At 45.6% G+C, this 72,089-nt stretch overlaps 2 protein-coding genes across 2 annotated transcripts; both read left to right on the top strand.

Moving 5' to 3' along the window:
* The first annotated feature begins 16,673 nt into the window (after positions 1–16,673).
* Positions 16,674–18,774, top strand: LOC123074718 (50S ribosomal protein L20). The gene is made up of 3 exons (XM_044497484.1): positions 16,674–16,852; positions 17,889–18,120; positions 18,290–18,774. The coding sequence occupies exons 2-3, from the start codon at positions 17,935–17,937 to the stop codon at positions 18,470–18,472; spliced, it is 369 nt and encodes a 122-aa protein (XP_044353419.1). The 5' UTR covers positions 16,674–16,852; positions 17,889–17,934; the 3' UTR covers positions 18,473–18,774.
* Positions 18,775–60,879: 42,105 nt separating this feature from the next.
* Positions 60,880–68,187, top strand: LOC123079098 (respiratory burst oxidase homolog protein A). Its single transcript, XM_044501771.1, has 14 exons — positions 60,880–61,834; positions 61,931–62,090; positions 62,221–62,269; positions 63,085–63,198; positions 64,220–64,639; positions 65,078–65,461; positions 65,547–65,642; positions 65,719–65,834; positions 66,001–66,168; positions 66,253–66,412; positions 66,576–66,773; positions 66,888–67,016; positions 67,185–67,263; positions 67,585–68,187. The coding sequence occupies exons 1-14, from the start codon at positions 61,177–61,179 to the stop codon at positions 67,692–67,694; spliced, it is 2,841 nt and encodes a 946-aa protein (XP_044357706.1). The 5' UTR covers positions 60,880–61,176; the 3' UTR covers positions 67,695–68,187.
* Positions 68,188–72,089: the final 3,902 nt, after the last annotated feature.

Below are 72,089 nucleotides of genomic sequence, written 5' to 3'. Positions count from 1 at the left end.
CAAGGGATGGAGAAGACAATTCCCGAGCTCTTCGCAATGCTCAAAGTTGCGGAGGTAGAAATCAAGAAGGAGCATCAAGTGTTGATGGTTAACAAGACCAATAGTTTTAAGAACAAGGGCAAGGGAAAGAAGGGGAACTTCAAGAAGAATGGCAAGCAAGTTACCACTCCCGGGAAGAAGCCCAAAGCTGGACCCAAGCCTGAAACTGAGTGCTTGTACTGCAAAGGGACTGGTCACTAGAAGCGGAACTGCCCCAAGTATTTGGCAGATAAGAAGGATGGCAAAGTGAACAAAGGTATATTTGATATACATGTTATTGATGTGTACCTTACTAATGCTCGTAGTAGCACATGGGTATTTGAGACTGGTTCGGTTGCTCATATTTGTAACTCAAAACAGGAGCTACGGATTAAACGAAGATTGGCTAAGGACGAGGTGACGATGCGCGTCGGGAATGGTTCCAAGGTCGATATGATCGCCGTCGGCACGCTACCTCTACATCTACCTTCAGGATTAGTTTTAGACCTGAATAATTGTTATTTGGTGCCAGCGTTGAGCATGAACATTATGTCTGGATATTGTTTAGTGCGAGACGGTTATTCATTTAAATCAGAGAATAATGGTTGTTCTATTTATATGAGTAATATCTTTTATGGTCATGCACCCTTGAAGAGTGGTCTATTTTTGTTGAATCTCGATTGTGGTGATACACATATTCATAATATTGATGCCCAAAGATGCAAAGTTGATAATGATAGTGCAACATATTTGTGGCACTGCCGTTTAGGTCATATTGGTGTAAAGCGCATGAAGAAACTCCATGCAGATGGACTTTTGGAATCACTTGATTATGAATCATTTGATACTTGCGAACCATGCCTCATGGGAAAGATGACTAAAACTCCTTTATCCGGAACAATGGAGCGAGCCAATGACTTATTGGAAATAATACATACCGATGTATGTGGTCCGATGAGTGTTGAGGCTCGCGACGGGTATCGTTATTTTCTGACCTTCGCAGATGATTTGAGCAGATATGGGTATATCTACTTAATGAAACATAAGTCTGAAACATTTGAAAAGTTCAAATAATTTCAGAGTGAAGTGGAGAATCGTTGTAACAAGAAAATAAAGTTTCTACGATCTGATCGTGGAGGCGAATATTTGAGTTACGAGTATGGCCTTCATTTAAAACAATGTGGAATAGTTTCACAACTCACGCCACCTGAAACACCACAGCGTAATGGTGTGTCCGAATGTCGTAACCGCACTTTATTAGATATGGTGCGATCTATGATGTCTCTTACCGATTTACCTCTATCGTTTTGGGGTTATGCATTAGAGATAGTTGCATTCACATTAAATAGAGAACCATCTAAATCCGTTGAGACGACACCATATGAACTGTGGTTTGGCTAAGCTGTCGTTTCTTGAAGTTTGGGGTTGCGACACTTATGTCAACAAAAGCTTCAGCCTGATAAGCTCGAACCCAAATCGGAGAAGTGCGTCTTCATAGGATACCCTAAGGAAACAATTGGGTACACCTTCTATCACAGATCCGAAGGCAAAATCTTTGTTGCCAAGAATGGTACCTTTCTAGAGAAGGAGTGTATCTCAGAAGAAGTGAGTGGGAGGAAAGTAGAACTTGATGAGGTAATTGTACCTTCTCTCAATTTGGAAAGTAGCTCATCAGAGAAATCCGTTCTCGTGATGCCTACACCAACTAGATAGGAAGCTAATGATGATGAGCATGAAACTTCAGATCAAGTTACTACTGAACCTCATAGGTCAACCAGACCATGATCCGCACTAGAGTGGTACAGTAATCTTGTTCTGGAAGTCATGTTACTAGACCATGGCGAACCTACGAACTATGAAGCTATGATGAGCCCAGATTTTGATAAATGGCTTGAGGCCATGAAATCTGAGATAGGATCCATGTATGAGAACAAAGTATGGACTTTGGTGGACTTGCCCGATGATCGGCGAGCCATAGAGAATAAATGGATCTTTAAGAAGAGGACTGACGTTGATGGTAATGTTACTGTCTACAAAGCTCGACTTGTCGAAAAAGGTTTTCGACAAGTTCAAGGAGTTGACTATGATGAGACTTTCTCACCCGTAGCGATGCTTAAGTCTGTCCGAATCATGTTCACAATTGCCGCATTTTATGATTATGAAATCTAGCAAATGGACGTCAAAATTGCATTCCTTAATGGATTTCTTAAAGAAGAGTTGTATATCATGCAACCAGAAGGTTTTGTCGATCCTAAAGGTGCTAAAAAAGTATGCAAGCTCCAGCGATCCATCTATGGACTGGTGCAAGCATCTCGGAGTTGGAATATACGCTTTGATGAGGTGATCAAAGCATATGGTTTTATACAGACTTTCGGAGAAGCCTGTATTTACAAGAAAGTGGGTGGGAGCTCTATAGCATTTCTAATATTATATGTGGATGACATATTGTTGATTGGAAATGATGTAGAATTTCTCGATAGCATAAAAGGATACTTGAATACGAGTTTTTCAATGAAAGACCTCGGTGAAGCTGCTTATATATTGGGCATCAAGATCTATAGAGATAGATCAAGACGCTTAATAGGACTTTCACAAAGCACATACCTTGATAAAGTTTTGAAAAAGTTCAAAATGGATCAGTCAAAGAAAGGGTTCTTGCCTATATTACAAGGTGTGAAGTTGAGTCAGACTCAATGCCCGACCACTGCAGAAAATAGAGAGAAAATGAAAGTCATTTCATATGCCTCAGCCATAGGTTCTATTTTGTATGCTATGCTGTGTACCAGACCTGATGTGTGCCTTGCTATAAGTTTGGCAGGGAGGCACCAAAGTAATCCAGGAGTGGATCACTGGACAGCGGTCAAGAACATCCTGAAGTACCTAAAAAGGACTAAGGATATGTTTCTCGTTTATGGAGGTGACAAAGAGCTCGTCATAAATGGTTACGTCGATGCTATTTTTGACACTGATCCGGATGACTCTAAGTCACAAACCGGATACGTATTTATATTGAATGGTGGAGCTGTCTGTTGGTGCAGTTCCAAGCAAAGTGTCGTGGCGGGATCTACGTGTGAAGCGGAGTACATAGCTGCTTCAGAAGCAGCAAATGAAGGAGTCTGGATGAAGGAGTTCATATCCGATCTAGGTGTAATACCTAGTGCATCGGGTCCAATGAAAATCTTTTGTGACAATACTGGAGCAATTGCCTTAGCGAAGGAATCCAGATTTCACAGAAGAACCAAACACATCCAGAGACGCTTCAACTCCATCCGTCATCAAGTCAAGGAGGGAGACATAGAGATTTGCAAAATACATACGGATCTGAATGTAGCAGACATGTTGACTAAGACTCTTCCACGAGCAAAACATGATCAACACCAAGACTCCATGGGTGTTAGAATCATTATAATGTAATCTAGATTATTGACTCTAGTGCAAGTGGGAGACTGAAGGAAATATGCCCTAGAGGCAATAATAAAGTTGTTATTTCATATTTCCTTATTCATGATAAATGTGTTTTATTCATGCTAGAATTGTTTTGATCGGAAACCTAAATACATGTGTGAATACATAGACAAACACTCTGTCCCTAGTGAGTCTCTACTTGACTAGCTCGTTGATCAAAGATGGTTAAGCTTTCCTGACCATAGACATGAGTTGTCATTTGATAACGGGATCACATCATTAGGAGAATGATGTGATGGACAAGACCCATCCGTTAGCTTAGCATATTTATCGTTCAGTTTTATTGCTATTGCTTTCTTCATGTCAAATACATATTCCTTCGACTATGAGATTATGCAACTCCGGGATACCGGAGGAATGCCTTGTGTGCTATCAAACGTCACAACGTAACTGGGTGATTATAAAGATGCTCTACAGGTATCTCCGATGGTGTTTGTTGAGTTGGCATAGATCGAGATTAGGATTTGTCACTCCGAGTATCAGAGAGGTATCTCTAGGCCCTCTCGGTAATACACATCATAAGCTTGTAAGCAAACGACTAAGGAGTTAGTCACAAGGTGATTTATTACGGAACGAGTAGAGAGACTTGCCGGAAACGAGATTGAACTAGGTATGAAGATACCAACGATCAAATCTCGGGCAAGTAACATACCGATGGACAAAGGGAATTACGTATGTTGTCATAAGGTTCGACCGATAAAGATCTTCGTAGAATATGTAGGAGCCAATATGGGCATCCAAGTTCCGCTATTGGTTATTGACCAGAGAGGTGTCTCGGTCATGTCTACATAGTTCTCGAACCCGTAGGGTCCGCACGCTTAACGTTCGTTGACGATATAGTATTATATGAGTTATGTGTGTTGGTGACCGAATATTGTTCGGAGTCCCGGATGTCATCACAGACATGACGAGGAACTCCAGAATGGTCCGGAGGTAAAGATTGATATATGGATAATAGTGTTTGGTCTCTCGAAGGGTTCCGGAATTCACCGGAAGGGGTTCCGGATGCTTCCCGAAATGTTTGGGTACGAGAACACTTTATTTGGGCCAAAGGGGAAAACCCACAAGGTTTTTGGAAAGCACAAAAAAAAGTTTTGCGGAGTCCAGGGGCCAGACGCCAGGGTCCCTGGCATCTGGGTCCAGACGTCGGGAACCCTGGCGTCTGGTCCTGGAGTCCGAGAAGGACTCTTGCCTTTCGGGTAAAACCAACTTTGAGGAGGCTTTTACTCCAAGTTTAGACCCCAAGGCTCAAGATATAAATAGAGGGGCAGGGCTAGCACCCAAGACACATCAAGGTTCACCAAGCCGTGTGCCAGCAACCCCTTCCCCTCTAGTTTATCCTCCATTATAGTTTCCGTTGTGCTTGGCGAAGCGCTGCAGAGATTGTTATTCACCAACACCGTCACCACGCCGTCATGCTGCCGGAACTCATCTACTACTTCGCCCGTCTTGCTAGATCAAGACGGCGAGGACATCATCGAGCTGAACATGTGCTGAACGCGGAGGTGCCTGATACGTCTCCAACGTATCTATAATTTTTTATTGTTCCATGCTATTATATATTCTGTTTTGGATGATCAATGGGCTTTATTATACACTTTTATATTATTTTTGGGACTAACCTATTAACCGGAGGCCCAGCCCAAATTGTTGTTTTTTTGCCTATTTCAGTGTTTCGAAGGGAAGGAATATCAAACGGAGTCCAAACGGAATGAAACCTTCGGGAACGTGATTTTCTGAACAAACGTGATCCAGAGGACTTGGAGTGGACGTCGAGCAATCAACGAGGAGGCCACGAGGCGGGGGGGCACGCCTACCCCCCTGGGCGCGCCCTCCACCCTCATGGGCTCCTCGTAGCTCCACCGACCTACTTCTTCCTCCTATATATACCTACGTACCCCGAAACATCAGAGAGGAGCAAAAACCCTATTTCCACCGCCGCAACCTTCTGTACCCGTGAGATCCCATCTTGGGGCCTTTTCGGCGCTCCGCCGGAGGGGGCATTGATCACGGAGGGCTTCTACATCAACACCATAGCCTCTCCGATGATGTGTGAGTAGTTTACCTCAGACCTTCGGGTCCATAGTTATTAGCTAGATGGCTTCTTCTCTCTCTTTGGATCTCAATACAAAGTTCTCCTCGATTCTCTTGGAGATCTATTCGATGTAATCTTCTTTTGCGGTGTGTTTGTCGAGATCCGATGAATTGTGGGTTTATGATCAAGATTATCTATGAACAATATTTGAATCTCCTCTGAATTCTTTTATGTATGATTGGTTATCTTTGCAAGTCTCTTCGAATTATCAGTTTGGTTTGGCCTACTAGATTGATCTTTCTTGCAATGGGAGAAGTGCTTAGCTTTGGGTTCAATCTTGCGGTGCTCGATCCCAGTGACAGTAGGGGAAACGACACGTATTGTATTGTTGCCATCGAGGATAAAAAGATGGGGTTTATATCATATTGCATGAGTTTATCCCTCTACATCATGTCATCTTGCTTAAAGCGTTACTCCGTTCTTATGAACTTAATACTCTAGATGCATGCTGGATAGCGGTCGATGTGTGGAGTAATAGTAGTAGATGCAGGCAGGAGTCGGTCTACTTGTCACGGACGTGATGCCTATATACATGATCATACCTAGATATTCTCATAACTATGCTCAATTCTATCAATTGCTCGACAGTAATTTGTTCACCCACCGTAATACTTATGCTATCTTGAGAGAAGCCACTAGTGAAACCTATGGCCCCCGGGTCTATTCTCTATCATATTAATCTACCGTTATTTCTATTACCGTTTATTTTGCTTTCTTTACTTTTAGTCTTTATCATAAAAATACCAAAAATATTATCTTATCATCTCTATCAGATCTCACTTTTGCAAGTGGCCGTGAAGGGATTGACAACCCCTTTATCGCGTTGGTTGCAAGGTTCTTATTTGTTTGTGTAGGTGCGTGGGACTTGAGCGTGGTCTCCTACTGGATTGATACCTTGGTTCTCAAAAACTGAGGGAAATACTTACGCTACTTTACTGCATCACCCTTTCCTCTTCAAGGGAAAACCAACGCAGTGCTCAAGAGGTAGCAAGAAGGATTTCTGGCGCCGTTGCCGGGGAGTCTACGCACAAGTCAAGACATACCAAGTACCCATCACAAACTCTTATCCCTCGCATTACATTATTTGCCATTTGCCTCTCGTTTTCCTCTCCCCCACTTCACCCTTGCCGTTTTATTCGCCCTCTTTTCCCTTCGCCTTTTCTTGCTTGTTCCTTGAGATATTTGCTGTCATTATGTGTGAAACTGGGGAGGTTATCGCTGATAATAACATGGGAAACTTTGATGCTCTTGATGATCCTCCTGAGGAACCTACTATCTTGCATACTAAAAGGTTTCGAGTTGGTAGTGGTAATATTATTGGGAAAGGAGTTATTCAAGATTTCTTTACTTGTGCCGGTGCTTTGCCCATTATGGGTGGCTCTATTCTTCATAGAACTAGTAGCCTTGCGGATGCAATATCTTTGCTCGTAGTTGAACTTGAAAGGCAATTTCTTCATATGCATCCTTGCATACAAAGAATTTTCCTAGAATTCTCTAATATTGAACACTCTTCTGTTAAGCGTGCCGCTACTATCTTTTTGGCTCATGAGTTCAGATTTATAATGAAAGAGGCTAAAGAAATTTTTGCGCATTATAGGGTTGATGCTGGTCATCCTCCCATAGAAGCTATCCTTTTTAACCAAGAAGACATAATGCGTTTACAATCTTTAGATCATGTTGCTTATAATGAAAATCTTAGAAAAAAGGTTCCTGCCGATGTTCTAGTTGATAGAATTTCTGAACTTAATGATGATTTTGCTATTCAGAATAATGGGTTAGGTTTTTCTCTCGAGCAAAGGCTTGTGACCTTTTGTCAAAAGAACGCTTGTAATGATGAATTGGTTGTGCGATATAAGGGGCCAAAGGAGGAACCCATACCTCCCGAGCTTGATCTTGGGGACTTTTGTCCCATTAAATTTAGCCCTTTTGATTATTTTTGCTTGCCACAAAGAAAACTTGCTGCTGAACGTAGAGAGTATGAGAGAAGTTTTCATGACTTGCCTTACCATTATTATGGCAATACCTAGATCTATCCTCGCTTTTATGCCTAGCTAGGGGCGTTAAACGATAGCGCTTGTTGGGAGGCAACCCAATTTTATTTTAATTCCTTGCTTTTTATTTCTGTTTAGTAATAAATCTTTGATCTAGCCTCTGGTTAGATTTGTTTTTATGTTTTAATTAGTGTTTGTGCCAAGTGAAACCTATAGGATCTTCTTGGATGATAGTTATTTGATCTTGCTGAAAATTCCAGAAACTTTCTGTTCACGAAAACAATTGTTAAAAATCACCAGAACGTGATAAAATACTGATTCCAATTGAAGTAGATCAATAAACAAATTATCTAGGTCTTCCTATTTTGGTAGATTTTTCTGAGTTCCAGAAGTTTGCGTTAGATACAGATTACTACAGACTGTTCTGTTTTTGACAGATTCTGTTTTTCGTGTGTTGTTTGCTTATTTTGATGAATCTATGGATAGTAAAAGAGTTTATAAACCATACAGAAGTTGGAATACAGTAGGTTTAACACCAATATAAATAAAGAATGAGTTCATTACAGTACCTTGAAGTGGTGTTTTGTTTTCTTTCGCTAACGGAGCTCACGAGATTTTCTGTTAAGTTTTGTGTTCTGAAGTTTTCAAGTTTTGGGTGAAAGATTTGATGGATTATGGAACAAGGATTGGCAAGAGCCTAAGATTGGCGATGCCCAAGGCACCCCAAGGTAAAATTCAAGGACAACCAAAAGCCTAAGCTTGGGGATGCCCCGGAAGGCATCCCCTCTTTCGTCTTCGTCTATCGGTAACTTTACTTGGGCTATATTTTTATTCACCACATGATATGTGTTTTGCTTGGAGCGTCTTGTATGATTTGAGTCTTTGCTTTTTAGTTTACCACAATCATCCTTGCTGTACACACCTTTTGAGAGAGACACACATGATTCGGAATTTATTAGAATACTCTATGTGCTTCACTTATATCTTTTGAGCTATATAGTTTTTGCTCTAGTGCTTCACTTATATCTTTTAGAGCACGGTGGTGGTTTTATTTTATAGAAATTATCGATCTCTCATGCTTCACTTATATTATTTTGAGAGTCTTAAACAGCATGGTAATTTTCTTTCATTGTGAAATTAGTCCTAATATGATAGGCATCCAAGATGAGCATAATAAAAACTTCCATATTGAGTTCATTGAATATCATGAGAAGTTTGATACTTGATAAGTGTTTTGAGATATAAAGGTGGTAATATTAGAGTGTGCTAGTTGAGTAATTGTGAAATTGAGAAATACTTGTGTTAAAGGTTGGCAAGTCCCGTAGCATGCACGTATGGTAAAAGTTGTGTGACAATTTTGACACATAAGGTGTTCTTTTATTGCTTTCCTTATGAGTGACGGTCAGGGACGAGCGATGGTCTTTTCCTACCAATCTATCCCTCTAGGGGCATGCATAGTAGTACTTTCCTTCGAGGGCTAATAAACTTTTGCAATAAGTATATGAGTTCTTTATGACTAATGTGAGTCCATGGACTATACGCACTCTCAACCTTCCACAATTTTCTAGCCTCTACGGTACCGTGCATTGCCCTTTCTCGCCTTGAGAGTTGGTGCAAACTTCGCCGGTGCATCCAAACCCCGTGATATGATACACTCTATGACACATAAATCTCCTTATATCTTCCTCAAAACAGCCACCATACCTACCTATCATGGCATTTCCATAGCCATTCTGAGATATATTGCCATGCAACTTACCACCGTTCTGTTTATTATGACACGCTCCATCATTGTCATATTGCTTTGCATGATCATGTAGTTGACATTGTATTTGTGGCAAAGCCACCATTCATTATTTTTCATATATGTCACTCTTGATTCATGGCATATCCCGGTACACCGCCGGAGGCATTCACATAGAGTCATATTTTGTTCTAAGTATTGAGTTGTAATTCTCGAGTTGTAAGCGTGATGATCATCATTATTAGAGCATTGTCCCATGTGAGGAAAGGATGATGGAGACTATGATTCCCCCACAAGTCGGGATGAGATTCCGGACTAAAAAAAAGAGGCCAAAGTAAAAAAGGAGAAGGCCCAACAAAAAAAAGTGGAGAAAAAGAGAGAAGGGACAATGTTACTATCCTTTTTCCACACTTGTGCTTCAAAGTAGCACCATGATCTTCATGATAGAGAGTCTCCTATGTTGTCACTTTCATATACTAGTGAGAATCTTTCATTATAGAACTTGGCTTGTATATTCCAGTGATGGGCTTCCTCAAAATGCCCTAGATCTTCGTGAGCAAGCAAGTTGGATGCACACCCACTTAGTTTCTTTTGTTGAGCTTTCATATATTTTTAGCTCTAGTGCATCCGTTGCATGGCAATCCCTACTCCTCTCATTGACATCAATTGATGCGCATCTCCATAGCCTATTGATTAGCCGCGTCAATGTGAGACTTTCTACCTTTTTGTCTTCTCACATAACCCCCATCATTATACTTTATTCCACCCATAGTGCTATATCCATGGCTTGCGCTCATGTATTGCGTAAGGGTTGAAAAGGCTGAAGCGCGTTAAAAAGTATGAACCAATTGCTCGGCTTGTCATCGGGGTTATGCATGATGAGAACGTTTTGTGTGACGAAATTGAAGCATGGCCTAACTATATGATTTTGTAGGGATGAGCTTTCTTTGGCTATGTTATTTTGATAAGACATAATTGCTTGGTTAGCATGTTTGAAGTATTATTGTTTTTATGTCAACATTAAACTTTTATCTTGAATCTTTCGGATCTAAATATTCATGCCACAATAAAAATAATTACATTGAAAATTATGCTAAGTAGCATTCCACATCAAAAATTCTGTTTTTATCATTTACCTACTCGAGGACGAGCAGGAATTAAGCTTGGGGATGCTTGATACGTCTCCAACGTATCTATAATTTTTTATTGTTCCATGCTATTATATTATCTGTTTTGGATGTTCAATGGGCTTTATTATACACTTCTATATTATTTTTGGGACTAACCTATTAACCGGAGGCCCAGCCCAAATTGCTGTTTTTTTGCCTATTTCAGTGTTTCGAAGGAAAGGAATATCAAACGGAGTCCAAACGGAATGAAACCTTCGGGAACGTGATTTTCTGAACAAACGTGATCCAGAGGACTTGGAGTGGACGTCAAGCAATCAACGAGGAGGCCACGAGGCAGGGGGCGCGCCTACCCCCCTGGGCGCGCCCTCCACCCTCGTGGGCCCCTCGTAGCTCCACCGACCTACTTCTTTCTCCTATATATACCTACGTACCCTGGAAACATCAGATACGGAGCAAAAACCCTATTTCCACCGCCGCAACCTTCTGTACCCGTGAGATCCCATCTTGGGGCCTTTTCCGGCGCTCCGCCGGAGGGGGCATTGATCACGGAGGGCTTCTACATCAACACCATAGCCTCTCCGATGATGTGTGAGTAGTTTACCTCAGACCTTCGGGTCCATAGTTATTAGCTAGATGGCTTCTTCTCTCTCTTTGGATCTCAATACAAAGTTCTCCTTGATTCTCTTGGAGATCTATTCGATGTAATCTTCTTTTGCGGTGTGTTTGTCGAGATCCGATGAATTGTGGGTTTATGATCAAGATTATCTATGAACAATATTTGAATCTCCTCTGAATTCTTTTATGTATGATTGGTTTGGCCTACTAGATTGATCTTTCTTGCAATGGGAGAAGTGCTTAGCTTTGGGTTCAATCTTGCGGTGCTCGATCCCAGTGACAGTAGGGGAAACGACACGTATTGTATTGTTGCCATCGAGGATAAAAAGATGGGGTTTATATCATATTGCATGAGTTTATCCCTCTACATCATGTCATCTTGCTTAAAGCGTTACTCTGTTCTTATGAACTTAATACTCTAGATGCATGCTGGATAGCGGTCGATGTGTGGAGTAATAGTAGTAGATGCAGGCAGGAGTCGGTCTACTTGTCACGGACGTGATGCCTATATACATGATCATACCTAGATATTCTCATAACTATGCTCAATTCTATCAATTGCTCGACAGTAATTTGTTCACCCACCGTAATACTTATGCTATCTTGAGAGAAGCCACTAGTGAAACCTATGGCCCCCGGGTCTATTCTCTATCATATTAATCTACCGTTATTTCTATTACCGTTTATTTTGCTTTCTTTACTTTTAGTCTTTATCATAAAAAATACCAAAAATATTATCTTATCATCTCTATCAGATCTCACTTTTGCAAGTGGCCATGAAGGGATTGACAACCCCTTTATCGCGTTGGTTGCAAGGTTCTTATTTTTTTGTGTAGGTGCGTGGGACTTGAGCGTGGTCTCCTACTGGATTGATACCTTGGTTCTTAAAAACTGAGGGAAATACTTACGCTACTTTACTGCATCATCCTTTCCTCTTCAAGGGAAAACCAACGCAGTGCTCAAGAGGTAGCAGTGTCGTACGTTCGGTACTTGATCGGGACGGATCATGAAGGTGTACGACTACATCAACCGCGTTGATAAACGCTTCCGCTTTGCGATCTTCAAGGGTATGAAGATGCTCTCCCCTCTCGTAGCTATGCATGTCCATGGATAGATCTTGCGTGTGCGTAGATTTTTTTTGGTTTTCCATGCAACGTTTCCCAACAAAGGGTACTATCATTTTCTCGTCTTGCAAGCAAATTTTCTCATGTCGTGAATCCCTTGAAGCCGTACCATGTGCGTGTGTGCAAGGTCTCTTGTTGGCTATACAGAGAAGTGATCTTCCAGTCATGATCGAGATGGACTCTCTTATTGCATTGAAAGTTGATCCAGGCAAAAGAGATGGATAGATCAATCTACGCATCGCTTATTAAGGATATTAGATACCTTATGTCTCTTTGTGAATCATGTATTACTCATATCAATCGTGGTCAAAATAAGGTTAGTGATAGGTTAGCCAAGTTTGCTCGTTTAGAAGGCAGAACCATGACTTGAATCGGTTCGGGGCCTTTCGTTGCTACAAAACTGGTTGCGACTGATTGTATGAACTTTTTGAGTTGAGCAATACATTATTTCACCCGCAAAAAGAAAGTGATTTTTTTGTTTGTCATGAAAACACGATATCAACGCAAGATAACGCTTAGTGATCTAGCCAAAGCTACTTTATCGAACTAACCACATGATGTATGTGGTAAGCAACCTAAAAAAAACTTTCTCGGACTAGTAGGGCATCATTTTGGAATTGATGTAACCTTTTGTCGTTTCCTTGTAGGAATGGAACATTTTTCTCAATATATAGAAATATTAGTTGCCTTTCATTTTCATTAAGGTAGAGAAAGAGTTAAGTTACATTATTTAGGTGAAGAAGAACATCCTCTTGATCAGCCAAAGAAAAAAAAACAGCACACACACCGCCTAACAATTCTGCTACTCTTCTCTAAACCATGCCTCAATCTGCCTTGCAAGAAGTCACTATTTATGCTCTTCCTCCGCCGTGACTACAACCTTTTGCATCGCCGCAGCCTTACCCTCAAAAACCCTAGAATTCCTTTCAAGCCATATTTTCCATAGCCCCACAATCAAAATCGTAGCTAGCTCCTTCATTCTAGCACACGGCAGCCTTTCCTCCATTGAGCACCAACACTCTCTCATGTGATCGACCGCATAGGTGTAAGTCGTGTAAGCCTGAAGCCACGCAACAAGGGAAGCCAGAACTGCCTCGCGAATGAGCACTGAACCAACAGGTGATCGATAGACCCACGAGCCTAATCACAAAGAGGGCAACATGCAGGGTGAGGGATGCCCCTTCTAGCGAGACGGTCCGTCGTCCAACGTCGATTCCTCATGAACAACCAAGTAAAAACTCGTTCCTTCGTTGGTGAATGATTTTCACAACGACCTTTGCATAGTCAGTGCTCTCGGTGCCAAAGAAGTATGTGAGTTATGCCTTATATTTTGCTCTATGAACACCGAGCGGATTCCGCCCCAGCAGTCGGCTTTCGTAGGGCATCCCTGATCCCCAAAAATGAGAACCCCCACACGCGGGCGGGCCGCCCCAGTATACTGGCTTCGTGCCCCTTCTATTGTTAGATGGTAGGAAAACAATTTCTAATAAGGCGCGTCAGGTTTTTGGCCAGTTTTTCCTGTACAATTCAGTGGTTTTTAGCTCGTTCTTTTATTTTCGGCCTTTTTTAACTTCAACCATTTTTATGGAAAAAGTGTTTATTGTTTTAGAGAAGTACAAGAATTAAAAAAAGGACGTAAAATTTAAATAAAGATCGCAAACATAGAAAATATTCATGAATTTTTTAAGTGATAACAATTCTAAAAATGTTTCTAAATTATTTAAAAATCATGAATTATTAAACTCTTCTTGAATTTGAAAATATTAATTAGAGTATTGCAGGTGTTCGCGAATTTTTAACGTGTCCATGAACTTTAAAAGATATTCACAAAATGCTCATCAATTAAAAATATCTCATCAATAAATTATTAATAAAATTTTAAAGATTTTCACAAAATTTAAAATCACAAATCTTCAAGAAAAAATTATCTTTTAAAATAAATAAATGAATAACAATGTAAAAGGAGAGAGAATAAAGGGGGGAAGGAGAGAACAAAAACATGAAAAAGGGATACAAAAAGTAAAAAAAAAGAGCAAAAGCAGAAAATAAGCAATAAGCAATAATAGGAAGAAAACCAAAAAAAGGTAGAAAAACATCTCCTCGAAAACCATCAGTTCTCAGTTGTCCCATGTACCATCCAAAAATCGTTAGAACCGACGGTACAGTTGTTAGCGCTAAGGTCCATAGTAGGTTACGTTTGCAAAGTTCACTCCATCTTTTCTAATGGTGACAAGTGGCGGATCGGAGGTTGTTCGTTTGTGCTGTTTTTCTTCTTAGATTCCTTTTTTTAAATGATTTATCTCCAACCGTGTGTTGAAATCATGAACCATTTTCACCATTGTGTTTCCTGCGTCGAGATCTTCAAAATTAGATCCATGTCAATAGGTTTCGATGAACTTTTTCTGACAAAATCTATGCTCTAAACTGCAGTAACCTGTGTTTAAAAAATGTACCAAATTGTGCTTCAAAACTATATTAAAATGTTTTTTGTTATTTTGGGCGCAAACTGTGCTTTCATGCAGCATGTCCTTCTCGCATCAAAGCACAATTGTGTTTTACCTATTTCAGAAAAAGCATAATTGTACTTCACTTTTCAACGAAGCACAACTGTGCTCATCACTCTTTTCAAAATAGCGCAGTTGTGCTGTCACGTACTCACGTTAGAAGCACAGCCGTGCTTCACGCGAAGCACTAGTGTGCTTTCACATGCCTGGCAGTTTTTTAAATAGTGTGCTTCAGCCGTGCTTCACGCGAAGCACTAGTGTGCTTCAGCAAAATAAATAAAAAACTAAAAATAGAAGGAAAAAACCCAAAAAAACATCCCGATGCAAGAAGCATCCAACGCACGCCCTTGTGGCGGCGTTGGCGCGCGCCACATATGACTCTGGAGTGCTCCGCGCCAGAAAAAGTGTCAAGTAGTTTCGTCACAAAAGGGGTAACCTCCTGATTAGTTGCTCCCATATTTTTTGGAAATTTTCAAAAGATTCCTTTTGGTTGTCGAGTTTGGTTTCTCTGGCTTTTTTCAACCGGGTTTTAGTGTTGGGTTTTTTTCACTTGTTTTCTTAATTTATTCATTCACTTGCACTTGCATTCGTGTTTTTTAAAGTTTATGAACATTTTTCCATCCGTGAATTTTCTCAAATTCATGAATACTTTACAATGTTGTGTTTTTTTATTAAAAATATGAATATTTTTCAAATTGGTGATTACTTTCTAATCTCATTAATGTTTTTTCATTGAACATTTTTTGAATACACAAACATTTTTTAACCTTTGAACTATTTTGCCAATTTGATGTACTTTTTAAATTCATGAACTTTTTTGTATTACATACATATTTTTTCAAATTAACCAAAGAAAACCAACTGGTTTATCTGACACAGCAAACCAGCGATAGGCATGCGATTTGTTTTGGAACCGGCGATAGCGAGTAAGTGAGCTACTTCGGCCGTGGCCCGCTATGGCGCGTGTGAGCGTGAACATACTCTTCAACCGCTTAAGGCTGCAAAGAGGAGGTTTCAACATGCATCGCTCCCCCCCCCCCCTACATGAGCTGCTCAACTAGAGTGAACACATGTTTTTTTTAATATTTTTCACTATATTTTCTTATTTTTGCCAATTTAATTTTTAACTTAAAAAAGGTCCATGAATATGATTTTTTGTGAATTTTAAAATTTTTTCAGGATTTTTTTAAATGTCCACGAATTGGAAAAAAAAGTTCAGGAATTTGGAAAATGTCTAACTGTCTTATTTTTTCTGTAAATTTAAAAAGCTTCAATAATTTCAAAATAATGTCCACAAATTTGAAAAAAGTTCATGAATTTGAAAACCCTGAGAATTTTTTAAAATGTTCATGAATTTGAATAATGATATCATATTTAGAAAGATGGTCATGTATTTGAAAAATGATCCTGAATTTGGAAAAACGTCCATGAATTTGAAATGAACGATTGCAAAATTTAATTGTTTTACATGAATTCAAAAAATGTGTACAATTTTTAATTAAATGTTTACGAATTTAGTAAAATTAGTGAACGAAAAAGGTGTTGACTACTTTGAAAAATGCTCATACAACCAAAGAACTAGTCATGGATAGAGATTCGTGGAAGTTAGATCTCTACATGCCGAAACCATGAATTAGTTTCGAGATCTTATGGGTTCTAGCTCCAGCCTACCCCAACTTGATTGGGAGTAAATGCTTTATTTTTGTTGTTGTTTTAAAAATATTCACGAATTCATTAACATTAAAATAGGAAAATAAAAGTGATGAAAAAGAAAGAAAGAAAAAGAAAAGAAACCCGGAAAAACCGGTGAAGAAAAAAAGATAAAGCAAAATTTAATAATGAAATTGAAATGAATAAACCGATTAAGTAAAATAGAAAAACCAACAGAGAAGTAAATAAAGGAAAAAGGTAAAATAAAACCCGACTTGGAAGCTTTCAGAAACTTTTTAAAACCGTTCGTCGCAGCTAACCGTTTAATATGCTGGCCCATTCCCAGACGCTGTAACATGGACCATTCCAGGCCGACCCACTGCGCTGCTGTGTCGACCGCCTGCTAAGTCCCGCTAGAACAAAGTCCCCAAACCCTCCGCCCCCCGCCGCCGCCGTCTAGCTTTAGCATCCCTCCGACGAGCAGCAGCCACCACGGAGCGACGCTTCGGCGGGAAGGTATGATTTCGCACAATTTTTCTTATTGCCAACGATCCCTTTTCCCTCCGCAGTCCGCACTCACGAAGCGTAGTAAATTCCTTTTTCATTATAAAGGGAGAAAAATTGTCCAGCTGCAGTTGATGTTAATCCACATCTGACGAGATTAGGTCGCAAGGCCGTTGCGTCGGCCATCCCGCCGCTGGTAGAACCCATCCCGTAACCGAGCGAAACTACCCCCTTCGCTTGTAGCCATCCATGTATGTTGATATGTCCTGCTACAGGGCGGTAGCTATGCGTACCACACGATTTCAGATTTTTAGGATATTTTCGGGAACTGTGTGAATTATTGAATTTTCCTGAGACATTTTCCAGTTTCTTGAGTTGTTTTATATTCCCTCCGTTTCTAAATATAAGTCTTTTTAGATATTCCAATACGGAACACATATAGGGCGGAGCAAAGTGAGTGAATCTACACTCTAAAGTATGTCTATATATATCCGTATGTAGTTCATATTGAAATCTTTAAAAGGTCTTATATTTAGAAACGGAGGTAGTATATGAAAATCCACGTCAGTCCAAACGAATTCTCATGGTGGAGGGGATCGAATAGAGCGACATTCAGTCCATGTGGGGATTGTGTGGAAGGATGGTTCCCATTCCCTTGACAGTGGTGGATAATGGAGCAGGGCGAGAGCATTCCGTCAACTCATCACCGGGATGTTCATGTTGAATAAAAGTTCAGGGCCATATGTTCTATGAATAGCCTGCTGTTTATTAATAGGAGCATCATATGACAGCATATGTTACTATTTGCAGAGCAAACAAAGAGAAATGTTCTGAATTTTCGGTGGCTACACAGTATTTCTGTGTGGAGCTAACAGTGCGCATGAATTTGAGCTATCATATGTTTCGTCGAAGACTTTTTAGTGTAGTGCAGGGAGCTTAAGCTGTTAGACCTTTTCTTGATTTTTGTAGTGAAAATCAATACAAAAAACCTTGCTTCTAGTTAAGTACTACATATTAGCTAAAAGTTTTTTAAAATCTTTTGTTTCAGATTGTAGGACAGGAGTCCAAGCATCTAGCAGCTTGTTAGCTACAAAATGAACAAGGGGAAGATTTTCAAGTTGGCAAAGGGATTTAGAGGAAGGGCGAAAAATTGCATAAGGATAGCACGGGAGAGGGTTGAGAAAGCCTTGCAATATTCCTACAGGGATAGGCGTAACAAGAAGAGAGACATGCGGTCCCTATGGATTGAGCGCATCAATGCTGGTACACGACTGCATGGGGTATGTCTCGACCTGTTTGCTAGGAATGTCTAATAACCATAGCCTTTTTTATTTATGAATAAAGAAAGAAACATCATCTTTTGAATGATTATCTCAAGACAGACAGGTCGATAGAAACAGCCTTGCATTCTGTGGTTTAACTAACTCTTTTCTTGCATCTGACTGCCAGGTGAATTATGGCAACTTCATGCATGGATTGATGAAGGAGAACATCCAACTGAACAGGAAGGTGCTCTCGGAGCTGTCAATGCATGAGCCATACAGCTTCAAGGCACTTGTTGATGTATCTCGCACTGCATTTCCGGGGAACAGGCCACCTGCCCAAAAGGAAGGTCTAGCAGCTATTCTGTGAAACAGCTTGTCCAATAAATCACACTGCTGCCATGACGGTCTTCCGTTTTCCCTTCGTTGCAACTGAAAGTTATTACCAGTCCACCAATATCTTGTATTCGGGAGGTGACTCATGTAATCTCTTTTTGCCATTCCCTGTGGTATTCTCTTTAGCAGGAACACCTTTTCATTGAATTATTGCTCATTTGGCCCCTTTCTGTTGGTCTTATAGAGAGAGGTCTCTGTGTTACAAGTTACCAATGTTGATTGTTAATTCTGTAGCAATATGATAGAGATCGGTGACCCTTGTGTTGTGCTCATCTATAATTGTGACCAGTAAACACCCCTCTTCTAAATGCATACTTGTAAAGTGATTGTGTCTAGAGAGCGAAACAAAGGGAGTGTTGCACGTCTCTTCATTTTCATCGCAAGAGTTAAGAGTGCATGATGTTCAGAATTCTTTTGAAGTTATGGAATCTTCTGGCTCGATCCCAGTAAGGCCTTGCTTGTTTCAGCTTCAACTTCTGTCAAATCAGCTGTGGATTCGCTTCACTCAGAATCAGCTTTGCCACTCAAGGACACCGGGACGTGCTTCAAGAAAATAGCCGTTTGTTTCAGATTACGCTTTGCCCTGAAGCTGAAACAAACAAGGCCTAAGTCCAATGTCCTTGTTACTCTTGGTCAGTAACAGACCTCTTCTGATTATTTACACTAAAAAGGATATCCTCTGATTACACTTCCCATACCAGCCATTCATTGGTGTATAGAAGAGAACTAGCAGTACATGTTTTTGATCAGATGGGGTGCTCAGAATCTCAGCTCACTTGGCATGGAGTAGTGCATATGCTAAAACAGACATTCTTCTCCTGAAAATGAACAAATTTCGTGCATTCCTTTGTCCCTTTCTTTACTTTGCTAATGTTCCCAAGACCCATCTGACAATGGTCATACATGCACATGTGATGTGAGATACATATATTGTCTATAACTTCAAATTCTGCTAAAACAGAATACTAATACTCATATATAGAAATAGAGCCGCACCCGCGGAGCATAATTATTCTGTAACATGTTATATGTGCTTACCATTGCTTGATTAGGTAACAGGACCAGGCAATGCACTCAGGTACTTTCCACATATGTGGCAACTGCTCCAGCCAACGAATGCTACGGTGTGTAAAGAATGTTTTCTGGATGGCCAATGTGTACAGAATGTTATGGGCCAGCTTCTCGGTGTGTCTGGGCTCTCCTTTTCCGGACGGAATAATAAGAAAGCTTAAAGCAGAGACATTCCAGGAATTTACTTGCGCACACAGGTTTGTGGTTGATTCTCTTTTCTTTTCCCGGCCAATCGCACATCAGATCTGCTCTTACATTTTGTCTGTATATGCTTTTCCTTGGTAAACTTTTGTCCCTACCCATGCGAGTGTGAACGCCACATGTTGATCAGAGCAGAGCACCAGAGCCATGGATGCAGCTGGTGGCCTCCTCTTGGCTGGAATGCACCAGAATTTTATCAGCCGATGTGGGAATAAAGCAGCCCTCCTCCATGATTGCATTATCAAACAGTGTAAGCATTCTCTGAAAACTATTTCGTCAAATCCACTTCTTCTTGCCCTCTTTGCAGGTTGCAGAAAGGAAGTTCTCTGGTTTCTTTTGCTTGTGTGGTTCTCTGCCATTCACCCTCATAAAATATCTCATGTTGTCTACATATTGCCTTTTGTTATTGAGATATACATACTGCAGGGTACAATATTTCAGTATCCAGGATATACACCCCCTGCTCCTAAATATAAGACATTTTGGTAGTTCAGTTTAAACTGCCAAAGCGTCTTCTATTTACAAACAGATGTAGACATGTAGTATACAATTGCTTCTGAAAATTGAGGAGTTCTCGATCTAACACGGCACTGTTTGCTTTTACTGTGACTGCACTGAGTAGGTAACCAGCTTGGCTAGAATGACTAGAGTCGAGTGACATATTGTGCAACCTCCCATCCTATGCTTTCTGTATGACGGAGACAACAGTAGGTGAACCACGCAAAAAATGACTCCTATCCTAGTGATCTCACAGATCATACATGAAGGGTCTGGCTCTGGTCTAGTACATCAGGCCATCTAATCAGTCTCTGTACCCATGGTTTCCGCATGGACACGTTATTATACGTTTCCTTTTCTGATTAGCTGAAACGTTTCGCCTCCAGAAAGCTTAACCGTTGGACTATTTCGGTGAAGATATACCAACCCCGAAGTTCACATCACCCATGAAAGCTTAGCAGCCATGCAGTAGTACGAGTAGTATTTATCTTTTGAGCCCAGTCACGCTGAAGCGATCAATTGCCAATTGGAGCAGATGGCTTGCTTGTCATCGTCCCCTGGGTTTGGTGGCCATCTCAGGAAAACAACCGGGCTAATAGGCTCATCTGACCACATCCACTCGAAGAGAGTTTGACCTTCTGCTCCTGACGTTGCGAGTTGCAACCATAATAGTTGGTGCCACCTTCCCCGCTCTAGAAGCGCGGTTCAAACGTTTAGCATGCCAGTGACACCCTTCCTAGTATTTTCAATTGTAGCTTTGGTTACAATGTTGCTTTTCAATGCACAGTTGGTTTCTCTCCCTTCAGTTCTTTCCTGTCCCCTCCGATGATGAGCTCCGACGGTATGAACTTTTTCAAATGTTTTCATCGAGCGGGTAGGTCTGGAAGTTCATTGGTTTAACCCTTACGGGAATCGCCGAATCGATCACGCGATGAATGCTTAATTTTGCTTGGCCCCTATATTGCAAATTCACTACTGTAAGCAAAGACATCTTCCTGCGGTGCACATTGCCGTGGTCTCTTTCGGCCTTGCCCTTTCATCATCATTCGCCATCTCCATCACCAAGGAAACTATGAGTTCACTTGACATTCTAAGGTTAGTCTAACCTAGTGTTCATGTGAAAGAAAAGGTTAGTCTAGTGTTAGGTGAATAGGTGGGCCGGTGGCTATCGCTGAAAGGATCAGAGATCTCCTTTAGAGGCACTGCTGTAGCATTTCAATTGTCTCACTTCCATCGGGGTGGTTGATCTGATCTCCCTTACGTTGTTCGGCTACGATCACGTCACTGATCGTGTAGCTTGAACACGCAGGGCAGCCTTGGACTTTGCACCATCAGAGACCCAGGTAGTACATGGAACAGGTTTTCCGGTCACAGTTTTGTGGAAAAGTTTCCTAGTGCTAGTTTTTTTTTTCCTGCTCCTGTGGAGTTGGCAGTTCTTTTTTTTTTAGAAAAGGAAGGAGTTGGCAGTTCTTGGAAAGGTGAAAGAGAAAAAGGACCAGGTGCCTTCCTCGTGCTACTAATTAAAAAAAATGCTTTAGGCAAAGGAAAATCTTTATATGATGGAGAGAGTGACAATGTGACATGCAAGAAATACCATTTTACTTGATAACGAAGAAATAATAGATGATGTATTTCTGTTCAGCATTAATATGGTTGGACTGGCTGTCAATGAAGTTAAACTTTTTCTGTTCAAGAAAATGATGCTTCATGTACAAGTAAGTCCTTTTTTCTTTCTTTTTGGAGAGAGGAATGAGGAATCTGCAGATAAATCTAGCTGCCTTCTGAAGCAATTATACTCTTTGGACAATCAACAATAATACCCTTTTAACCGGTTTCCTCGTCTTTTCAACTGTGTCTTGCCTTTTCTGTTCTTGGCCGTTTGTTCATATGATACGATGTGTTCATCTGTGCCCTGTTCCCTAGCTTGTGATTGACATAGTACTACAAATATGAAAAATCACGGGCCATGCCAGACCTTTTTTTGTCTCCGATGACTCGGAACTTCTTCAAGGGGGTTTCATCATGCTCACAGATCGATCATAACAACTTTCTCAAGAATTCGTCTTGGATTTGAAGTCATGACGACCTAATCACGGCCTTGACGTTGTAACTGATTTCCAAAATAACTATCCAGCTTTATTCATGGTCTCCCTACTTTTTTGCCGGATGGGGCAAAGCCGGATGGGGGGACACGCACGATCGACACCCTAGTCAATTGCGGTTTTCCGCTTTGCTGATGGCGGACTACTCGATTATTCCTCGCCCACACCTTCGTTTGCGTTGGACACGTCGGTACATTCTGTTGCATACCTCAGCTGGCTGAAACGCATTAGATCGAACGGGAAAGGAAAAAAGAATATACGTGCATTAAACATATAGGGAACGAAGAGCACGGGAACGTATCCGGTGCACCGGACCCGTTGCATACTAAAAAATGTTTCAAAAAATCTAGGAAAAAATTAGTGCATCGACACAACGTCAATGATTGTTGTCACAAAAATTCAAATCAAAATTCATAACAATGCTCAAGATACAAAAATGATAAATTTAACGTCAATGTGCTAATGGGACAAAACTGAAGCCCAATTTATGTAATGTACTATTCAGTGTCAAATTTGTTATTTTAGTATCTCAAGGAATGTTTCGAATTTTGATTTGAATTTTGGTGACAAGGTACATTGTGTTGGGAAACGTAGTAATTTCAAAAAAATTAATACGCACACGCAAGATCATGGTGATGCATAGCAACGAGAGGGGAGAGTGTTGTCCACGTACCCTCGTAGACCGAAAGCGGAAGCGTTAGCACAACGCGATTGATGTAGTCGTACGTCTTCACTATCCGACCGATCAAGTACCGAACGCACGACACCTCCGAGTTCAGCACACGTTCAGCCCGATGACGTCCCTCGAACTCCGATCCAGCCGAGTGTTGAGGGAGAGTTTCGTCAGCACGACGGCGTGGTGACGATGATGATGTTCTGCCGACGCAGGGCTTCGCCTAAGCACCGCTACAATATCGAGGTGAACTATGGTGGAGGGGGCACCGCACACGGCTAAAAGATCAAATCAATTGTTGTGTCTTTGGGGTGCCCCCTGCCCCCGTATATAAAGGAGCAGGGGGAGGTGCGGCCGGCCAGGAGGGGCGCGCCAGGAGGAGTCCTACTCCCACCGGGAGTAGGACTCCCTCCCTTTCCTTGTTGGATTAGGAGAAGGGGAAAGAAGAGGGAGAGAGGAAGGAAAGGGGGGCGCCGCCCCCCTCTCCTTGTCCTATTCGGACTAGAGGGGGAGGGGCGCGCGGCCCTGCCCTGGCCGCCTCTCCTCTTCTCTACTAAGGCCCACTATGGCCCATTAAACCCCCGGGGGGTTCCGGTAACCCCTCCGGTACTCTGGTAAAATCCCGATTTCACCTGAAACATTTCCGATATCCAAATATAGGCTTTCAATATATCAATCTTCATGTCTCGACCATTTCGAGACTCCTCGTCATGTCCGTGATCACATCCGGGACTCCGAACTACCTTCGGTACATCAAAACTCATAAACTCATAATATAACCGTCATCGAAACTTTAAGCGTGCGGACCCTACGGGTTCGAGAACTATGTAGACATGACCGAGACACGTCTCCGGTCAATAACCAATAGCGGAACCTGGATGCTCATATTGGCTCCCACATATTCTACGAAGATCTTTATCGGTCAGACCGCATAACTACATACGTTGTTCCCTTTGTCATCGGTATGTTACTTGCCCGAGATTCGATCGTCGGTATCTCAATACCTAGTTCAATCTCGTTACCGGCAAGTCTCTTTACTCGTTCCATAATACATCATCCCACAACTAACTCATTAGTTGCAATGCTTGCAAGGCTTAAGTGATGTGCATTACCGAGTGGGCCCAGAGATACCTCTTTGACAATCGGAGTGAAAAATCCTAATCTCGAAATATGCCAACCCAACAAGTACCTTCGGAGACACCTGTAGAGCACCTTTATAATCACCCAGTTACGTTGTGACGTTTGGTAGCACACAAAGTGTTCCTCCGGTAAACGGGAGTTGCATAATCTCATAGTCATAGGAACATGTATAAGTCATGAAGAAAGCAATAGCAACATACTAAACGATCAAGTGCTAAGCTAACGGAATGGGTCAAGTCAATCACATCATTCTCCTAATGATGTGATCCCGTTAATCAAATGACAACTCATGTCTATGGCTAGGAAACATAACCATCTTTGATCAACGAGCTAGTCAAGTAGAGGCATACTAGTGACACTCTGTTTGTCTATGTATTCACACAAGTATTACGTTTCCGGTTAATACAATTCTAGCATGAATAATAAACATTTATCATGATATAAGGAAATAAATAATAACTTTATTATTGCCTCTAGGGCATATTTCCTTCAGTCTCCCACTTGCACTAGAGTCAATAATCTAGATTACACAGTAATGATTCTAACACCCATGAAGCCTTGGTGCTGATCATGTTTTGCTCGTGGAAGAGGCTTAGTCAACGGGTCTGCAACATTCAGATCCGTATGTATCTTGCAAATTTCTATGTCTCCCACCTGGACTAGATCCCGGATGGAATTGAAGCGTCTCTTGATGTGCTTGGTTCTCTTGTGAAATTTGGAATCCTTCGCCAAGGCAATTGCACCAGTATTGTCACAAAAGATTTTCATTAGACCCGATGCACTAGGTATGACACCTAGATCGGATATGAACTCCTTCATCCAGACTCCTTCATTTGTTGCTTCTGAAGCAGCTATGTACTCCGCTTCACACGTAGATCCCGCCACGACGCTTTGTTTAGAACTTCACCAACTGACAGCTCCACCGTTCAATGTAAACACGTATCCTTTTTGCGATTTAGAATCGTCCGGATCAGTGTCAAAGCTTGCATCGACGTAACCATTTACGACTAGCTCTTTGTCACCTCCATAAACGAGAAATATATCCTTAGTCCTTTTCAGGTATTTCAGGATGTTCTTGACCGCTGTCCAGTGATCCACTCCTGGATTACTTTGGTACCTCCCTGCTAGACTTATAGCAAGGCACACATCAGGTATGGTACACAACATTGCATACATGATAGAGCCTATGGCTGAAGCATAGGGAACATCTTTCATCTTCTCTCTATCTTCTGCAGTGGTCGAGCATTGAGTCTGACTCAACTTCACACCTTGTAACACAGGCAAGAACCCTTTCTTTGCTTGATCCATTTTGAACTTCTTCAAAACTTTGTCAAGGTATGTGCTTTGTGAAAGTCCAATTAAGCGTCTTGATCTATCTCTATAGATCTTGATGCCCAATATATAAGCAGCTTCACCGAGGTCTTTCATTGAAAAACTCGTATTCAAGTATCCCTTTATGCTATCCAGAAATTCTATATCGTTTCCAATCAACAATATGTCATCCACATATAATATCAGAAATGTTACAGAGCTCCCACGCACTTTCTTGTAAATACAGGCTTCTCCAAAAGTCTGTACAAAACCAAATGCTTTGATCACACTATCAAAGCGTTTATTCCAACTCCGAGAGGCTTGCACCAGTCCATAAATGGATCGCTGGAGCTTGCACACTTTGTTAGCTCCCTTTGGATCGACAAAACCTTTTGGTTGCATCATATACAACTCTTCTTCTAGAAATCCATTCAGGAATGCAGTTTTGACATCCATTTGCCAAATTTCATAATCATAAAATGCGGCAATTGCTAACATGATTCAGACAGACTTAAGCATCGCTACGGGTGAGAAAGTCTCATCGTAGTCAATCCCTTGAACTTGTCGAAAACCTTTTGCAACAAGTCGAGCTTTATAGACAGGAACATTACCGTCAGCGTCAGTCTTCTTCTTGAAGATCCATTTATTCTCAATGGCTTGCCGATCATCGGGCAAGTCAACCAAAGTCCACACTTTGTTCTCATACATGGATCCCATCTCAAATTTCATGACCTCAAGCCATTTTGCGGAATCTGGGCTCACCATCGCTTCTTCATAGTTCGTAGGTTCGTCATGGTCTAGTAACGTAACCTCCAGAACAGGATTACCGTACCACTCTTGTCGTGGAATTGTCACGGCAGATGTCCTTGAGCTAGGACTTAGTCGTGGAGCCATCGCAACTAGGAAGCTTAAAGGGGTTAAACGGGACAAGGAACACGAGGGTTATACTGGTTCGGCCCCTTACGGTGAAGGTAAAAGCCTACGTCCAGTTGAGGTTGTATTGCTTGAGGTTTCGACGACCAGGAGCTAAACCGCCCTGCCAGGTTATCGATCTGATCTTACTTGTCCCTGAACCGCCGCCGGGTCGTCCCTTTATATAGGGAGGTTGACGCCCAGCGGCTCTCCGAGTCCCGGCCGGCTCATAATAGTGTCCGGCTCGGACTCCTAACTATTCTTGCCTTACACTACAAGTCTTGCCATGGCGGCGGTTTGTAACTACGGGCCTTAAGCCATCTCCGAGTCTTAAGCCCATCTTTGGCCCGCCGTCTTCAAGCTTGGTGCTGGGCTTCGTGTGATGACCATTATGAGTAACCCGGCCCCTCCTGGGCGGGTGACTCTAATGGTTATATCCTCAACATTAGGCCCCAGATTGATTTGAACCGGTTCATGTCAATCTTCAATCCCCTTGAAAGAAAATTTTCCGGCTTACATCTGTGCAAAGGTTTTAACCCGCCGTGACGTCATCTTCTGGATTCCTGATAACCCGCCATGACGTCATCTTCCATTAAATTCATTTCTTTATTCTGTAAAATCCCAACGGATCTTATCTTTATGGTCATCCCGAAAATCGAGGCGCTTCTGTGGCGAGATAATCACGTCGTGACCTCCTCGTTTCTCGCGCCCACTTATGAGCCTCACCTTATAAATAGCCCGGTCCATGAGCCTCCAGTCACTCGTCGCCTCCATCTTCTTCCTCCTCTCGCCACTATGCTGCCGCCCGAGCTCTGCCGCCGCCGCCGCGGGTTTCCTCGTCTTCACCAGCTCAGGCCGCTGCATCAACCTGACGTGACCAGAGAAACGCGACGAACCTTCGCATTAACTCCGCATCTGTAAGTCCCTGCACCTCTCCACCGTAGATCCGCATTAGGGTTCAACTGTTCTTCCTCTGTTCTTCGCTGTTCTTCCCGAGTTCCCTATAGTTCTTCCACTACAGTCACGTTTGATCCAAGAGTAGTGCAGAGTTCCTGCGGCAGTTGTTGCGCATCCATTTTTATGATAGTAGATCCCCTTTGTCTGCAATAAGATCTCGTTCTGAATCCATGAACTTCTTCTGCGTTAGTTCTAGGTCTAGAAAATTTTCTTTTTAGCCGACCGTTTTGATCCAAAACAATTACTGCGATCTGTGAAACTTGTTTGCGCCACACTTAGTCAAAAATGGCATCTGTTTAGTTATGGCGGCTCACGTTTCCGGCTTAAAAGAAACCACGCGCCGTAAAATTTCCGGCTCATTTATGATAAAGCTGTAGACAATTTGAATTACTCACGATGCCCTCAGCGGCTTAGATAACCCGATGCACTTAGCCATATGTCATTAGGCCCCTTCATAAGCCGCCATTTGAGTATTGAACTATAGACATCTGCCGGCTTATAATTGAACCGGACATTTTCCTTTTGTCATAGGCTTCATCTTTCACAATGCCACCCAAAGCTCCCAAGGCACCCATCACGTGCAACTGGATGAGATCCAATGTCACCGACGACACTCTAGCTGATTTCGTAAAGACGGGTTACTTGCCCAAGAAGGAAATCATGTCTTATCGTGCCCCTGACCCGTCGGAGGAAAGACCTCAACCAAGAGATGGTGAGGTGGTGATATTTGCTGATCACATGAGCCGGGGCTTCGCACCGCCCGGCTCAAAATTCTTTAGAGAGGTTCTGAACTTCTTTGATCTACGGCCGCAAGACATAGGACCCAATGTCGTGTCAAATATTTGCAACTTTCAAGTATTCTACGAAGTCTATCTTGGAGAAGAGCCCAGCCTGCTGCTCTTTAGAGACCTATTTTATCTGAACCGCCAGAACGAGTGCGCCAACGGGCCAAGCCTGGAACTTGGTGGAATCTCCATTCAACGCCGGAGAGACTGCCTCTTTCCTTATGCTGAGCCGCCCAGCCATCCAAAGGACTGGAACCAGACATGGTTCTACTGCCAGGATACCTCGCCGGCTGACGAGAGCCCTCTGCCCAGCTTTCATGCCCCGCGTCTAGAGCCAAGTCACCCCCTGCCGGATAAGCTAACTCAAGCCGAGCGTCAACCTCTGATCCCCACCATTAACAAAATTAAGGCTCTCCTGGGAAATGGCCTCAACGGCATTGATCTGGTCCGGGTCTGGATCTCTTGGCGGGTGATCCCCTTAAGCCGCCGCCCCGGCTTAATGTGTGATTACACGGGCCGGAAAGATGACCCTCTACGACACAGCCGCAACGATCTACCTGAAGACGTTGTTGACGACATGACCAAGTCCCTCTTGAATGAGAGCCTGACAGACTGCGGGAGGACTGGCTTAAACCCCTTCTGCAAGACTAACCCGGCTCCAGCGGTAAGCCATTGATCTGAACACCTTATTTTCCCTTTGGATAGTTTTCATCTGAACCTTAAGAAGTCTTTATTGTATTGTTCAGGCTGATGATAAGTTCTGGAAGGTCAAATATGACCATGAGGCGGCTAAGAAAGCCAGAAAGGCTAAGAAAGCCGCCAGGAGAGCCGCTCCCCGCAAAAAGGGAAGCAAGCCTACCGCTTCAGATCTGCTTCAGCTGGATGATAGCTCCGAGTCAGAGGTAACCCTTAATTCTTTAAACTCTTCTTTTGTTTCTGCTTTTTGTCTGTTTTTTAACCACCTTATTGACTTGATTATCCACAGGATGACACCGGAGCGAGTAACCCGGTAACTGAAGAGGTAACTATACTTTCCTCCGACTCGGACCCCTTGCCAAGGCTGAAAGTCCGAAGAGTAACCCGGAAAGTAAGCTTTTCGCATCCTTTAGCTTATCAAGATCCTCAATTTCTTTTGAAGCAACAGATTCATGAGAGCCGGAGGCAAACCCGGGCCAGCAAGGACGCAGACCTCTCCTCCGGCTTACCCGAGGCATCAAGAAAACGCCGGACTGAGGTTATCTCCAACTTATACCCTTTTCATCCTTTAGCGGGTGTCACTCGTCAAACGCTCAATTCGTCTGATTCAAATTATCAGGAAACTTCACCTTCCTCTGGTGACTCTATGCAATCTACCCTGCCGGCTTTCAAGACCGCGCCCGGGTAATGATGATCATCTTATGTTGTACTTATCTTACTCATGCTTTTGTACTAACCTTTTGTCCTTTCAGTGCTCAAGCAAAGCTCAGTAAGAGAGCGCAGAAGAATAAACCGGTCGAAGAGCCGGTCCTGACTGAACCGGAGGCTTCAGCTCAAGAGCCGCCAGCTGCCTCTGCTCCTGAAGCCACCGCTCCAACCGACGAGCCAGTCATAGAGACTTCTACCAATCCGGACATCTCCAGCCCGGCTCAGCCGGCCGATGACCCGGACGTGGTAATCACCCGGACGGAGTTTGTCGAGCCGAGGAGACCCACTGCACTGGCTAAGTGCTCTGCCAAGGAAGAGTTGCTAGAGCGCCGCAGGGCCAAGCTGGACATCACCAACTACGCTAACTTGAGCATTGGAGATATCATCTCCGGCTATGTCAATCAGGTGCACAACAGCCGGGACCTGGAGATTGACATGGTGAAGCAGATACAGCAGAAGTCCGAGGTACCACTCTCTTGCTTACTGCATAGTCATCTTTACCATACTTAGCCCCCAAGTCTACTACTTATGATAGAATATGTTGTAGACTTAACTTCCGGCTTACTTTCACGAACCGGCAATTTGTAGATAGAACCTTTCAGCATACATTAGCCCCCAAGTGCCAAGCGTCTTTGCTTGGAAAGTGCTTGGGACTTAAAAGTTGTATAATAATTATTCATACCATAACCCGGAAATTGTACAGGCTGCTTGCAAGAAATTTGAGGCTGATATCTCTGAGCTAAAGAACCGCCTGAAGACTCAGGAAACTGAGACCCGGAAGGCCAACGCTAAATTTGAATCCAGTGTTGCTGCTCAAGAGAATCTGAAAAAGAAGTTTGAAACCGAAAGGAAGACTTGGGCCGAAGAAAAGGCTGCTCTGGTCAGCCGGGCCGAACAGGCGGAGGCGGCTCTGACGGAGAGAACCGCCGAACTCTCCGGCTTAAAGCGCCATGTATCACAGATGGTCGCCGCAATCTTCGGTAAGTCATTCTGCAGACTTTCAACAAGTTTACATTCTCTATGTCTCATAATTCCCATCATTGCTAGCGGCTTACCTGACGTTATAAAACAGGTCCCAGAAGCGCTAACCTCAATCAGAATGTGCTGACCAAGCTAAAGGCCGTGTACACCTTGGTGGAGCAACTCTACACCGGGTCACAGCGTGCTTTGGCCGTTGTGGCCCTGTCCAATGAGGTTCCGACTCACCTGGCGGACGTGCTTCGGCGGCTTGCCGTTCTTCCTCAGCGCTTTCAAGAGCTACGACGGGCTTCTGCAAGAGCCGGAGCCATAGCTGCTCTGAGCCGGGCTAAAGCCTTCCTCCCAGAGCTAGACCTGGCGGAGATTGCACTTGGATACCCCAGTCCGAAGGAAGACGGTACACCCTTTGATCAACAAGACTTTGCCGCCTGTGTGAAGAGCGTGCGCTCGGTGGCTACCTTGATTGGGAACGATACCGATCTTACCAAGTATCAGCCGGGTTATGACTCGGAGAATCAGAGGATCCCCACTCCACGCTACGAAGCAATCAACTTGATCCCTCCGACTCGTAAGCATACCTTCGCCCCAGAAGTTGACCCAGCCGGGTTAATTGATGAGGCGGCTCAATTTGAAGCTTTAAGCGGCATTGACTGGAAATCGTCAACCTTCCAGGTCATAGGATCAGCCGGAGGAGAGGAGAGGGATGAACCGGAAGCTTCGACCCAGCAAGCATCGTAACTCTTAGGTGGCCCATGGTTATGCTTGTAAAACAATGCCTCACCTTTTGGACTCGGGGAGTCTTGTAATAGTGTAGGACAAACATTTTAACTTTGTCGTGCCATCGTGCACGTGTTGAATGCTTAACTCCATTGAAGTTGCTTCCTTATATTCCTCCGGGTCATAATTGATCTTTTATGTTTCTTAAGCTCGAATAGCTGTCTTTAACCATCCTGCATAGAAAACAAATCACAAGTCTCTAGGCGGCTTACCGCACTGAGAATCATAGATCTTATACATATAACCCGGAATATGAATCAAGTCACCAAAGACTGGTCCTCAATTATATCCTTGATGTAACCATAATAGCATACTTACAGGCCTTCAAGTATACTTCCGGTTTATGTAACCCGGATAATAAGGTTGGTACCTCAACTCCGGTTTACCAGTTTTGATAATGCTTATTGTGTGTGACTAACACTGTGAATCAAAGTTAAGTCGGCGGAGTAAGAACCGCCGTGCACACTGTTGATACAACCAGAAGAACTTGTTGTAAATCAGAAAATCAAAACTTAGGGGCTTCCGGTTCGAATACGACCAGAGACCCGTCCCAAAGGGGTTAAGCTAAGATTCGAATGCGATCATATAGCCCCCAGTGGGTTTGGCGATGCCGATCAAGAGGGTACCGACAGCTATGTTCTCTTTGGTTCGAATACGACCCATGTTTGAACAGGAAGCCCCCAAATGACCTTAAAAGTTGTTTAACGACGCTGATTCGAATACGATCCACGTCGGTTCCCAAAGGGGGTTAAGCTATGATTCAAATATGATCAAGGAAACTCCCCGATGAGCTCGGCAGTGTGCCAATCAAGTGGGTATCGACAGCTATGTTCTCTTTGGTTCGAATACGACCTATGTTTGAACAGGAAGCCCCCAGGTGATTATATTGTTAACGGCTAGATTTGAATACGATCGTAAGCCGGATCCACCTCCAACTGACCATGTAATGTTGTAATGGAAATAACACTTTTACCTTTGGAGGAGAAAAAAGGACAGAGGTCCTGCTTTATTATTCATCATAATATATACATGGCTATAGAAATATGTACATTACGAGAGCTGGTGGCTCAAGTGTAATAAGGCCGAAGCTGGGCTATGTTCCACGGCCAACGGGTCTCCTCCTTCGACTTGCGTGAATCTTTGTGCTCCCGAACGTCGATAAGGTAGTATGACCCGTTGTGCAAGTTCTTGCTGACCACAAAGGGCCCTTCCCAAGGCGGGGATAACTTGTGTGCATCTGTTTGATCTTGGATGATCCGGAGCACCAGATCACCTTCCTGGAAGACCCGGGACTTAACCCGGCGACTGTGATAACGGCGCAGGTCTTGTTGGTAAATCGTTGAGCGAGCTGCTGCCACATCACGCTGTTCGTCCAACAAGTCAAGAGCATCTTGGCGCGCCTGTTCATTATCCGCCTCAACATAAGCCGCCACTCGAGGCGAGTCATGACGGACGTCACTGGGGAGGACTGCTTCCGCTCCATAAACCATGAAGAAAGGCGTGTAACCCGTAGACCTGTTAGGAGTAGTATTGATGCTCCATAACACGGAGGGTAACTCCTCCACCCAACAACCCGGCGTCCGTTGCAAAGGGACCAAAAGCCGGGGCTTGATGCCTTTCAGAATCTCCTGATTAGCTCTCTCAGCTTGACCATTGGATTGAGGGTGAGCCACTGATGAAACATCAAGTCGAATATGCTCTCGTTGACAAAACTCCTCCATGGCGCCTTTAGACAGATTGGTACCATTGTCAGTTATAATGCTGTGTGGAAAACCAAAGCGAAATATCACCCTTTTCATGAACTGAACCGCCGTGGCTGCGTCACACTTGCTAACTGGCTCTGCCTCAACCCACTTTGTGAACTTGTCAACTGCCACCAAGAGGTGGGTCTTCTTATCCTTGGACCTTTTAAAAGGCCCAACCATATCAAGCCCCCAGACTGCTAATGGCCAAGTAATTGGAATCATCCTCAGCTCCTGAGCCGGCACATGAGCCCGTCGCGAGAACCTCTGGCAACCATCACATTTACTGACCAAGTCCTCCGCATCAGCATGAGCCGTCAGCCAATAAAAACCATGACGAAAAGCCTTGGCCACAAGGGATTTTGAGCCGGCATGATGGCCACAATCCCCTTCGTGAATCTCACGTAAGATTTCTTGACCCTCCTCAGGGGAAACACAATGCTGGAACGCTCCCGTAACACTGCGGCGATGCAGCTCACCATTGATAACAACCATTGACTTAGACCGCCGGGTTATTTGTCTGGCCAAAGTTTCATCCTCAGGCAAATCTCCCCGGGTCATGTAAGCCAAGTATGGCACTGTCCAGTCCGGGGTGATGTGGAGAGCCGCCACCAACTGTGCCTCCGGGTCAGGGACAGCCAAGTCTTCCTCTGTAGGTAACTTAACAGAAGGGTTATGCAGGATGTCCAAGAAAGTATTAGGCGGCACCGGTTTTCGCTGAGAGCCCAGCCGGCTTAATGCATCAGCCGCCTCGTTCTTCCTGCGATCGATGTGCTCTACTTGGTAACCCTGAAAGTGTCCAGCAATGGCATCAACTTCACGGCGATAAGCCGCCATGAGAGGGTCCTTGGAGTCCCACTTGCCTGATACTTGTTGAGCCACTAAGTCTGAGTCACCGAAGCATCTTACCCGGCTCAAGCTCATCTCCTTAGCCGTCCGAAGACCATGGAGCAAGGCCTCGTACTCAGCCGCATTGTTAGTACAAGGAAACATCAACCGTAGCACATAATGAAACTTGTCACCTTTAGGGGAAGCCAATACAACTCCAGCCCCCGAGCCCTCCAATTGCCTAGACCCATCAAAGTGAATAGTCCAATATGTATTATCCGGCTTTTCTTCAGGCACCTGTAGCTCTGTCCAATCGTTGATGAAATCCACCAAAGCTTGAGATTTAACAGCAGTGCGTGGTACGTATTTTAGACCATGAGGCCCAAGTTCTATAGCCCACTTAGCCACTCTCCCTGTGGCTTCTCTGTTTTGGATGATATCTCCAAGGGGGCAGAACTAACCACAGTGATAGGGTGACCCTGAAATAATGCTTAAGCTTCCGGCTTGCCATGAACACACCATAAACAAGCTTCTGCCAATGTGGATACCGCTGTTTGGACTCGATGAGCACTTCGCTGACGTAATAAACCGGCCGCTGAACCGGATACTCCTTACCCTCTTCCTTGCGCTCCACCACCACAGCCACACTGACGGCTCGTGTGTTAGCAGCTACATACAGTAATAAGGGCTCCTTGTCAACCGGAGCAGCAAGGACTGGGGGCTCAGCCAGCTGTCTCTTCAAATCCTCAAAAGCAGTATTAGCAGCATCATTCCAGACAAAGTCATCAGTTTTCTTCATCAACTGGTACAATGGCATGGCCTTCTCACCCAAACGGCTTATAAACCGGCTTAAAGCAGCGATACGACCCGCCAGGCGCTGGACGTCGTTTATACACGCCGGCTTAGCCAGAGAGGTGATTGCCTTGATCTTCTCCGGGTTAGCTTCAATGCCTCTGTTAGAAACCAGAAACCCAAGAGCTTGCCTGCAGGAACACCAAAAACACACTTGGCCGGGTTAAGCATCATCTTGTAGACCCGGAGATTATCAAAGGTTTCTCTCAGATCATCTATCAAGGTTTCCTTCTCCCTGGACTTAACCACAATATCATCCACATAGGCATGAACATTGCGCCCAATCTGGTTATGAAGACAGTTCTGCACGCAACGCTGATAAGTCGCCTGTGCACTCTTGAGTCCAAAAGGCATAGACACATAACAGAAGGCTCCAAAGGGAGTGATGAACGCCGTCTTCTCCTGGTCCTTAACTGCCATTTTAATCTGATGGTATCCAGAATAAGCATCCAAGAAACTTAAGCGCTCGCAACCCGCCGTAGCATCAATGATTTGATCAATACGGGGGAGGGCAAAAGGATCAGCCGGACATGCCTTGTTTAAGTCCGTGTAGTCCACACACATCCGCCAGGTGCCATTCTTCTTGAGCACGAGCACCGGGTTAGCTAACCACTCTGGGTGAAAGACTTCAACAATAAACCGGCCGCCAAGAGCCGGGCCACCTCTTCACCAATGGCTTTCCGCCTCTCCTCATTAAACCGCCGAAGGAATTGCCTGACCGGCTTAAATTTCGGATCAACATTGAGAGTGTGCTCAGCGAGTTCTCTAGGTACACCTGGCATGTCAGAAGGTTTCCATGCAAAAATGTCCCTATTCTCACGGATGAACTCGATGAGCGCGCTTTCCTATTTTGGATCCAGATTGGCACTGATGCTAAACTGCTGAGATGAGTCACCTGGAACGAAATCAACAAGTTTAGTCTCATCAGCTGACTTAAATTTCATTGCCGGCTCATGCTCCGTAGTCGGCTTTTTCAGAGAGGTCATATTTGTTGGGTCAACATTGTCTTTGTAAAACTTCAACTCCTCTGTTGCGCAAACAGATTCTGCATAAGCCGCATCGCCTTCCTCACACTCCAAGGCTACCTTCCGGCTGCCATGAACCGTAATGGTCCCATTGTGACCCGGCATCTTGAGCTGCAAATACACGTAACACGGCCGTGCCATGAACTTGGCGTAAGCCGGCCGCCCAAATATGGCATGATACGGACTTCTTATCTTGACCACCTCAAAGGTCAATTTTTCCACCCTGTAGTTGTACTCGTCTCCAAAGGCCACTTCCAATTCGATCTTACCAAGTGGATAAGCCGACTTACCAGGCACCACGCCATGGAAAACAGTATTGGACTGGCTGAGGTTCTTATCAATCAACCCCATACGACGGAAGTCTCATAATAGAGGATGTTGATGCTGCTGCCTCCATCCATGAGCACCTTAGTGAACTTATATCCTCCCACCTGAGGAGCCACCACCAGGGCCAAGTGACCCGGATTATCAACCCGGGGAGGGTGATCCTCCCTACTCCACACAATAGGCTGCTCAGACCATCTTAAATAGCGTGGAACCGCCGGCTCAACAGCATTCACAGCCCTCTTATGAAGCTTCTGATCTCGCTTACACAGACTGGTGGTAAACACGTGATACTGTCCACCGTTAAGCTGCTTTGGATTGGTCTGGTAACCCCCCTGCTGCTGTTGATGACCCTGGCCGGACTGCTGATTAAAGCCCCCTTGACCATTCTGAGGATTAGGATTTGAGCCGCCGCCCGGGCCATGAAAACCGCCAGCGCCTGAGCCGCCGCCCGGGCCATTGTTGCCATTAAAGGCATTGGAATTCTTAAAGGCCTTCATGATTGCGCAATCCTTCCATAGATGAGTAGCTGGCTTCTCCCTAGAGCCATGCCTTGGACAAGGCTCATTCAACAACTGCTCAGCGTCGGGCCTGACCCGCCGGCTCGGGGAGGTGGCCTCCCCTTGCGTCGCTGGTTGTTACCCTGTGAGCTGGCGTTGGCCACAAACTCTAGGCTGCCGTCGGCCTTACGCTTGCCACCTCCTTGGTTCGCCGGGTTATGCTGAGGACCCTTGCCATTGCCGTTCTTCTTCCCTTCCCTGTCCTTTCATCATCTGAAGCGGGGTCCTTGGTACTATCAGAGTCGGCGTACTTGACGAGAGCCGCCATCAGCGTACCCATATCATTGCAGTCGCGCTTGAGCCGCCCGAGTTTCATCTTCAGGGGCAGGAAACGACAATTCTGCTCCAACATTAAGACTGCAGAGCCGGCATCCATCTTATCAGATGAATGTATTATCTCCTTGACCCGGCGAACCCAATGTGTCGTAGACTCACCCTCCTGCTGTTTACAGTTAGTCAAATCCACAATTGACATAGACTGCCTACAGGTATCTTTGAAGTTTTGGATGAACCGGGCTTTCAGCTCAGCCCAAGACCCGATGGAATTCGGTGGCAGCCCTTTCAACCAAGTGCGGGCAGTCCCATCTAACATCATGGTGAAGTACTTGGCCATCGCCGCTTCACTGACCTCCAGCAATTCCATGGCCATCTCGTAACTCTCGATCCAGGCTCCGGGTTGTAAATCAGCCGTGTAATTAGGCACCTTCCTAGGCCCTTTGAAGTCCTTGGGTAGACGTTCATTGCGGAGAGCCGGCACTAAACAAGGGACACCTCCAGTCCTCGTAGGGATACCCACGTCGACGGAAGCCGTCGGATAAGCCGGGGGTGTCTGGTAAGCCGTCAACTGAGGCACCTGCTCCGCCTCTTGCCGTGCTCTGTCTTGGTCTGTTGCGTGAAAGGCTCCGTTATGAGCCGGGCCATGGCCAGGTGGCAAGTCATGGCGTCGGACATTACTTGAGCCGGTCGCTGAAACCATGTGTCTGCTATAACTCGGGCTCCGGCCTGGACGAGGGGTTGAATGGATCCTGTCCCGGCTGTAAGAGTACGCCTCTTGCTGCGCCAGAGCTGTCTGAAGGAGCTCCCTGACCCGGCGGGTTTCAACCGCCGTTGGAGAGTCGCCATCAATTGGGAGAGCCGCCAGCCGTGCTGCTGCGGCGACCATGTTTCCAGCGGGTTGGCATAATGACCCGGTGGTATTGGCACGTACTGAGGCGGGGCAGGGTTCACCCGGGGAGGCCCCATCACTTGTGGCTGAATGGGTCCCAGCCCGGCACTATGATCTCCGGCGGGTTACTAGACCCTGCACCTGGCGTGTTGAAGAGGTTTCGAGGATCGTAGACCGGAGGGAGTCGAGATTGGGCCTTTTGATGCCTCCTTCTCATGACCTCATTGGACGCGTTCTGATCCATCGTGAGCCGGAAGGACTGCGCCTGAATCAACTGAGTCTGGGCGTCGAGAGCCGCCCTCTCCGCAGCCATCCTGATCCCTTCCGCCGCCAGATCCTCCTTGGCTTTCACTAGATCTAACTTTAACTGTGCCACCTCCGCGTCATGCTGAGCTTGATCCGCCGGGTCAACCGTAGCGGTCAACAGGGCCGTCATCTTGTCCGTGAGATCCATCAGCACCTGAGCCGGCGAGGGCACCGGGTTTCCTGACCCGGCGGCAGGGTTTTGAACAGGCTGTGCACCGGCCATGAAGATTCCAACCCGGCTCGGCGGCTCAAAAGGGTCCGGAATACTGTCGCCGTCGGAACACCCCTGAGCCTGCCATCTTGAAGTTGATACAACGAGTTTGACTCATCTGTGGACGACTCGCCGTCAGAGCCGGCGGCCGTCTCATCACCAGATCCAGATCCATCAGAGAGCCTCCATGGACACATCCCACAAAAGCATGCTTCAAGGCAGGTAGGGCCCGGGCGGGTCGTGCACGCTGAGCCGTCTCGATGAGATCGGTGCAGAGATCCGGCTCAGGGCCCGGCTCACCAATCTTGCCAATGAAGACATGAATTCCGCCGAAGGGGACCCGGTACCCGTACTCGATTGAGCCGGCGTCGGGGCCCCAGGTTGCATCGTCGATGTAGAGCTTGCCGCGACGACTCTTGGTCATCCGGCCCACAGCGTATCCCTTGAGCCCTTCGAAGCTGCCCTTCAAGAACTCAAATCCACCGTGCGCTGGCCCCACGGTGGGCGCCAACTGTCGTGGAATTGTCACGGCAGATGTCCTCGAGCTAGGACTTAGTCGTGGAGCCATCGCAGCTAGGAAGCTTAAAGGGGTTAAACGGGACAAGGAACACGAGGGTTATACTGGTTCGGCCCCTTACGGTGAAGGTAAAAGCCTACGTCCAGTTGAGGTGGTATTGCTTAGGGTTTCGATGACCAGGAGCTTAACCGCTATGCCTGGTTCTCGATCTGATCTTACTTGTCCCTGAACCGCCGCCGGGTCGTCCCTTTATATAGAGAGGTTGACGCCCAGCGGCTCTCAGAGTCCCGGCCGGCTCATAACAGTGTCCGGCTCGGACTCCTAACTATTCTTGCCTTACACTACAAGTCTTACCATGGCGGTTTAACTACGGGCCTTAAGCCATCTCCGGGTCTTAAGCCCATCTTTGCCCGCCGTCTTCAAGCTTGGTGCTGGGCTTCGGTGATGACCATTATGAGTAACCCGGCCCCTCCTGGGCGGGTGACTCTAATGGTTATATCCTCAACAACTCTGGTGCGGATCTTACTCTGGTTGACCTACGAGGTTCAGTAACAACTTGATCTGAAGTTCCATGATCATCATCATTAACTTCCTCACTAATTTGTGTAGGTGTCACAGGAACCGGTTTCTGTGATGAACTACTTTCCAATAAGGGAGCAGGTACAGTTACCTCATCAAGTTCTACTTTCCTCCCACTCACTTCTTTCGAGAGAAACTCCTTCTCTAGAAAGGATCCATTCCTAGCAACGAATGTCTTGCCTTCGGATCTGTGATAGAAGGTGTACCCAACAGTCTCCTTTGGGTATCCTATGAAGACACATTTCTCCGATTTGGGTTCGAGCTTATCAGGTTGAAGCTTTTTCACATAAGCATCGCAGCCCCAAACTTTAAGAAAGGACAACTTTGATTTCTTGCCAAATCACAGTTCATAAGGCGTCATCTCAACGGATTTCGATGGTGCCCTATTTAACGTGAATGCAGCCGTCTCTAAAGCATAACCCCAAAATGATAGTGGTAAATCAGTAAGAGACATCATAGATCGCACCATATCTAGTAAAGTACGATTACGACGTTCGGACACACCATTACGTTGTGGTGTTCCGGGTGGCGTGAGTTGCGAAACTATTCCGCATTGTTTCAAATGTAGACCAAACTCGTAACTCAAATATTCTCCTCCACGATCAGATCATAGAAACTTAATTTTCTTGTTACGATGATTTTCAACTTCACTCTGAAATTCTTTGAACTTTTCAAATGTTTCAGACTTATGCTTCATTAAGTAGATATACCCATATAATCTTAAATCATCTGTGAAGGTGAGAAAATAACGATACCCGCCGCGAGCCTCAACATTCATCGGACCACATACATCTGTATGTATGATTTCCAACAAATCTGTTGCTCGCTCCATAGTTCCAGAGAACGACGTCTTAGTCATCTTGCCCATGAGGCACGGTTCGCAAGTACCAAGTGATTCATAATCAAGTGGTTCCAAAAGTCCATCATTATGGAGTTTCTTCATGCGCTTTACACCGATATGACCTAAACGGCAGTGCCACAAATAAGTTGCAGTATCATTATCAACTCTACATCTTTTGGCTTCAACATTATGAATATGTGTATCACTACTATCGAGATTCATCAAAAATAGACCACTCTTCAAGAGTGCATGACCATAAAAGATATTACTCATATAAATAGAACAACCATTATTCTCTGATTTAAATGAATAACCGTCTCGCATCAAACAAGATCCAGATATAATGTTCATGCTCAACGCTGGCACCAAATAACAATTATTTAGGTCTAATACTAATCCCGAAGGTAGATGTAGAGGTAGCGTGCCGACGGCGATCACATCGACTTTGGAACCGTTTCCCACGCGCATCGTCACCTTGTCCTTGGCCAGTGTTCGCTTAATCTGTAGTCCTTGTTTTGAGTTGCAAATATTAGCAACAGAACCAGTATCAAATACCCAGGTGCTACTGCGAGCTCTGGTAAGGTACACATCAATAACATGTATATCACATATACCTTTGTTCACCTTGCCATCCTTCTTATCCGCCAAATACTTGGGGCAGTTCCGCTTCCAGTGACCAGTCTACTTGCAGTAGAAGCACTCAGTCTCAGGCTTAGGTCCAGACTTGGGTTTCTTCTCTTGAGCAGCAACTTGCTTGCTGTTCTTCTTGAAGTTCCCCTTCTTCTTCCCTTTGCCCTTTTTCTTGAAACTGGTGGTCTTATTAACCATCAACACTTGATGCTCCTTCTTGATTTCTACCTCTGCAGCTTTTAGCATTGCGAAGAGCTCGGGAATCGTCTTATCCATCCCTTGCATGTTATAGTTCATCACGAAGCTCTTGTAGCTTGGTGGCAGTGATTGAAGAATTCTGTCAATGACACTATCATCCAGAAGATTAACTCCCAGTTGAATCAAGTGATTGTTATACCCAGACATTCTGAGTATATGCTCACTGACAGAACTATTCTCCTCCATCTTGCAGCTGTAGAACTTATTGGAGACTTCATATCTCTCAATCCGGGCATTTGCTTGAAATATTAACTTCAACTCCTGGAACATCTCATATGCTCCATGACGTTCAAAATGTCATTGAAGTCCCGGTTCTAAGCCGTAAAGCATGGCACACTGAACTATCGAGTAGTCATCAGCTTTGCTCTGCCAGACGTTCATAACATCTGGTGTTGCTCCAGCAGCAGGTTTGGCACCTAGCGGTGCTTCCAGGACGTAATTCTTCTATGCAGCAATGAGGATAATCCTCAAGTTACGGACCTAGTCCGTGTAATTGCTACCATCATCTTTCAACTTTGCTTTCTCAAGGAACGCATTAAAATTCAACGGAACAACGGCACGGGCCATCTATCTACAATCAACATAGACAAGCAAGATACTATCAGGTACTAAGTTCATGATAAATTTAAGTTCAATTAATCATATTACTTAAGAACTCCCACTTAGATAGACATCACTCTAATCCTCTAAGTGATCACGTGATCCATATCAACTAAACCATAACCGATCATCACGTGAAATGGAGTAGCTTTCAATGGTGAACATTAATATGTTGATCATATCTACTATATGATTCTCGCTCGACCTTTCGGTCTCAGTGTTCAGGCCATATCTGCATAGTCTAGGCTCGTCAAGTTTAACCTGAGTATTCTGCGTGTGCAAAACTGGCTTGCACCCATTGTAGATGGACGTAGAGCTTATCACACCCGATCATCACGTGGTGTATGGGCACGACGAACTTTGGCAACGGTGCATACTCAGGGAGAACACTTTTATCTTGAAATTTAGTGAGAGATCATCTTATAATGCTACCGTCAATCAAAACAAGATAAGATGCATAAAAGATAAACATCACATGCAATCAATATAAGTGATATGATATGGCCATCATCATCTTGTGCTTGTGATCTCCATCTCCGAAGCACCGTCATGATCACCATCGTCACCGGCGCGACACCTTGATCTCCATCGTAGCATCGTTGTCGTCTCGCCAAACTTATGCTTCTACGACTATCGCTACCGCTTAGTGATAAAGTAAAGCATTACAGGGTGATTGCATTGCATACAATAAAGCGATAACCATATGGCTCCTGCCAGTTGCCGATAACTCGGTTACAAAACATGGTCATCTCATACAATAAAATTTAGCATCATGTCTTGACCATATCACATCACAACATGCCCTGCAAAAACAAGTTAGACGTCCTCTACTTTGTTGTTGCAAATTTTAGGTGGCTGCTACGAGCTTAGCAAGAACCGTTCTTACCTACGCATCAAAACCACAACGATAGTTTGTCAAGTTGGTGTTGTTTTAACCTTCGCAAGGACCGGGTGTAGCCACACTCGGTTCAACTAAAGTTGGAGAAACTGACACCCGCCAGCCACCTGTGTGCAAAGCACGTCGGTAGAACCAGTCTCGCGTAAGCGTACGCGTAATGTCGGTCCGGGCCGCTTCATCCAACAATACCGCCGAACCAAAGTATGACATGCTGGTAAGCAGTATGACTTATATCGCCCACAACTCACTTGTGTTCTACTTGTGCATATGACATCTACGCATAAAACCAGGCTCGGATGCCACTATTGGGAAACGTAGTAATTTCAAAAAAATTCCTACGCACATGCAAGATCATGGTGATGCATAGCAACGAGAGGGGAGAGTGTTGTCCACGTGTTGGAAATATGCCCTAGAGGCAATAATAAATTGGTTATTATTATATTTCCTTGTTCATGATAATCGTTTATTATCCATGCTAGAATTGTATTGATAGGAAACTCAGATACATGTGTGGATACGTAGACAACACCATGTCCCTAGTAAGCCTCTAGTTGACTAGCTCGTTGATCAATAGATGGTTACGGTTTCCTGACCATGGACATTGGATGTCGTTGATAACGGGATCACATCATTAGGAGAATGATGTGATGGACAAGACCCAATCCTAATCCTAGCACAAGATCGTGTAGTTCGTTTGCTAAGAGCTTTTCTAATGTCAAGTATCATTTCCTTAGACCATGAGATTGTGCAACTCCCGGATACCGTAGGAATGCTTTGGGTGTACCAAACGTCACAACGTAACTGGGTGGCTATAAAGGTGCACTACAGGTATCTCCGAAAGTGTCTGTTGGGTTGGCACGAATCGAGACTGGGATTTGTCACTCCGTGTAAACGGAGAGGTATCTCTGGGCCCACTCGGTAGGACATCATCATAATGTGCACAATGTGACCAAGGAGTTGATCACGGGATGATGTGTTACGGAACGAGTAAAGAGACTTGCCGGTAACGAGATTGAACAAGGTATCGGGATACCGACGATCGAATCTCGGGCAAGTACTATACCGGTAGACAAAGGGAATTGTATACGGGATTGATTGAATCCTCGACATCGTGGTTCATCCGATGAGATCATCGAGGAGCATGTGGGAGCCAACATGGGTATCCAGATCCCGCTGTTGGTTATTGACCGGAGAGTCGTCTCGGTCATGTCTGCGTGTCTCCCGAACCCGTAGGGTCTACACACTTAAGGTTCGGTGACGCTAGGGTTGTAGAGATATTAGTATGCGGTAACCCGAAAGTTGTTCGGAGTCCCGGATGAGATCCCGGACGTCACGAGGAGTTCCGGAATGGTCCGGAGGTAAAGATTTATATATGGGAAGTCTTGTTTTGGTCGCCGGAAAGGTTTCGCGCATTATCGGTATTGTACCGGGAGTGCCGAAAGGGGTCCGGGGGTCCACCAAGGGGTCCACATGCCCCGGGGGGCCACATGGGCTGTGGGGTGTGCGCCTTGGCCTATATGGGCCAAGGGAACCAGCCCCAAGAGGCCCATGCGCCAAGAGATAAGGATAAAGGGAGAGTCCTAAAGGGGGAAGGCACCTCCTAGGTGCCTTGGGGAGGATGGACTCCTCCCTGGCCGCACCCTTCCTTGGAGTAAGGGCCAAGGCTGCGCCCCCCTCTCCCTTGGCCCTATATATAGTGGGGGGAAGGGAGGGCAGCAAACCCAAGCCCTGGCGCCTCCCTCTCCCTCCCGTGACACATCTCCCTCCTCCCGCAGCGCTTGGCGAAGCCCTGTTGGAATCCCGCTACTTCCACCACCACGCCGTCGTGCTGCTGGATCTCCATCAACCTCTCCTCCCCCCTTGCTGGATCAAGAAGGAGGAGACGTCGCTGCTCCGTACGTGTGTTGAACGCGGAGGTGCCGTCCGTTCGGCGCTAGGATCATCGGTGATTTGGATCACGACGAGTACGACTCCATCAACCCCGTTCTCTTGAACGCTTCCGCTCGCGATCTACAAGGGTATGTAGATGCACTCCTTCCCTCTCGTTGCTAGTAAACTCCATAGATTGATCTTGGTGATGCGTAGAAAATTTTGAATTTCTGCTACGTTCCCCAACAGTGGCATCATGAGCTAGGTCTATGCGTAGTTTCTATGCACGAGTAGAACACAAAGTAGTTGTGGGCGTCGATGTTGTCAATTTACTTGCCGTTACTAGTCTTATCTTGATTCGGCGGCATCGTGGGATGAAGCGGCCCGGACCGACCTTACACGTACACTTACGTGAGACAGGTTCCACCGACTGACATGCACTAGTTGCATAAGGTGGCTAGCGGGTGTCTGTCTCTCCCACTTTAGTCGGATCGGATTCGATGAAAAGGGTCCTTATGAAGGGTAAATAGAAATTGGCATATCACGTTGTGGCTTTTGCGTAGGTAAGAAACGTTCTTGCTAGAATCCCATAGCAGCCACGTAAAACATGCAACAACAATTAGAGGACGTCTAACTTGTTTTTGCAGGGTATGCTATGTGATGTGATATGGCCAAAAGGATGTGATGAATGATATATGTGATGTATGAGATTGATCATGTTCTTGTAATAGGAATCACGACTTGCATGTCGATGAGTATGACAACCGGCAGGAGCCATAGGAGTTGTCTTAATTTATTGTATGACCTGCGTGTCAATGAAAACGCCATGTAATTACTTTACTTTATTGCTAACCGTTAGCCATAGTAGTAGAAGTAATAGTTGGCGAGACAACTTCATGAAGACACATGATGGAGATCATGATGATGGAGATCATGGTGTCATGCCGGTGACGAAGGTGATCATGCCGCGCCTCGAAGATGGAGATCAAAGGCGCAAGATGATATTGGCCATATCACGTCACTTTATGATTTGCATGTGATGTTTATCATGTTTACATCTTATTTGCTTAGAACGACGGTAGCATAAATAAGATGATCCCTCACTAAAATTTCAAGAGACGTGTTCCCCCTAACTGTGCACCGTTGCGAAGGTTCGTTGTTTCGAAGCACCACGTGATGATCGGGTGTGATAGATTCTAACGTTCGAATACAACGGGTGTTGACGAGCCTAGCATGTACAGACATGGCCTCGGAACACATGCGAAACACTTAGGTTGACTTGACGAGCCTAGCATGTACAGACATGGCCTCGGAACACAAGAGATCGAAAGGTCGAACATGAGTCGTATAGTAGATACGATCAACATGGAGATGTTCACCGATGATGACTAGTCCGTCTCACGTGATGATCGGACACGGCCTAGTTTGACTCGGATCATGTATCACTTAGATGACTAGAGGGATGTCTATCTGAGTGGGAGTTCATTAAATAATCAGATGAACTTCATTATCATGAACATAGTCAAAAGGTCTTTGCAAATTATGTCATAGCTTACGCTTTAGTTCTACTGTTTAAGATATGTTCCTAGAGAAAATTTAGTTGAAAGTTGATAGTAGCAATTATGCGGACTGGGTCCGTAAACTGAGGATTGTCCTCATTGCTGCACAGAAGGCTTATGTCCTTAATGCACCGCTCGGTGTGCTGAACCTCAGCGTCGTCTGTAGATGTTGCGAAACATCTGACATACACGTTTTGATGACTACGTGATAGTTCAGTGCGTAATGCTAACGGTTTAGAATTGTGGCACCAAAGACGTTTTGAAACGTCGCAGAACATATGAGATGTTCCGAAGACTGAAATTGGGATTTCAGACTAGTGCCCACGTCAAGAGGTATGAGACCTCTGACAAGTTTCTTAAGCCTGCAAACTAAGGGAGAAAAGCTCAATCGTTGAGCATGTGCTCAGATTGTCTGAGTACTACAATCGCTTGAATCGAGTGGGAGTTAATCTTCCAGATGAGATAGTGATGGTTCTCCATAGTCACTGCCACCAAGCTATTAGAGCTTCGTGATGAACTATAACATATCAGGGATAGATATGATGATCCTTGAGCAACTCGCGATGTTTGACACCGCGAAAGTAGAAATCAAGAAGGAGCATCAATTGTTGATGGTTAGTAAAACCACTAGTTTCTAGAAGGGCAAGGGCAAAAGGGATACTTCATGAAACAGCAAATCATTTGCTGCTCTAGTGAAGAATCCCAAGGTTGAACCCAAACCCGAGACTAAGTGCTTCTGTAATGAGGGGAACGGTCACTGAAGCAGAACTACCCTAGATACTTGGTAGATGAGAAGGCAGGCAAGGTCGACAGAAGTATATTGGATATACATTATATGAATGTGTACTTTACTAGTACTCCTAGCAGCACCAGGGTATTAGATACCGGTTCGGTTGCTAAGTGTTAGTAACTCGAAATAAAAGCTGCGGAATAAACGGAGACTAGCTAAAGGTGAGATGACGATATGTGTTGGAAGTGTTTCCAAGGTTGATGTGATCAAGCATCGCATGCTCCCTCTACCATCGAGATTGGTGTTAACCTAATAATGTTTTTGCGTTGAGCATAAACATGATTGGATTATGTTTATCGCAATACGGTTATTCATTTAAGGAGAATAATGGTTACTCTGTTTATTTGAATAATACCTTCAATGGTCTTGCACCTAAAATGAATCTCGATCGCAGTGATACACATGTTCGTGCCAAAAGATATAAAATAGTAATGATAGTACCACATACTTGTGGCACTGCCATTTGAGTCATATTGGTATAGAACGCATGAAGAAGCTCCATGTAGATGGATCTTTGGACTCACTCGTTTTTGAAAAGATTGAGACATGCGAACCATGTCTATTGGTATATATGCATGAAGAAACTCCATGCAGATGGATCGTTTGGACTCACTTGATTTTGAATCACTTGAGACATGCAAATCATACCACATGGGCAAGATGACTGAAAGGCCTCGTTTTCAGTAAGATGGAACAAGAGAGCAACTTGTTGGAAGTAATACATTTGATGTGTGCAGTCCAATGAGTGCTGAGGCACGCAGTGGATATCGATATGTTCTTACTTCACAGATGATTTGAGTAGATGCTGAGAATATTTACTTGATGAAACACAAGTCTGAATTATTGAAAGGTTCAAGTAATTTCAGAGTGAAGTTGAAGATCGTCGTGACAAGAGGATAAAATGTCTATGATATGATCATAGAGATATCTGAGTTACGAGTTTGGCACACAATTAAGACATTGTGGAAAGTGTTTCACAATTAATACCGCCTGGAACACCACAGTGTGATGGTGTGTCCGAACATCATAACTGCACCCTATTGGATATGGTGCATACCATGATGTCTCTTATCGAATTACCACTATCGTTTATGGGTTAGGCATTAGAGACAACCGCATTCACTTTAAAAGGGGCACCACGCAATTCCGTTGAGACGACACCGTTTAGAGAAACCTAAGTTGTCGTTTCTTAAAAGTTTGGGGCTGCGATGCTTATGTGAAAAAGTTTCAGGCTGATAAGCTCGAACCCAAAGCGGATAAATGCATCTTCATAGAATACCCAAAACAGTTGGGTATACCTCCTATTTCAGATCTGGAAGCAAAAGTAATTGCTTCTAGAAACGAGTCCTTTCTCGAGGAAAAGTTTCTCTCGAAAGAATTGAGTGGGAGGATGGTGGAGACTTGATAAGGTTATTGAACCGTCACTTCAACTAGTGTGTAGCAGGGCACAGGAAGTTGTTCCTGTGGCACCTACACCAATTGAAGTGGAAGCTTATGATAGTGATCATGAAACTTCGGATCAAGTCACTACCAAACCTCGTAGGTCGACAAGGATATGTACTACTCCTGAGTGGTACGGTAATCCTGTCTTAGATATCATGTTGTTAGACAATACTGAACCTACGAGCTATGGAGAAGCGATGGTGGGCCCATATTCCGACAAATGGTTAGAAGCCATGAAATCCGAGATAGGATCCATGTATCAGAACAAAGCATGGACTTTGGTGAACTTGCCCGATGATCGGCAAGCCATTGAGATAAATGGATCTTTAAGAAGAAGACGGACATGGACGGTAATGTTACCGTCTATGAAGCTCGACTTGTGGCAAAGAGAATTTTCACAAGTTCAAGGAGTTGACTACGATGAGATTTTCTCATCCGTAGCGATGCTTAAGTCCGTCGGAATCATGTTAGCATTAGCTGCATTTATGAAATCTGGCAGATGGATGTCAAAACAAGTTTCCTTACCAGTTTTCGTAAGGAAAGGTTGTATGTGATACAATCAGAAAGGTTTTGTCGATCCTAAGGATGCTAAAAGGTATGCTAGCTCCAGCGATCCTTCCATGGACTAGAGCAAGCATCTCGGAGTCAGAATATACGCTTTGATGGAGTGATCAAAGTTTTTGGGTTTATACAAAGTTTGTTAGAAACTTGTATTTACAATAAAGTGAGTGGGAGCGCTACAACATTTCTGATAAGTATATGTGAATGACATATTGTTGATCCGAAATGATGTAGAATTTCTGGAAAGCATAAAGGGTTGTTTGAAAGGAGTTTTTCAAAGGAAGACCTGGATAAAGCTGCTTACATATTGGGCATCAAGATCTATAGAGATAGATCAAGACGCCTGATGATACTTTCAAAGAACGCACACCTTGACATGATTTTGAAAGAGTTCAAAATAGATCAGCAAAGAAGGAGTTCTTGGCTGTGTTACAAGGTGTGAGTATTGAGTAAGACTCAAGACCTGACCACAGCAGAAGAGAGAGAAAGGACGAAGGTCGTCCCCTATGCTTTAGACGTAGGCTCTACAGTATGCTATGCTGTGTACCGCACATGAAGTGTGCCTTGCCATGAGTTGGTCAAGGGGTACAATAGTGATCCGGGAATGGATCACATGACAGCGGTCGAACTTATCCTTAGTATCTAGTGGACTAAGGAATTTTCTCGATTATGGAGGTGAAAAGGAGTTCGTCGTAAAGGGTTACGTCGATGCGAACTTTGACACTAATCCGGATGACTCTGAGTAGTAAACCGGATTCGTATAGTAGAGCAGTTATTTGAAATGGCTCCAAGTAGCGCGTGGTAGCATCCACAAGATGACATAGATATTCGTAAAGCACACACGGATCTGAAAGGTTCAGACCCGTTGACTAATAACCTCTCTCACAAGCATAACATGATCAAACCAGAACTCATTGAGTGTTAATCACATAGTGATGTGAACTAGATTGTTGACTCTAGTAAACTCTTTGGATGTTGGTCACATGGTGATGTGACCTGTGAGTGTTAATCACATGGTGATGTGAACTAGATTATTGACTCTAGTGCAAGTGGGAGACTGTTGGAAATATGCCCTAGAGGCAATAATAAATTGGTTATTATTATATTTCCTTGTTCATGATAATCGTTTATTATCCATGCTAGAATTGTATTGATAGGAAACTCAGATACATGTGTGGATACATAGACAACACCATGTCCCTAGTAAGCCTCTAGTTGACTAGCTCGTTGATCAATAGATGGTTACGGTTTCCTGACCATGGACATTGGATGTCGTTGATAACGGGATCACATCATTAGGAGAATGATGTGATGGACAAGACCCAATCCTAAGCCTAGCACAAGATCGTGTAGTTCGTTTGCTAAGAGCTTTTCTAATGTCAAGTATCATTTCCTTAGACCATGAGATTGTGCAACTCCCGGATACCGTAGGAATGCTTTGGGTGTACCAAACGTCACAACGTAACTGGGTGGCTATAAAGGTGCACTACAGGTATCTCCGAAAGTGTCTGTTGGGTTGGCACGAATCGAGACTGGGATTTGTCACTCCGTGTAAACGGAGAGGTATCTCTGGGCCCACTCGGTAGGACATCATCATAATGTGCACAATGTGACCAAGGAGTTGATCACGGGATGATGTGTTACGGAACGAGTAAAGAGACTTGCCGGTAACGAGATTGAACAAGGTATCGGGATACCGACGATCGAATCTCGGGCAAGTACATACCGGTAGACAAAGGGAATTGTATACGGGATTGATTGAATCCTCGACATCGTGGTTCATCCGATGAGATCATCGAGGAGCATGTGGGAGCCAACATGGGTATCCAGATCCCGCTGTTGGTTATTGACCGGAGAGTCGTCTCGGTCATGTCTGCGTGTCTCCCGAACCCGTAGGGTCTACACACTTAAGGTTCGGTGACGCTAGGGTTGTAGAGATATTAGTATGCGGTAACCCGAAAGTTGTTCGGAGTCCCGGATGAGATCCCGGACGTCACGAGGAGTTCCGGAATGGTCCGGAGGTAAAGATTTATATATGGGAAGTCTTGTTTTGGTCGCCGGAAAAGTTTCGCGCATTATCGGTATTGTACCGGGAGTGCCGAAAGGGGTCCGGGGGTCCACCAAGGGGTCCACATGCCCCGGAGGGGCCACATGGGCTGTGGGGTGTGCGCCTTGGCCTATATGGGCCAAGGGAACCAGCCCCAAGAGGCCCATGCGCCAAGAGATAAGATAAAGGGAGAGTCCTAAAGGGGGAAGGCACCTCCTAGGTGCCTTGGGGAGGATGGACTCCTCCCTGGCCGCACCCTTCCTTGGAGGAAGGGCCAAGGCTGCGCCCCCCCTCTCCCTTGGCCCTATATATAGTGGGGGGAAGGGAGGGCAGCAAACCCCAAGCCCTGGCGCCTCCCTCTCCCTCCCGTGACACATCTCCCTCCTCCTGCAGCGCTTGGCGAAGCCCTGTTGGAATCCCGCTACTTCCACCACCACGTCGTCGTGCTGCTGGATCTCCATCAATCTCTCCTCCCCCCTTGCTGGATCAAGAAGGAGGAGACGTCGCTGCTCCGTACGTGTGTTGAACGCGGAGGTGCCGTCCGTTCGGCGCTAGGATCATCGGTGATTTGGATCACGACGAGTACGACTCCATCAACCCCGTTCTCTTGAACGCTTCCGCTCGCGATCTACAAGGGTATGTAGATGCACTCCTTCCCTCTCGTTGCTAGTAAACTCCATAGATTGATCTTGGTGATGCGTAGAAAATTTTGAATTTCTGCTACGTTCCCCAACACCACGTACCCTCGTAGACCGAAAGCGGAAGCGTTAGCACAACGCGGTTGATGTAGTCGTACGTCTTCACGATCCGACCGATCAAGTACCGAACGCACGGCACCTCCGAGTTCAGCACAGGTTCAGCCCGATGACGTCCCTCGAACTCCGATCCAGCCGAGTGTTGAGGGAGAATTTCATTAGCACGACGGCGTGGTGACGATGATGATGTTCTACCGATGCAGGGCTTCGCCTAAGCACCGCTACAGTATTATCAAGGTGAACTATGGTGGAGGGGGGCACCGCACACGGCTAAAAGATCAAATCAATTGTTGTGTCTTTGGGGTGCCCCTGCCCCCGTATATAAAGGAGCAAGGGGGGAGGTGCAGCCGGCCAGGAGGGGCGCCAGGAGGAGTCCTACTCCCACCGGGAGTAGGACTCCCTCCCTTTCCTTGTTGGATTAGGAGAAGGGGGAAAGAGGAGGGAGAGAGGAAGGAAAGGGGGGGCGCCGCCCCCCTCTCCTTGTCCTATTTGGACTAGAGGGGGAGGGGCGCGCGGCCCTGCCCTGGCCGCCTCTCCTCTTCTCCACTAAGGCCCACTATGGCCCATTAAACCCCCGAGGGGGTTCCGGCAACCCCTCTGGTACTCCGGTAAAATCCCGATTTCACCCGGAACATTTCCCATATCCAAATATAGGCTTCCAATATATCAATCTTCATGTCTCGACCATTTCGAGACTCCTCGTCATGTCTGTGATCACATCCGGGACTCCGAACTACCTTCGGTACATCAAAACTCATAAACTCATAATATAACCTTCATCGAAACTTTAAGCGTGCGGACCCTACGGGTTCGAGAACTATGTAGACATGACCGAGACACGTCTCCGGTCAATAACCAATAGCGGAACCTGGATGCTCATATTGGCTCCCACATATTCTACGAAGATCTTTATCGGTCAGACCGCATAACTACATACGTTGTTCCCTTTGTCATCGGTATGTTACTTGCCCGAGATTCGATCGTCGGTATCTCAATACCTAGTTCAATCTCGTTACCGGCAAGTCTCTTTACTCGTTCCGTAATACATCATCCCACAACTAACTCATTAGTTGCAATGCTTGCAAGGCTTAAGTGATGTGCATTACCGAGTGGGCCCAGAGATACCTCTCCGACAATCGGAGTGACAAATCCTAATGTCGAAATATGCCAACCCAACAAGTACCTTCGGAGACACCTGTAGAGCACCTTTATAATCACCCAGTTACGTTGTGACATTTGGTAGCACACAAAGTGTTCCTCCGGTAAACGGGAGTTGCATAATCTCATAGTCATAGGAACATGTATAAGTCATGAAGAAAGCAATAGCAACATACTAAACGATCAAGTGCTAAGCTAACGGAATGAGTCAAGTCAATCACATCATTCTCCTAATGATGTGATCCTGTTAATCAAATGACAACTCATGTCTATGGCTAGGAAACATAACCATCTTTGATCAACGAGCTAGTCAAGTAGAGGCATACTAGTGACACTCTGTTTGTCTATGTATTCACACAAGTATTACGTTTCCGGTTAGTACAATTCTAGCATGAATAATAAACATTTATCATGATATAAGGAAATAAATAATAACTTTATTATTGCCTCTAGGGCATATTTCCTTCACATTGATGTTGTGTCAATGCACTAATTTTTTTTCTTTTTCAAATATTTTTGAATGTGCAACGAGCGACTGGTGCACCGGTGGCACCAATTGCCCCGGTGCACCAGATACATCCCACGAAGAGCACTCCCGCAGTACCTTTGTTGCTGGAAATGTTTTCGGTCTATTTATAAAAAAATCAAAACAAAGGAAAAGGATTTGCCTCATTGATTAATTAAGTAGAAGAGAATTGCACAGTTAATTAATGAAAAAGCTGGCGAAAACCGATACAAACCCATCACATGTGAACTACTCACAGAGCATGCAACCCCATAAGCACACGATTAACCTGGCAACTAAACCCCACACGCAAGCCGACAACCAAACCCCACACGCAGCGACCATCACCCTCACACTGTTACATCGCAAAGAAGACCCCAACGAGAGTACCTCGCTGAAGACCACGGTCATCACCAGAATCCACTAAATTATCAAGCTACCGCGGACGCCTTTCATGTGGTGCCACTCTTCTTTGCTTTGCTGCCTCCTCCACAATCGTCTTGCCAGATCCAGGGCTAGCCCTCTCCAAACGTTTGAGCAAATTGTGAATCTCAATCTGGAAGAGAATCTCATCAACCTTGTCACGCACAGACGCCTCCTGCCTCACATCCACATGCGAGTCGGTGACCGCAACGTTGGAACCTCCACAGTCCACAAAGGCGAGCGACTGGCTGGGCGCCGAAGGATTAGGCGCCAACATACTGACCGTCTCAACATCATCAGCCACAGGTACCACCGACACAATGGACTCAGGCGCCTCCAGTTGCTCACATGACAAAGGTGAATCATGTCCCTCACACGAGGTCGCTGGCGCGTCGACCTCCATATGCTCCATAGACAGAGGTGAAGCAGGTCTCACACATAGTTGTTGAAGCTCGGGCATGATCTGCAGCACATGGGTGACGACCCCGGCGATGGCCTTGCCCTCAGCAGTAGCCGACACAAGGGGCAACACAAACACAGGCGAAGAACTGACCCCAATATGAGGGGAGAAACAACCGAAGAGCTTTGCTCCTTGTCTCCCATGGAACAAACACCACAAACAACAGGAGGCCTCGACATCGGAGAAGTTGGCAACATAGCCGACACGAGGGTGAGCTTGGTCAGAGCAGCCTCCGCCCGTTGCAGAAAGCTCCCAACACATACCATCAAGCCTTGCAGCATTTTGGATTGATCTGCCAGAGTGGACTGTAGCTCCACACCAGATGGGGTAGTCAAGCCAGCAGTACCAGATACGACAAACGCCCAAGACCCACGATGAAGCGCCTCAGAGGGAAGCGTAGACTTCATCAGACCTTCACAGGAAGCCGGAGTTTGATGACGCTCGATGCCAAGGCGTGGCATGACAAGGCATGCCAGCGAGCTGAGTGGACGCCAGGGGTTGCGGCACTCGCGTGCAAGGCGACCATTTTGCAAACATCGGGAGCACCGAAGGGGATTTCTGCAAACAGCCGCACGATGCCCAGGAGCAAGGCATCTGCAACATCTGCCATGAAGCCAAGCAGGGATGGGGCGAGCAGCCAATGTCAGCATCGGTGATGCCCTGCCAACGCCCTCCTGTGTCCGGCCCATGCCCCATGCACACCTCGGCGGAGTCGGGGTCGATGGTGTAAGGGCATGTTTATCCCTTAGTAGTTTTGGTGATTGATGACAATGCTTTTGCGGACTAATCGTGTGCATTGAGCATTTCAGATATATCATGTCTAAGCACAAGATGATTTGGTGCCCCTCGAAGCTTATTGAAGATGGCGTTTCTCTACGTTTCTTTTCGGTGGATTTGAGTCGTAGGAAAGTCGTACTATTAAGAGGGGGTCCGCGTTGGAAAGGTTTGGGTGGAATCATCACATACACGTCTGTTCCTTTCTGCACCACCTTTCCTTTGGCTCTTTGGAGCATCCTCCGTTTCTCCGTGTCTATGCAAAATAAAGGACTTCTTGTGTTGCTGAACTGGGGCATGCGGTAGTACTGCTCTTCGGAGCGGTAGTATCGCGGGGCCTTGCGGTAGTACCGGCCATGGGCGCGGTAGTACCGCAGGTGCTCACGGTAGTACCGCTCCTTGGGCGCGGTAGTACCGTGGCTTCAGGCCAGGCACAGCTGCAGGAGCAGTAGTAGGGGCAGATGTAATTTTTTACACCCGTGCCCTACGCGGTAGTACTGCTCCAAGCATGCGGTAGTACCGTGGCCTCAGGCCAGGCACAACAGCACGAGCGGAAGTAGGGGCGAATGTAATTTTTTACATCCGCGTCCTACGCGGTAGTACCGCTCCAGGCTTGCGGTAGTACCGTGTCAAATTTTTGCATAGATCGAAACTCAGCGGAAGTTGCCACGGATGTATTCTTATATGTCCGTGCCTTCCCAGCCTAGACTAACCCTGCCTTGCGGTAGTACCGCAAGGGGGAGCGGTAGTACCGCGTCAACGGTTCTACCGCTCTCTGCTTCTTCGCAATAGGGCTGGTCTAGCTCCTGCTGCGCCAGCAGTAGTACCGTAGAGCCCTGCGGTAGTACCGTGGGCCCTTGTGGTAGTATCGCCTGTCTGGTGCAGTAGTACCGCTCATCGCAGGCTGAGTTAGTGGACAACGGTTGGATTTGTTCTTTCACTATAAAAGAGGAGTCTTCTTCTCCGAGTTGACTACCTCTTCCACCCCCAAGCTCCATTGTTGCTCTAAGCTCCATTTTCACCCGATCTCTCTCCCTAGCCAATCAGACTTGTTGATTTTCTAGGGATTGGTTGAGGAGGCCCTGATCTACACTTCCACCAAGAGAAATCTGATTCTCCCCCACTAATCCCTGGCGGATCTTGTTACTCTTGGGTGTTTGAGCACCCTAGACGGTTGAGGTCACCGCGGAGCCATATTCCATTGTGGTGAAGCTTTGTGGTGTTGTTGGGAGCCTCCAATTAAGTTGTGGAGATTGCCCCAACCTTGTTTGTAAAGGTTCGGTCGCCGCCTCCAAGGGCACCAATAGTGGAATCACGGCATCTCGCATTGTGTGAGGGCGTGAGGAGAATACGGTGGCCCTAGTGGCTTCTTGGGGAGAATTGTGCCTCCACACCGCACCAACGGAGACGTACTTCCTCTCAAAGGGAAGGAACTTCGGTAACACATCCTCGTCTTCACCGGCTCTACTCTTGGTTATCTCTTCCCTTTACTCGTGCAAGCTTATCTTGTGTTTCATCCCTTGCTTGCTTGTGAACTTGTTGTTGTTGCATCATATAGGTTGCTCACCTAGTTGCATATCTAGACAACCTACTTTGATGCAAAGTTTAAATTAATAAAGTGAAGCTAAAAATTGTTAGTTGCCTATTCACCCCCCTCTAGTCAACTATATCGATCCTTTCATATGGCCTTGGCAGCAGCCGGCGGAGTCCCACAACACAGAATGCGGCTGGCGGGTCAGCTGGTCTGCACTGGCCGAGGCCAGCGGCATCTGCAGCGGCATCTTCACATCTTCATCCTCGTCGGAGCTTACACCATTGGAGTCGAGACCAAGTGATGTCGTGACAGAAGCGGCCGGCAGAGCCGAAGCAGCAGACTTGCCTGGGGGCACCTCCATGGAAACGCCGCCAATTAGGACGAGCCGGCCCAGCGCAGCTTGCTCCTTATCCAAATCAGGCCGAGCATCGGACGAGGATTGCTGCAGGATGGGGAGGTGGCCAGCTCGGGAGAAACGGCCACCGGCGGCTGGGCGGCCTTGCGGGAGGCAAGGGCAGCCGCGGCGAGCGCGGCGGCGGCGGGAGGCGGCGACGGCGCTGGGGGCGTGGAGCCGGCACTTGGCACGGAGGTGGCGACAGCCGCCGCCGGTGTTGCCGCAGACACAGGCCAGGTGCGTTGGAGGAGCGCCATGGCGCCGAAGCTTCTGTGGGAAGGGGAGAGAGGAGGCTGAGGGGGGGCTCGGATCTGGAATCGATGGACGCAGGGGAGGACGGAGCTGGCAGATCGGGATGGCGCCGCCGCGGGCACTCACCCGTCGCGAGCGCACACGCGGGAGCTACACATACCGGCTGGAACCGGATCCTCTAACATAAAGAAGAGAAGTCACGATGCTACAGTGCTAGCGTAGTGTAAAATGAAAAGGAAAGTTAGAGAAGGTTAGTAGGTAGTTAGCAAGTTGTTTATTGTCTGTATTTACTGTAGATATAAATAATTTAAAATATTGTTTCATCGTCAACTTATTTGTGTGTAATTACTATAAATGTATAAATGTATACAGTAGATCATCAATTTGCAAATTAATTTAAGTCATTTTAGCCTTAATCATATGAATAAAAAAAAGAAAAGTTAGGATAACGTAGCCTTTAACTTTCCTTTTCAATGTTAGATGATCCGATTGGCCAAGTGCATTTTCATCAATTTTAAACCCTATTTATCAAATATCATGGCAGTGCAAAGAACGCTGGAAGTAACAGAAATTACAGCACATTGTACTAATGAGACTCCGCCGGTTTCTACAGTACAAGACACTTGACGTAGAAGACACTGTATCCCTAGCCATTAAGTCAACTAGCTAAGTCCAGATCGATCGCTCGTCGGCCCGGCGCTATGATGCTGTCGCCACTAACGCCGGTACACTCCGACCTTCCGAGGTCCAGAGCGCACATATTCTCGAATTGACCGAGGTGCTACGAGACTGTACGACGAGCTCCTGCCGCTTTGCGCCCAACTGAAAAGCCCGTGGAAACGCCACTTTTTTGCCCGGCGTAGTCACGTAGGAGCACATTCCCCGGGTCACCGTGGACGCCGCCAGAGGTGATCACGTACATCTTTCGGGGCCACGGAAAGCAGCCGCGCGTGATCCGTCCCTCCCGGTGGGTGTCCCTCTCGGCGATCACACATGGTGCGCCGGCCCCGTACGTACGTACGTACGTACGTCGGGGTCGAATCGGCTCGCCGGTGCCGGTCACCAGTACGCGCGGACGCCGGTCGACGCTGGCCCGATCGCCGGCACACACGTCGCTCGTGCCCGAGGTGCACGTCAATTCGTCCACCAAACCTCACCTCCTCCACCGACTTGGCCTGCTCTGCTTGTTCGGAATGTCGTCATATGTCACGGTGCAATGATACGATAGCTTTTTTGTTGTTGTTTTGAAGAATTATATGATACGATAGCTTGGTCTTTTCCTGTCTGGCCTGTCGCGCGCGCGTCTGGATTTTTCTCCTTTGGAGCTCGTTCTGAGGATTGGATCAGGTCGGCACCTGGAGCTCCATTGCCCTTTTTCTTTCCCTCCGGGTCTGGGAGGATGGGAATCGGTTCAGATTTTGCCGCCAGGTGTTCGGGGTCAACTTATCTTCTGACGATTCATTTCGATTTAATCGAGCCGGCGGTTTAGGGTGCAACTGGCCGCTGGTCTGAGCCAGCACTATTTTATCGATCCGCGATCGCCGAACCACGCTGGTTGGATTAGTTCGTTCCAGCTGATGTAAGGTAGCGAAATTCTGGAGCGCAAACAGTACTATATAGAGTATATTTAGCTCATCGGATCAAGTGCTATTTGTTGGCGAATGGCGAGACTAATCCATGGTGTATTAGTTGAGGAGAGCGATAATATGCTAAGAAATCGATTCGCAAAAAAAAAACTAAGAAATCTTTAGCTCATATCCCTTAGTCACTTTTCCCTTTTAGTACTCCCTCCATTCCAAAATATAGTGCGCCCGTGTTTCCCGAGGTCCAACTTTAACCATAAATTTAGCCAACGAGACCGATTGCGGCGGGAGAAAAAGTTATATAATTGAAAACTTCTTTTGAATACGAATTCACTGGTATAACTTTTGCTCCCGCCGCAGTCGGTCTTGTTTGTTAAATTTTTGGTCAAAGTTGAAGCACGGGGATAGAGGAAGCACTATATTTTGAAACGGAGGGAGTAATATTTAACGAATTCGCAAACCGAAAAGACTTCATAACAGAACGTGAAAGCATCTCCATCTAAAAAAAAGAACATGAAAGCATCTATATGGATAATTTTTTTCTTTCTCACAATGGCCATTGAAAACCATATCATTTCGACACATCCAAAGTGATCATAATAAGACAAACGCCCCAACCCTTATTAGCGTAGTAAACCTATTTGATATTCATCGAGCCAGTGATCATATATATTGGCAACACTTGTCGGCAGATACAAATTGAATGCCGTTTGGATGACTGACCATGTAGAACGTGCAAACTTGCACTGAAAAAAAAAGATGCTCGATTGTCTTGTCATGAGTACAAAACCTACATTTCTTGCTTCCATACCAGTTGTGACGAGTGAGGTTGTCTATAGTTAGCACAACTCCCCTCCGAAAACACCACATGGAAATCTAAATTTTTAATGGGATCTTCAGTTTTCATATTTGCTTATTATTTTTCACTGGAATCTCCGCGTGCATGAGGGCACAGTACATTGAACCGACTGTGAATGATCCAGATGTTGTGAGATTCCAACGAAACACATCCCATCCTCGTGTCAGGTTAACCGACCCAAACGAGATAATAGATATTATAAAGAAGAATAACAATTTCAGAGGGACCCCCCTCCACAGATTCTTGGTTTCACAGGTTCAAACAAGAATATTTTTCTCCTTGCCTATAGAATAGGAGAGGCCCAGCAACCCTGTATCTTTTATTTTTTGTAGCATTTGTCCCTTAGGTATCTCCTCCTCTTCCACCTCCAACCACAAAGTGGGCTGGAATGTAAATACTCTATGCAAAAATACCTTACAAATTAGTAATAAATATTGTATCAGTCTACAAGAATAAAATATACTTATATGCACTTTTATGTCAGCTATCATATCATTAATCAAAATATCCATGTTTCACACAGTCTAATCTTACAGAAATACGTATATCGTAAGCAATTTCCGCATCAACGTGAGATATATTCTAGTTTTTCGTTTGATGCTTAATTACTTACATGATCTTCATACGGCTGTTGGTAGGTGTAATGACACGTCGAATACGATGCAATTTCTTCCAGAAAAAGAAACAAGCCCATCAGAGCATTGGTCGCGTGTATGTTTCGGCCGCCCCTCTCTTAATATCTTACGTTGGGATTACACGTAAGAACATGAATCGCCCAACACCAACCACCTTACATCATCAACGTTAGGAAGGATCACAGCAACAGTTCTTTTTCTATCATAATCACAACAACAGTTGACTCCGCTACAAGGACAGAATCATCTTGTTAACACGGAGAGCCCAAACTAGACCCCTAATACGCGCGCGTACTGCCTTCCACGCTTCCTCCACTGTTATTATTTACTCAAAACAATCATGCGGTGTATGCGAGCGTGAACAGAATGCAGTGCAAAATTCACCACTAATTGAAGCTAGAAAACTGTGGTCTTGCATTCTTGGATTCTTGTATCTTAATAGAGCTGACGCAGCGCCCGCGTTTCCCTCAAAGATAGTGCACTGCTCGTTGAAGCCAGAAGAGCGAGAAGTCTATCAATCTCTTCTTCTACTATTTCAAAAAGAAGAGCTCAGGCTCAGAAAGTCTGTGTAGTGTGGACTGTCGATCCCCTTGCCCGCCATATGAACGAGATGAACCCGAAAAGCGAACCGCCCGTGTCATTCTCTCCAGCGCATTTCCCCCACTGCTCTTCCGGTACTTAAGCCGCCGCTGCTGCTAGTAGGAGTACTTCAGTCACTTTTGTAAATTATTATCGCTGTGCTTCTGGGGTCGACCTGTCGCGCATATATTGCTCTCTCCCTCTCCCGTTGCTTCCTCGGCCGGCCTCCCGTCCCGACGCGTCGCGGCCGCCTTCTCCCCAGAGATCCCCGTCGAGCTCGCGTGCGCGTGCGTGCGCGCATTGGGCCGGACTACCTCGTGAAAAGCCGCGTGTTCGTTGGGGGAGAGATACCGATGAGGGGCGGCGCCTCGGCGGGCCACCCGCGATGGAGCTCCGCGGGGACGACGCCGCGGTCGCTGAGCACGGGCTCCTCGCCGCGCGGCTCCGAGCCGGCCTCCGAGGACGGGGAGGAGCTGGTGGAGGTCACGCTCGACCTGCAGGACGACGACACCATTGTGCTGCGGAGCGTGGAGCCGGCCGCGGCGGCGCTGGGCTCGGGCTCGGGGGCGCTGAGGCTGCCGGTGCCGGCGCGGGGCGAGCTCGCGGACGGCGGCTGCGGCGCGTCGTCTTCCTCGTCGCGGTCCCCGTCGATGCGCCGGACGTCGTCGTACCGGCTGCTGCAGCTGTCGCAGGAGCTCATGGCCGGCGCGCGGCACTTCTCGCACGACCTCACCAAGCGGTTCAGCCGCAGCCACAGCCACAGCCGCGACGAGGCCCACCACCACCACCAGCAGCCGTCGTCCGGCATCGAGTCGGCGCTCGCCGCCCGCGCCGCGCGGCGGCAGCGCGCGCAGCTGGACCGCACGCGCTCCGGCGCGCACCGGGCGCTCCGCGGCCTCCGCTTCATCAGCAGCAACAAGGCCAGCAACGCCTGGCGGGAGGTGCAGGCCAACTTCGACCGCCTCGCCCGCGATGGCTACCTCTCCCGCTCCGACTTCGCGGAATGCATAGGTAGGTACCCATCCCGCCCGCCTCTCCATTAGTCCATTTCGCTCTGCTCGAACTGTATCCAAGGAATTCAAACATCGGCGAGGCGCACCTTCGCAGGGATGACTGAGTCCAAGGAGTTCGCCCTGGAGCTGTTCGACACGCTGAGCCGGCGGCGGCAGATGAAGCTGGACACGATCAGCAAGGAGGAGCTGCGAGAAATCTGGCAGCAGATCACCGACAACAGCTTCGACTCCCGCCTCCAAATCTTCTTCGACATGTATGTAATTCACCATCAGCTATCTGCTACTCCCAATCTCCCATTACAGTTATTATCAAGTCTGTAATTCGATTTTACTGTCAGTGAGCCGTTTCGTCACAGTATTTTGCTTGCTTTCAATTTCAATCAGGGTGGATAAGAATGCGGACGGCCGGATCGGGGAGGCGGAGGTGAAAGAGGTGAGCAAACACTCCATGCCCATGACTATTCCGTGCTTGCCTTTCCCCTTTGTTTTCAAACATTGCTATTTGAGGATACCAAATCTGATCATTTAGGCTTTGGTTTGACGGCTCAAATATTTGGTCGACGACCGAGCTGTCCATATCAAAATCTGTCGAGTGTTTCGCCGAATATGCACTGCACCCCCCGTACCGTATGGCATTCTCCAGCACTTGTTAATTATTACTCCGTGCTTCCAGAGGACCAAGGACAATTCTTTCTTAATTAACCAGTACAGTACTTGCAAGGAGTGGTTTTAATTAGATTAGATTAGAATTAGAGGAATATTAAGAACCTGGGGGAAGTAGTACGTACGTAAGAAGCTGTGGTCATCAATCTAATCGGAGTCGGTGAGCTAAACCAAAAACATCTCCGCGTCTCACCAACTCGGCAATTCCCATCCCACCTGCCAGCTTTTGGGACGCTCGTTTTTTAGCCCTCGTTCAGGAAAAGGCCGGGCAGCTTTCTTCTAGAACGCTTTGTGTGAGGGCGAGAGGGCATTCCGGCCCGGCCAGGCAGTAGGTGAGGGGCATTTCCGTGATTGCCCGCTGATCTTCTCTGATCCGCTCGACTCAGGCTGAAAGGCGTGGTGATTCACGTAGGGTTTTTTTTTTGGATTGAGGCGCGTACAGTACAGGGTGCCTTTCACTGGGGCGGCGCCATCAGTTTTCCGTTGGTTTTGGAAAATGTTACTCCCTCCGTAAAGAAGTATAAGATGTTTTGATCAGAGTACGTCACGTTTAACTACTGATGTTGCGTTCCCTTTCTTTGGCAGATCATCATGCTGAGCGCGTCCGCCAATAAGCTGTCGAGGCTTAAGGAGCAAGCGGAGGAGTACGCCGCGTTGATCATGGAGGAGCTTGACCCCGAAGAGCTGGGATACATCGAGGTGAGCTCCATCGATCGTCGCTTTAGCTTTGGTGCCTGACTGCGTGCGTGCTACACCTGTCAGCGACCACTTCTTTGATTGCTGGTGCTATCACTGTACTCGTTTAGCGCGTGGAGATGCGTGCGCTTTCGTAAACAATGAGATCATGCTCTACTATTCGCGTAGGTAAACCTTATTTGTTTACTTCAGCCCAGAAGACCAGCTGCATTTTTAGGAGCAGTTGACCTGGGTTGTCTGCCTCGGCAAAGCCAGTGGAGTTGCACCGGCAGGGGTATACAATATAGAGCCGTACCAATATCATCATTTTTATCTGTATCTCACGCATTGCCGGGTGATGGGTGCACCTCAACCGGCGAAATAAACAGCAGTAGCACCCTTAAACTTGGCAGGCGACACGCAGCACCAGTATGATTTTTTGTAGTAAAAATTTACTAGCCACATTGAAGGGCCCCAACCACCTGCAGCGACATGCACCATTGAAATCGATGGACTGAAGCTGGATATGGTGGTATCCCATGGACACTTCTTCCCCATCATCATTTATATCGAGGTTGGGGAGCAGCTGTGGACCAGCTAGGCTAGCTAGCATCAATTTCTGTTTTGCCTCGTTCCCCTGCCTGCCTAAGTTCAGTGCCACCTACAGCCCGTCGCGCCACCACTTCCGTTACCACCGAACCGAATCGTTCGATCATGGCTCCCATGATTCTTCAGTTGTGCATTGTTTAGGCGCAAGCTTATCCCTTCGGAGCTGGTCTAAGCAATCATTAGGCAGCATGAAGACCCATAGGAATGTAGACTGGCTGTAGAGTAACCTGTTCTCTACCTTTGTCTTTCGTTTCTGAAGTCTGAACTGTTGTACTGAACTTATGCTTGGTCACTGTAAGTAATGCTAATGTAAGTGTTATTTTGTACACATGCTATTTTTTTTACAAATTAATAACTGTCACTTGAATTTGAACCAATGGTTCTACTTCTACTGACTTCTGAGAAGTGCACTGCTATTTATTTTTTCTCCTTTCAGCTTTGGCAACTGGAGACACTTCTGCTGCAGAAAGACACGTACGTGAACTACAGCCAGGCGTTAAGTTACACAAGCCAGGCACTGAGCCAAAACTTGGCACTAAGGAAGAAGGGCTCCATCCGCAAAATAGGCAACTCTTTGATCTACTATTTGGAGGACAACTGGAAACGCTTGTGGGTGCTCGCCTTGTGGATTGGAATAATGGCTGGACTCTTCACCTGGAAGTTCATCCAGTACCGCGAGCGCTATGTCTTTAAAGTGATGGGCTACTGCGTGACAACTGCAAAGGGCGCCGCTGAAACCTTGAAGCTGAACATGGCAATCATCCTCCTGCCGGTGTGCCGCAACACCATTACTTGGCTGCGGAATACAAGGGCTGCACGTGTATTGCCATTTGATGACAATATCAACTTCCACAAGGTTAGACACACGTATCATTTTCCTCTCCTCTGAAGTTAAATTAGACTTTCATAGTGCAATCATCTTAGAAGTTAGTTTAATGTGTTTAGAGGCCCTCACAGACGTGAATATGTGTAGCAGACTTGGATCTTTGGTCACACCGTCTTGTTGATACGGGTGACAAGGAGGACGTCTCCTCGTGGCGTACCTACCTCTCTGCACGATGCACTGTGCCTCTGTAATCTGGTTCTGCTGTTTAGACAGCCGTTTTGAGTAATATATTCAGGTGGGGAGCTCCCCCCACGGTGATTCTCAAAAAAAAAAAAAATCCAACTTAGAGAGACCTAAAGGCATATATGTTGCAGATAAAATAGTAGCCCTGTTGCCAACTCAAAACCTTTTAGCTTACATGAAATTCACAAGTAATGATAATAATTTGTGTTTTTGTTGTAATGGCAGACTATTGCAGCAGCAATTGTGGTTGGTGTTATTCTCCATGCAGGGAACCATCTTGTATGCGATTTTCCACGGCTTATACGTTCATCAGAAGAAATGTACGCTCCTTTGGGAATTTATTTCGGGGAAACAAAGCCAACATATCTTGCATTGATCAAAGGAGTGGAGGGCGTCACCGGGATAATCATGGTTGTGTGCATGATAATTGCTTTTACGTTAGCAACTCGGTGGTTCCGGCGTAGCCTAGTAAAGCTTCCAAAACCATTCGACAAACTGACTGGCTTCAATGCTTTCTGGTACTCCCACCATTTGTTTGCCATTGTGTACGTGGCTCTCATTGTTCATGGCCAGTTTGTGTACCTTATTCGTGTCTGGTACAGAAAATCGGTGAGATATTTGTGTATTTATCGTCCATTCTCTTACTTGAAACGAGTTGGATTCCTAAGGTTCTTATATTTTTCTTTTGATGCAGACATGGATGTATCTTGCAGTGCCTGTGTGCTTGTATCTAGGGGAGAGGATTCTGAGGTTCTTCAGGTCTGGCAGTTATGCTGTCCGGCTCTTGAAGGTCAGTAAAAATACATCAGAAACTTGAGGCATTGATTCTTTGTGCCTTGTACTAATCTAGTGCCATTTATCTGCAGGTGGCCATTTATCCTGGCAATGTCTTGACGCTGCAAATGACCAAACCTGCGACCTTTCGTTATAAAAGTGGGCAATATATGTTTGTTCAGTGTCCAGCAGTGTCGCCCTTTGAATGGTAGGAGTATGTTATAGCTGTACACTTGTGGCTCTCAATCATTGCTGAATTGTGTGTGCTAGTTTCAACCTCTAGGATAGACAACACATAATTTCTTGTACACTTCATGTCTGCAGAAGGCAGACTGTCTCATTACATTGAACTTTGAACACTATATCTCTTTCAGGCATCCCTTCTCAATTACTTCAGCCCCTGGAGATGAATATCTCAGCATTCATGTTCGGCAACTTGGTGACTGGACACGAGAGCTCAAGAGAGTATTTTCCGCGGCTTGCGAGCCCCCAGTGAGTGGAAAAAGTGGCCTTCTTAGAGCAGACGAGACAACTAAGAAAACGTATGAACATTCCTATATTTTAGTGGGTACCTTTGTGCTCTGTGGACACTTCACAATCCATAATACTGTCTTTTGATCATGCAGCTTACCAAAGCTTCTGATCGATGGCCCTTACGGTTCTCCTGCTCAGGATTACGGCAAGTATGATGTTTTACTGCTTGTTGGATTAGGAATTGGTGCAACACCCTTTATCAGCATTTTGAAAGATCTCCTCAACAACATCATTAAGATGGAGGAAGAGGAGGTTCGTTATATTCTCCATATCATCAGTCAGTCATCTTCATAGTCTTAGAAGTAATTATTCAAGAAATATAAATAGATTATTCAAAAAAGTCTAAGAAGTGAAATAAAATATCATTCACATATTCTTTCCATGGTTTATTTTCCACTCACAAGCATAATTGCAGGATACTTCTACGGATCTTTATCCACCAGTTGGTCGGAATAAGCCACATGTTGATCTGGGTACGCTTATGAGGGTTACCACAAGACCAAGGAAGGTTTTAAAGACTACAAATGCTTACTTTTATTGGGTGACACGTGAGCAAGGCTCTTTTGATTGGTTCAAAGGAGTCATGAATGAGATTGCCGACATGGATCAAAGGGTAAGTACATCAAGTGACTGTTGCTTTTGTTTGCAGTGGAGTTTGTTATCTTCAGAAATTCACAATAGGTTCCCCATACGAAGTTGTACTTAAACTTACCTTTGATCCATGTAGAATATCATTGAGATGCACAACTACCTCACAAGCGTTTACGAGGAAGGGGATGCTCGGTCAGCGCTCATCACTATGCTTCAAGCTCTGAACCATGCCAAGAATGGTGTCGATGTTGTCTCTGGAACTAAAGTAAGCAGTGATATAAAGCTATTAGTAGCTTTGCTCAGTCTGTAAAGTGAATGCATCAAAATATTAAGCCATTTCTCCCTATTTAATGGCATAAATGTTTAAAAGAGGTGCACACTTGCCTTGTACTCCTACTACTTGCATTTGACTACCAGTGAACTCATTTTGCAGGTTCGGACACATTTTGCAAGACCAAATTGGAAAAAGGTCCTAGCCAAAATTGCCTCCAAGCACCCGTATGCCAAGATAGGTTCGTATAAGTATTACGTGCCTAATCGAACGTGATTTGATTTGTTGAAGTTATTGACCCATGGATTATCTACCGTTATCAAAGTTATTTTTGTATATCCATGCTAGAATTATTATGTGCACGCACTAGTACGTTGATATGCAAAACGTTCAGTTGGATGTACTACACAAGTAAGACTGCAAGGCAAATTTTAAAAATTATAAATGGTGTGTTAGTATTAGTAATCATGATTTTTTTTTATTTCAGCTTGGGTTGAGTTAGTATGTAATATCAAATCCTATGTCGATAAGCAAAGTCCATAATTATTTGTGTTGCATACAGGTGTCTTCTACTGTGGAGCTCCAGTCCTGGCACAAGAACTTGCGAAACTTTGCCACGAGTTCAACGGGAAGTGCACCACAAAATTCGAGTTCCACAAGGAGTATTTCTGAATTCCAAGTAGACACTTGACAGGAAACGAGAATAGAGACTATGCTACTTGTACAGCATTTTTGTCCTGGTATATTCTTTATAAAGGACAGGAGAGGCCAAGGTGAAGAAGCAACCATAGCCATCGCCCCAGCCGTCTTGCTGGACAGCACTCCAAAATCCCAAATGCGCCAACAAGAAGGATGTAGAACTACATGTGGCGTCCATGATGGCTTTTACAACATGGACCTGCGAGGGGATTCCTCCCGGTAGGCCTCGAATGCACAGAGACCACCCGAAGAAGACCTTGAGCTTCTCCAGCATATATAGTTGGGAGTATAGGATGATGATATGTAGGACATAGGAAGGGAACCGCGAGCCACAAGGCTAATTAACTGTATATTTTTTATCATGCAGCTGAGTGCCTGACCAAGGCAAAAAGTACGCTTGTGTCTGTATTTTTACATACAGAAAATGAAACGAAAGAAAAGTGAAAGAAAAAAAAGAAAAGGTATACTGATTCGTTTGTGTCTGACCAAGGCAAAAAGTACGTTTGTGTCTGTATTGTGACAGTGATCAGGAAGGGTAAAACCAAGGCCTGTATTGCTGTGTCTACTAATAATGCTCGTGTTGGAATCTGGAACCAACATGATTCACTCACCTGCACAAGTGCACATTGCCATCTGCGAAGCGAATGGTACTTTTGATCCTCAGGTGTTCCAGAGTCCGGGGTCCAGAATCTGTGAGGAAGAAGGGCGAGCGGGGTGGCGCACAGGGCTGGCGCTCAGTCGTGCTGCCCTCTCCGGTGCTCCGCCCGGCACGACGGCGGAGCGGTGAGGGCCGCGTCTGGCTGCGTGCCGGAGCTATATTTTGCCGTCTCGCGCAGGCGAGAGGCAGATTGGGCCGGCCAATACGGGTCTTAGGGAAGCGGTTTTTAGTGAAGCTTCTATGATCGGGTTTTGTGTGGTTTCTTATGTGGGTTTTGAGTAGGGCCTTTTGGAACCGAGCTCCATGGAGTACATGTATATACTCCCTCTCCAGTTCGAAAAATTCTGGAAAAATATACTCCCTTGAAATGGAGTACATGTATATAAGGATGTAATGTATATGCATGTAAATTTCACGATGAAATACCTTGAACTGTGACCTGTACAAGAAAAAAAACCATGGACTTTGAGCAATGAACAGGACATGTGCTGAAAAGCCACAAATTTGTTTTTCTTTGCACAACCCTCATTTCAACGTATTTCGTCATGAAAATTGACACACATGTACATTATGCCTCTAGGTATATGTGTAGTTTTTTCAAAACGTAAAAGTATGAATTTTGAATTATGCAAAATTCAAAATCTATGGAGCTCCTCCTGCATTCAGGATTTTTGGGTTTTTATCTGTTATTATTGCTGTTTTTGGTTTTTTGTGTTTCTTTACCTTTTTCTGTCTTTTTTTTTTCAGGATTCTATTTTTTGGCTTTCTTTTTTGTGTTTCTTTCTGATTTTCTTCGTATTTATTATTTTTAGTTTTTCTAAATCAATTATATTTCGACTTTTTACACTACATGTTTACATTTTTTGTATACATGTTAAATATTTTTAAAATACATAATGAACATTTTTGCTACACTGTATATTTTTTGATACAAGTTTAACATTTTGTTGATACATGTTGTACATTTTTCATATACACGTTTAATATTTTTGATACATGTTGAACATTTTTCAAATACATGATTAAGATTTTCCCAGAAACATGTTTTTCAATCATTTTTTTATAGATGATAAACATTTTCAAATACACGGTGAACATTTTTTGAAGGGTATGAAACCTTTTTCTTTGCCTTACTCAAACATCTTTTTACAATATATTAACATAATTTTAAATGTCAATAACATATTTTAAAATGTTACAAACATCTTTTTGTATGGTATGAAACATTTTTTAATATTCCATGAACATTTAATTATATTGTATAAACATTTTTCTTAAATGTCACAAACAATTAGTTTGAATGTGTGGACATACTGTAAATGTCACATACATTTTTTGAATGGCACCAAGCATTTTCTAAAATTATGCAAACATCTTTTGCATTGTATAAACATTTTATAAAATGTGATGAACATTTTTTGAAATGTGTGAGTATCTTTTTGAGTGGTACAAAATATCATTGTCAAAATTACGTGAATCTTTAGAATGTCACAAACACTTTTCTTCTAAACATGTGACTTTTTCTGAATGTTATCGATTTTTTTTAAAATTTATGCGAACATTATTTTTACCATACATGAGCGTTCTAAAAATGTTTGATGAATGTTTGAAAATTTATTATTAAAGTAATTTCGAAATATTTTTTCTGAAATACAAACAAAAGTAAAAAATGAAGGGGGAAAAAAGAAACGAACGAACTAACTAACATTCGTAGCAATTACCGTTCCAGGCAGTAGCGTGTTGCGTGGGGCGAGGGGAATGGTCGCTGCGGGCGAGCTATAGACGCATCCTCGGCTGCGTACGTATACTTAACATCCAAGTCGTGTGGCACAAGCCATGAGGTGGGCTGGGCTCCATTGGCTTATGAGGGGAACGTATAGCCTGAAAATGCTAAAGGCACGGGGCACATTATCAAGCTAGAACGGTTTCGATTTGTATGACGAGAAAGATATCTTATCCTTTGGTGCACTCTATCAAGCTAGAACGGGTTCGATTTGTATGACGAGAAAGATATCTTATCCTTTGATGCACTCTAACTGACGAAGCTTCGATATATTTCTTGCTGAAAGTATCCTTGATCCCAAAGTCGGCCACCGAGTTTGCCTAGCTTCACCTAGTCATTTTTGTAGGCGAGCGTGTTAGCGAATGTATCGCTGGTAGCGAGTACTATGGACGAATTGCTCACTGGTGATCAACTTTGGTCGGCCCATAACATTCTGCATGGTTTTGGGAAGGTACTTACTTGACGACGAAATTGGTAATAGATTTTTCAAATCGATTCAACGGCGACGATTATGGCTCGAGAGCGCTGGTCATTAGGGCATGTGCACGAAGACATCTCAGATTTTTTTTTTAGAAAAGGAGGATAACCCCCGGCCTCTGCATCTGGGAGATGCATACGGCCATTTTATTGATTATTCTCGAGGACTGTACAAAGTATTACAACAATGTATCTGAATCCACCATCTTGGCAACATATGCCGCTACTCCTATCCAATATGATGAGGGGGTGCTAGCTGGGCCACTACCCAAACCACTCACCTAAGCCTAACATCAAAAGCCGGAAGCCGAAACTCATTCGGAAGCCCCAGCCGAGCCACATACCGGGTCTGGGGTACAATCCGGTCAGACGCACTCGTGTGTCGTCGCCGCCATCTTCCACAGGTCCGTCTTCAGATCATATTGAGGCTTCTACCTTGTCTGGCCACTCTGCCATCGACGTCCCCATGACGCCAGACAGCTTCCTCCTCCTGCACGAGTCCATCTCCGCGCATCAGACGCCGAGTCTCCACAACACCATGCCGCCGAGATCCGCCACCATCAATGTGAATGATGAAGCACCGCTCCACCAAAGTCGCCGTCCTCTAGTCCCTCGAGCCCGTGTGCACCTCCAAGAATGACGCCCCCGGGGGAAACGACACCAGAGAGCCGCCGTCATCCGATCTACTGATCTAGGGTTTCCCCCGGAGGTAGCAGAGAGTGGCCTTGAACTTCTCCACGACGATGCCTTCAGGAAGGGAACGACGCCGACAGCGTCGCCATCGCCGGCCTTGGCAATAGCCAATAGCAGGTTTTCACCCAGATCTGATCGAAGACCTTCATCTCTCGTGCACGCCGCCATCCTTGCCGGGATCTGGAAGATCCCGCAAGCCAGATCTCAGCAGGGAGAAGCCCCCCCCCCCCCCCCCACCGAGACCCGCCGGCCGAGCAGGGGAGGCCGAGGCCGCGCCCACAGGAACAGATGATGAATCCATGCCCGCGCCGCCGCCCCGGAGTCAGCCCCGCGCGCCAAGAGGCGAGAACCACCACCATGACGCCCGCCGCACCGCCGCCAGGAGCTCGTCGCCGACCACTCCGCAGCACGCCGTGCCGCCGCACCCGCCAACCAGTCCGGCGCCCAGGCCCGGCGGATCTGGCCCGCGCCTGACCACCCGCGTGAGGGGACGAAGGAAGCCCCGCCGCCGCCTGCGCAGACCAGGCTTCGCCCGGCCGCGCCCTCCAGCAGTGGCGAGGGGGAGTAGGGAGGGAGAGGGGGCCGAGCGGAGGAGATCGGGGCGCCCTCCCCGGCCGCCTCGCGGGTGGCGGCGCGGGAGGGATAGGGTTCACGTGCTTTTCACGAAGACATCTCAGATATCATCAACAAGATCAGGCTGACACCGGTAAACGCCAACAGCGACGCACCGCCGTCTTGTTCTAGCGACGACATTGAC

This window comes from Triticum aestivum, chromosome 3D (genome assembly GCF_018294505.1).
Source record: "Triticum aestivum cultivar Chinese Spring chromosome 3D, IWGSC CS RefSeq v2.1, whole genome shotgun sequence".
In the NCBI taxonomy this organism is placed as follows: Eukaryota; Viridiplantae; Streptophyta; class Magnoliopsida; order Poales; family Poaceae; genus Triticum; species Triticum aestivum.
The sequence above is the reverse complement of the archived record's forward strand: the minus strand, read 5'-3'. Positions and strand labels throughout refer to the sequence as shown.

What these genes read in the sequence shown, in the direction of transcription:
- LOC123074718 (XM_044497484.1), top strand. Translation starts at nt 17,935, where the DNA reads ATGAACAAGGGGAAGATTTTCAAGTTGGCAAAGGGATTTAGAGGAAGG. An exon ending in CTGGTACACGACTGCATGGG is followed by an intron (nt 18,121 to 18,289) that starts GTATGTCTCGAC and finishes TCTGACTGCCAG; the next exon opens with GTGAATTATGGCAACTTCAT.
- LOC123079098 (XM_044501771.1), top strand. Translation starts at nt 61,177, where the DNA reads ATGAGGGGCGGCGCCTCGGCGGGCCACCCGCGATGGAGCTCCGCGGGG. An exon ending in GCAGTGTCGCCCTTTGAATG is followed by an intron (nt 65,835 to 66,000) that starts GTAGGAGTATGT and finishes TATCTCTTTCAG; the next exon opens with GCATCCCTTCTCAATTACTT. An exon ending in TTAAGATGGAGGAAGAGGAG is followed by an intron (nt 66,413 to 66,575) that starts GTTCGTTATATT and finishes GCATAATTGCAG; the next exon opens with GATACTTCTACGGATCTTTA.